The following is a 72,089-nucleotide window of genomic DNA, read 5'->3' on the forward strand; positions in this document are numbered from 1 at the left end:
AATTTAACAAAAGTTCCTGAATTTGGAAATTTTAGCATTATTTTGAAATTTATAAATTAAAATTTGAAAGAAAAAAAAATGAAAGAACGAAACAAAAAGATTAAAGGCAACAAAGTGAAAAAACATAAACAGACGCTGGATGATGGCTTGCCTCTCCTCCCCCCTCCCTCCCCTCCTCCGGCCCCCAACCACCTCGTCCCCGACCAAACTCCGGTCACCGCAAGCTCTCCCCATGGCCACACGCCCACCCCCCACCACACACTCACCATCAGTCCTCTGGATGCGCTGCTTCCCTCTGTTGCGCCACCCCCATTGCCTTTCTTTGACCTCACCTACGTCAAAGCTGGGCAGGTGGCTCTCCGCTGCTTCCTGGGCTGTGGCAACGCCATGGGCCTGGAGTTCGAGGATGACTGCAGTTACTACTGCCGTCTTGCAGTCACTACGCCGGAGTTGCACCTGGCGTCGCCCCTCTACATTGTCTTCGAGTACTCCACCCGCCACCTTGACGCCATCACCGTTGCTGCTCTTCTCCAAGCTACCCTTGGCGGCTGTGCCGTGGATTTCTTCGTCGCCTTGTGCTCCCCCCTCGTCTTCCGCTTCCATGTGGCCTCCTCACGGGTCGCGGAGATCATCCTAGCCCAAACTACGATCCGCCACCGCAACTGTGCCTTCTCCTTCGCTAGAACACTCCCTCTGCTTCCACCCACGCCACTCGCGGCTGCCTCATGCCTGTCGCTTGCCACCCTCATGCAAATTCCAGAAGACCTTTGCCTTCACTTCGAAGGCGTGGTTTCCATGCAACTCTGATCGACTGTCACCATCGACCCATGCCACAACCTCCATGGTTGCCGCATGTATGCACGCATCATCCAATTCCCGTTTGCTCTTACCGCTGACTCCATGGCCCTCATTCTCGCTCGTCTGTTCGGTGGCTGCTACCTCCACTTCAACGTTGTGGACGATGGAGACTCTTGCTTCTCGTTCACCGTTGCCAACCCAGCAGTTGCCAACCTAATTGCATCCATGGGAGATTTCCACAAACGGGGCATGCTGATCCGCCTCCCACGGCCGCCTCTGCTGTGTGCCACCAGGCGCTCGCTGTTTGGCAAGGTCAAGTCTCCGTTGTATGACTCCACGTCCTCCTCTCCGACGGCGAACGTCCCTGCATCGCCGCCCTAGCCGTCAACAGCCCTTGACCTGCCTAAGGTTAGACGCTTTCGGCCTGTTATTAGCTTTTTTACCGTATGTTGCATGCTAATCACCCTAATCAGCTCCCACACCAAATGCATTACACCTCACACATTCATTTTTTCTGGGTAACCTTTATGCCAATTTCTGTTAAACCTAATGAACTTCTCGTTGAGTCAGCTTTAAACCACTTTTTCTCTGTCAAACAAGATTTCCATGCAATCAAGGTAGATGAGCTCATTTTCAAAACTGCCATCTTCTCCCGCTCGGCAAAGTTTCAAATTCTTAGGTCCAACTCTCTTGACTTCTCTGGCTTTCGTCTCTTCCTCTTTGACCAGCTTGACTCGGCTATTTCTCACAACATCCGGCACCTAGCGCTCTATAAATCTTTCTCGTATACCCCGCTGCAGCCACGCTCTGTGTCCGTCCTTGGCCCCTTCGTGCCACCCAAACCACACACGCACGACCCACCCCCAACCGCCCTCACGGGCTCACCGCATGTCCTCTCACCCATGCAGGAACCCCGGGGCCACCCCATGCACAATGATGGCTGCGCGGCGGCTTCAGGCGGACCAAATCTGCAAAAAGATCCGTACGCAGCACGCGGGGCTGAGCATGTGTGCGTCGCTCTCACAAGAACCCAGACACCCCCTTTTGTCTCTCTGTCTGTGTCAAATCGGGATACCCCACTCCCCCCACCCGCGTCTAATCCGGATGGCGCTGCGCCGCCCCCTGTCTCCCCCGCCTAGCTACTGTTGCCACTATTTGTCAGAACGCTGCGTTGGGAACCGACGAGTCCGCGAGGTCATGCACTCGCTCACCCATGCCGACCCCTCAAGCTACTCCTGGCCAGCATCTAGCCATCATCATCGCGCCTAAAGCAGCCCTGCAGCCTAACCCGCTGGCTCGATCACCACGCCATGTGCCCAGGTCGCCTCAACCACTGATACGCGCTTCAGATCACGCGCTGCTGCCACAAGATACGCCGCCCATGCGGTCCAATAGCGCCACGACGACCCCATATCGAGATGCCCTTCTCTCCTCCCCCATGCCCATAGCCATCTGCAGCTACGCCCCATATATATTCCGCACCGGCCTCTCTCCCCTCTCCATCACCATTTTCATCCACCACACTCCTCACGCAAGAAGAGACGCTGCTTCTGCTGCCTCGCTCTCGACCACTGCGTCGAGGCTTGCCGTGATCCCGTCCGCTGTGCTCGCTGCTGGCGGAAGGGCCACCGCAGCCGTGATTGCAGGTACCTCCGGATCTGGCCCCTCTTCCCTCCTCTCCCCGATGTTTTTTCCTCAAACCCTAACCCAGCCTTCTGTCCTCGCAGCATGAACCCCAGAAGCTCCTCCTCGCCAGCGCCCCGTGCTCCACGCACCCTCATGATCGGAGAGGTCCCCATCATCCTGTCGGAGCCCTTCCCCGCGGTCTACATCCCCTCCCCGTTCGTCCTCCACGGCGTCCCCGTCAACTCCGACGGGGCCCCCCCTGGCTCCTCCCTCACCAACACGCACATCCGCACCTCCCCCATCCCCCACCACACCCCACCACGACCCCAACCACAATAGCTCGTCACCATTCGACACCCACGCCCTACAAGAACGCCTCTCCGACATTTTTGTTGCATCACAGTTCACTAGAGCTGAGTCCCACGTCTCGAACTCTAAGCCGAACAAGGAGCTGCCTCGCCCGGAACGGGCCGCCGGACTGCTCCCACCTTATGGTGACATGCCACTCGTCGCCGCCCCTCCATGCCTTGTCCACTGCCCTTGCCGCTTCGCTTTCGCACACCTCCAGAACCCCGATCCCAACCCCACCCCGCTCATCCGCCGTGCTATCCAGCACACCTGCGGCAACCCGGCCTTCATCATGGGCGGATCCTGGCGCAGGGTCGCCTGCATCACCTTCCACACTCCTGCCGCACGCAACGATGCCATCCGCCACAGCCCCATTGATTTTGAGGGCAATGTGGTCAGTATAGAGCCTGTAGAGCACGCCGACCGATTCATTGCCATCTTCACCGATCTCACTGAGATCGAGGTTTCTGAATTCCCACATGAACTCCGGTACAATGATGGCATTCGCTTCGCACTCGCATTCCTCTGTGACATCTGCGCTGTCGATGACTTCTGCCTTCACGACATCAACTACACCTCGGTCCGTGATCTCGTCCTGCTCTAGTCTGGCAAGCTGGCTCCTCCTGGCCTTGTCATCCAGCTCCCCCCATCAATGAGATCAAAATAGCCAAGGTTTTTGAAGTCTCACGCTGGCACCACGGCGCCGACGCCAATCCCTTCGGTGGTAACTCTTCTGATGGAGATTCTGCCCATCTTTCCCATCTCGGCTCACCACGCCCTCTTTCTCATGATAACATAGCCCCGGTGGTCTCTGCCATCAGGGCTGGATGGCGTGCTGACCCCACCTACAGCGGTACCAGGCCGGTTGCCCGCCGCCACAACTCTGGTGCACGTGCTCCCTCTGCTTCCCTTGGCGGCACCACGAGCGATCCCGCTCTGTTGGCTGCCCCCCCACCTCCTGGCTCTGCACGTGATCCCTTTGTCGTCTCTGATGACGACTCGGCCGGCTCCGAGGGCATGCATGTCCCTGTCCTGCATGCTGACACCACCGACTCCCTGGACGCAGTGCATGCACCTCCGGGCTCTGCTCTGACCCCATCCGTCATCCGGCCGCTGCCCAGGGTGGCTGTTGTTGACCCACCTGCTCTACCCATTGACATGGGGACCGATGCGCCGGCTGTCCGTCCTGTGCTGCCCTCTGGCACGTCGGCTTTTGCCGCGTTCGCCCCGCCCGCCATTGCACTCCCCGTGCCGACCACCTTCATGTTCTTCGCTGGAGAATCTTCATGTGCCAACGGTAATTCTCCCCCCACCGTCGCCTGTTCTTTCAACCCCTCTAACTTTTGCTGCCTCTAATACGGCTACTATTGCAACGGAGACAGCTCTCCCTCTCCAGGATCTTGACACCGATGAGAGCACCATTCGCAAGGAGCGCCGTTGGACTGCTCGTGACCACTCCGTCTCCAAGGACAAGCTGCGCCGTAGTGCGCGCCTTGCTGGCAAGGAGGCCAAGTACCCCCCATGCTCGCCAGGGCTGTCAAAGCCAAGGCCGCTCGCCTCTATGCTTCCGACGTCGACATAGCCATTGGCATTGGCATCCAGGACGCTCGCCTTGACGCAGCAGATGCCCCCCACCTCTGCTGAAGACATGGCCACCATTGCGCTCCTCTGTGGTGCGGATGACAGCCACCTTGACGCCATCCTTGCCTCCGAGGATGCTGCCTCTGGTGATGAAGACGAGCCATGATCACCGGCCCAGCCATGCTTGGCCCCTTGACGTCGGGGGCCCACTGGAAGTTGACGTCCGTACTTGTTAGGTTCTACGCGTTAAATGTCTCGTCGCCCTTTTGTTCTCTGTATCTGTTGCCTCTTATCTCTGAATTTGTATGGCGTACCTCTGTATCAGCTGCTATCGTAGAACTCATGTACTCCCGCCGAGCTATGTGCCGTCCGTTTGTGGTGACTGAAAAACTGGTATGAGTAATGATGTAATATCTATTTGTTCCTGGAATGTTCGTGGCTTGGGTGATGATGATAAGTGTGCTGCCGTCCTATCTGAATTGCCAGCGATCAATCCTCACATTGCCCTCTTGCAAGAATCTAAACTCTCCGACGCCAAGCTACGCTCATTCTTACCCCACCACCTCGATCAAGCCTTCTCGCTGCCAGCTTTGGCACGGCTGGCGGCACCATCACTACTAGGAAAAACCTTACCAGTAGCGTGGGTTTTTTCATACCAGTAGCGTGGTGCCGTCGCTACTGCTATGGCGCTACAGCTAAATATTAGCAGTAGCGCGTTTTCTACCCCACGCTGCAGATATGCTAAGTACTAGTAGCGCAGCTTTCTCCACACACGCTACTACTATCGTATGTACTAGTAGCGCCGCTTTCTCCACCCCACGCTACAGCTAACTAATTAGAAATTAAAAATAATAATATTCAAATGCAGTACTCATGGATGGAAATTCAGATACATTTGCTTCACCAACAATGGTTAGTAGTAGCATCAACATAGCCTCTAATTCAGCATAGGAGTTGCAAGTAAGGGAAAATTACCACCGACACTAGCTAATAATCATCATAGCTAGTCATTACCACCAACATTGTCCAATCATCATAGCTACATAGTGTAGCACATCATTATCATCTTGAAATTCATTCTAGCTAGCTAATCACTCCTACTGCTCTCTCTCAGGTAAAATAGCATAGAACATGTGGAGCGCTCCTGATTCATCATATTGAAGCATGCAGATGAACCTGTCTCCTAATTGTGGGCTACGCTTCTGATTGCTGCCCCCTAGTACTTCTCTGCGATCCTTCACAATTTTGTTCCAGTCTTTGACTATTAAGACTCGCTCGCTTCTAGAAATCCTGAATGCACTCATGTGCAATGTAGGAAGTCTTGGCCGTATGCTAACCATGGACATGCGACCTTTAGCTTCGATCCACTGAGGCACAACTATCATCGGGAGTCCCTGTTGAAGAACATCATAGTAACATACTTAGCAATGAAGTTTAGCTTAAAAAATAATGTATGCAAAAGATGCACTAAGGACAAATAGCAAAAATCTTACCATCTTTCCTAAATAGATGTGACCGTAGTTCAGTACGAACACTATTGGTCGCATGTTTTGAGTACTAACATTTCTAAGTCCAGAAAAATAATTTGTCGACAGTATGAAGATCCTCAAGCCATGAAACATAATGACTTGTCTCCTCGCAGTTTAGTTCAGCCCCGAGAAAGTAGTAGGTCATGTCTACCAAGCGCCGGACATGTTTGCTTGAATGGAAATAAGCTGTCAATAGAAATTAGTTGTCAACTATTTTTGAATAAACAATATCCAAGACATAAATATGGTTGAGAAACTTACATAAAGGTAGAACTGGAGGCATCTGCACATCGACCCAGATGTTGATATTATCTTCAATATCATCTTCCGGATGAATATCAAAGGTGAGAAGCATATCAGGCTCAAATGCATAAGCCTTGCATAGTGCTCTCCATTGTTTGCATTCAAAATGGGTGTAGGTGTCTGTATTGTATAATTTTGCGAGAAAACTATAACCATGCTCGGTCCTCAAGTTAACTCTTTTTACCTCCATAGTTTCCATAGTACTGAAACCAATCTTATCCAAGACATATATTCTTGCATGGCAGGGGATACGCTAGTAGAATAGTAAAAAAATTAAATTATAAGTTGAAACAAAAGAAGCAGAAGTCATGCTTAATTACGAAAAAAGACTTGTCGTTGTGACTTACTGTATGCACTTCGAAGTTCTCATCCAGCTTGATGCTGAAGCGCCTACCACCAACTAGGTGAGGCCTGTCGCACTGGCCGCACTTGTCTTCGCAGTATTCGCACATACCGAATTCCCTTTCGCTATCGTCGTCAGACATTTCCTATGTTCATATAGTTGAAACAGACGTGCATTCAATAAGCAAAACTAAATCATAAAACGAATTAGTATTCAAATTAGCATGCATTCAATAAGAAAACTAAATCATCTCTTGCGTCCGTACATCGTCGAATATTATCACTAATACATCTCGAATTGTATCATACATATAACATCACTAATACAGCTAGAACCCTAGCGAACGACGGGTATCGGCGCTGGCAGTGGACACCCAAAGAGAAGGAACCATCACAGGATCATAGCTCTAGTGAGATCCCTGAAGAACCATCTAGGTACTGTCGGACCTGCCCTCCAATGCAACCATGTAGCGACGGACGTGCTCATCCTCCTTGCTGACACGGTGAGATACCACCTCTGCGGTGGACGAAGGCCTCCCCACCGTCACTGGCCCACGCGACCGCCACCAAATAAGGTCTGGGTCGACGACGGGCTGCCTCCTCACCAAGCTGCGCGCCCCGGAAGGTAGCACCTCCCAGTACCAGCCAGGCGGAGCCCAGTCCCGGACATGGCCCCTATAATCAAGCAAGCCTCCTCCGCTGAGTCGACGACGAGGATGCGGGCCAGGTATCGTCGACGTTGAGAACAAATGCTTAATTATGAAAACAAAATTAATAAACACTTTGCAAAATTCGGCATGACCTTTGCTAAAAGCAGGACATATCGAGTGCCTGAAATTTGCCATAACGTAAATGAATCGACATTCTGGCAAAACATAGGCCACTCGGAAAAATATGACATGTCCAAAATGTGACATGTTCAAAATATGACATGTCCACTGCAAATTTGCATATAAGAGGACAAATTGCTTTAACTAAAAAAAATAACAACAACTGCTTTAACTAAATAAATACCTAGAATTTGTTAACTACACCTAAAACAACTAAAACACCTAGAATTATGTTAATTACACCTAAAACACCTAAATTCTATTAACTACACCTAATTAAAAACCTAGATAAATTTTTGTCCTAATTTAAAAACCTAGATAAATTTTGTCCTAATTTTAAAACCTAGCTAATTTAAAAACCTAGGGTTCATACAAATTAACTAGGGTTCATACTACCTAATCTGTCCTAGCTAGGGTTCGATCATAACCTACATTATTCTAAGAACCTACATTTTTTCAACTATATAGGATTCAAAATAACTACTCTCTAATAATTATAACTAGGGAGGGAGGGAGGAGGAGGAGGAAGGAGGGAGGAGTACCTCTCGGTGGAAGAGGGCCGGCGCGGGCGGGGGGGGGGGGGGCGAGGATGGCCGGCGCTGGGGAGGGCGGCCGGCGGGGGAGGAGGGCCAGCACGGGGGAGGGCGGCCGGCGAGGGAGGAGGGCCCGCACGAGGGAGGGCGGCCAGCGTAGGACACGGGGGCGGCGGCTGGAGCGGGGGATTGAGGGGCGCGTGAGTGTGAGCGTGTGAGTGTGAGAGTGAATGAGAGAGAGGGGCACGCGCGCGGGCCAGAGCAGGGGGGAAGCAGAGGTGGGCTTAGCAGCAACGAGGGGGAGGAGGCCCAGCGCTATAGCTAAAGCTGCAACAGGGGGCCGAGTGCGTGGCCGATTAACAGCAGCGCTTGCCGGGAAAACACGCGCTACTGCTAACGTGCACTTGCAGCGCTAGTTTTGGCCGGCGCTACTGCTACGTAGCAGTAGCGTGGGGTATATAACCAACACTACTGCTAAATGTCTACCTATAAGCATTTTCCTAGTAGTGCATATCCGCCGTTAACTCCTCCTCTCTCCAGGTCATCTCACACTCCCACCTAAACTTCCCCTCCACCTTAATCCTAAGATCAACTGCATGTGCCCATGACATTGCCATCACCAAAATCTACGCCCCCTCCACCCATGCCCTCAAACAAGCCTTCCTCGATGAGCTCCTATCGATCGCACAACCAGATGATGCCCCGTGGCTTGTTGTTGGTGACTTCAATCTCCTCCGCTTCCCCTCCGACAAAAACAATTCCACCTTTCGCCGATCAGAAGCTAACGCTTTCAACCAAACTATCGACAACCTAGCCCTTATCGAACTGCCACTCCTCGACCGCCAACTTACGTGGAATAATAATCGTTCTACGCCCACTTTGGAACTAATTGATCGTGTGTTTTTTAACCTCGCCTGGGCAGATGCTTTCCCTAACGCCTCCTTATCATTGCTCACACGTTTCACCTCTGATCACGTCCCTCTACTCATACACGTCACCACTACGATTCCACATTCTAACTTTTTTAAATTTGAGCCTGGTTGGTCCAACTTTCGCCCATGCAACGCCATCATCACGAAGTGCTTGATAATCCCCAAGTGCAGGGAATCATCGTAGCAATTCCCAAAGGTGGAAGTGATAAGTATGGAGTGTCGAACCCACAAGGAGCTAAAGGTAAGATCAATATTCTCTCAAGTCCTATCTGCCACTGATACAACTCTACGTACATCGAACGTTTGCTTCCAACTAGAAACGAGGAATAAAACTACGTTGTGGGTATGAAGAGGATAACTTTGCATGGTATCGGAGAGCCAAAATATAAAAGTAGGTGTTGTTATCATAAAGTTAGAATATATTACTTAAGTATTATAAATAGCGAGTGTGGAATAATGATGGATCGGTGTGCGGAATTATCCTAGGCAATCGTTAACAAGACCGGTAGTCGTCATTGCAATTTCATATGAGGGAGAGGCATAAGCTAACATACTTTCTCTTCTTGGATCATATCCACTTATGATTGGAACTCTAGCAAGCATCCGCAACTACTAAAGATCATTAAGGTAAAACCCAACCATAGCATTAACATATCAAGTCCCCTTTATCCCATACGCAACAACCCCCTTACTCGGGTTCATGCTTGTCACTCAAGCAACCCACTATAAGCGAATCATGAACGTATTGCAACACACTACAGCGGGAATCCCTCACGCTTGCGCGACATGGAGGGCACAATAGGACAGCACCAAAATAAAACATACAACTCATACCAATCTAGATCATCAATCAACCCATAGACAAAGGAAATCTACTGAAAACATCATAGGATGGCAACACATCATTGGATCATAATATGTGGAATAAAGCACCATGTTCAAGTAGGGATTATAGTGGGGTGCGGGAGAGTGGACCGTGTAAAATAGATGAGGATGGTGATGATGATGGTGATGTTGATGAAGACGATCACCGCGGCGATGATTCCCCTCCCGATGGCACTCCGGCGCCACTGAAAGAGAGGAGGAGAAGTTCTCCCCCTTGTGCTTCCTCCTTCAGGGCCTCCACCCTAGATGGGGAGAGGTTCTCCCTCTGGTCCTTGGCCTTCAGGCGATGATGGCCCCTCCGGGATCCTCCTCCATGGCCTCCGGTGATGATGGCCCCCTCCGGCAGGGTGCCAGAGAGGGTCTAGATTGATTTCTCATGGCTACAGAGGCTTGCGGTGGCGGAACTTCCGATCTCGGTTATTTTCTAGAGGTTTGGGCATTTATAGGAGAGGTTGGCATCGAGAACAAGTCAAGGGGCCCCACGAGAAGTCCACGAGGCACAGGGGCGCGCCCCGGGGGGTGGGCGCGCCCTCCGCCCTCGTGGGGCCTACGACACTCCCCTCTAGTAACTCTTTGTTCCATTATTTTTTATATCTTCCAGAAAAATTCTCCATTGATTTTCAGCGTATTCCGAGAACTTTTATTTCTGCACAAAAAACAACACCACGGTAGTTCTGCTGAAAACAGCGTCAGTCCGGGTTAGTTCTAATCAAATCATGCCAAAATCATATAGAACAATAGTAAACATGGCATGAATACTTCATAGATTATAGATACATTGGAGACGTATCAGCATCCCCAAGCTTAATTCCCGCTCGTCCTTGAGAAGGTAAATGATAAAAGAAATAATTTATGAAGTGTGAATGCTAGCAAGTGCTTAAGTTTGATCAATGATAGTTTCAATCACTTTTCTAGCATCATTATATATCATAACAGTAGCTCAACTCATAAAACTTCTCATGATCAAGTAACAAGCTATTCACATGTTAAAGTATAGATCATAAACTTTCTTGAAAACTAACAAACCATGCTCTTAGTCATCAAACAATTGCAATTCATCTTATTTTCGGGAAGGGTCTACGTAAGAGCTTTGATTCAGCAAACTCCACATACTCAACTATCATTTAATCTTTCACAATTGCTAACACTCACGTGATATTTATGGGTTCAAAGTTTTAATCGGACACAGAGAAAGATAGGGGCTTATAGTTTCGCCTCCCAACCTTTTACCTCAAGGGTAATGTCAACAATAATACTTTATGAAAACCTACATCCAAGTGGATATATATATATCCGGATCGCTCCAACACAAAGTGCTTGCCAAAGGAAAAAGTGTAAAAAGGAAAGGTGAAATCACCATGACTCTTGTATAAGGGTAGAAGGTAAAAGTAAAAGATAGGCCCTTCGCAGAGGGAAGCAGAGGTTGTCATGCGCTTTTATGGTTGGATGCACAAAATCTTAATGCAAAAGAACGTCACTTTATATTGCCGCTTGTGATAAAGACCTTTATTATGCAGTCCGTCGCTTTTATTTCTTCCCTATCACAAGTTCGTATAAAGCTTATTTTCTTCGCACTAATAGATCATACATATTTAAGGAGCAATTTTTATTGCATGCACCGATGACAACTTACTTGAAGGATCTTACTCAATCCATAGGTAGGTATGGTGGACTCTCATGGCAAAACTGGTTTAGGGAATGTTTGGAAGCACAAGTTGTATCTCTACTTGGTGCAAAGAATTTGGCTAGCATGAGAGGGAAAGGCAAGCTCAACATGTTGGATGATCCAAGACAATATAACGTTTCGGATATAGGAAAACATAACCCATTAAGTTGTCTTCCTTGTCCAACATCAAATTTTTAGCATGTCATATTTTAATGAGTGCTCACAATTACAAAATATGTCCAAGATAGTATATTTATATGTGAAATCTCTCTTCCTTCAATATTTTTTCATGAATTGTTCAAGTGACCAATTCTGCGTTTGCTAACTTTCAATAAGTTTACTACCTATACTTATTATGTGTGAAGTCATTACTCCCCATGTTATAAGCATATGAAACGTTTATAAATTCAGATTTATGGTATTCAATTCATTCAACCATTTACTCATAGGATATACGTGAAGCACGTGAGTAAATGACAAACTACTCCAAAAAGATAAGTGAAGAACACTGAGTGGTCAAATAATTAACTAGCCATGGGAGGATTCTTTTTCATTCAAGATTTCAGATCCAATGATTTTATTCAAACAGCAAGTAAAATTGAAAATACGCACCAAGCAAAACACATATCATGTGACGAATAAAAATATAGCTCCGAGTAAGGTATACCGATAGTTTTGAAGACGAAAGAGGGGATGCCTTCCGGGGCATCCCCAAGCTTAGGCGCTTGAGTCTTTCTTATATATTACCTTGGGGTGCCTTGGGCACCCCCAAGCTTAGGGTCTTTCCACTCCATATTCTCCTCATATCGATATCTCACCCAAAGCTTGAAAACTTCAATCACACAAAACTTAACGGAACCTCGTGAGATAGGTTAGTATGATAAAGAGTAAACCATTCACTTTGGTACTGCAAAAGACAAGGTTCATAGTTGTTCTCACACAATTCCTACTGTACCATATCATTTCTACAATTTATATTGAGAAATATAAGCCATAGAAACTAGAAAACAAGCAAACTATGCAATGAAAACAGAATCTGTCAGAAACAGAACAGTCTGTAATGATCTGAACAGCAACCATACTTCTGCTACTCCAAAAATTATGAAATAAATTGTTGGACGCGAGGAATTTGTCTATTAATCTTCTGCAAAAAGAATAAACTCAAAATCACTCTTCTGTAAAAAATGACAGCTAATCTCGTGAGCGCAAAGTTTCTGTTTTTTACAGCAAGATCACATTAACTTTCACCCAAGTCTTCCCAAAGGTCTTACTTGGCACTTTATTGAAACAAAAGCTATAAACATGATTACTACAGTAGCTTAATCATGTAAACACACAAAAACAGTAAGGGTAAATATTGGGTTGTCTCCCAACAAGAGCTTTTCTTTAATGCCTTTTAGCTAGGCATGATGATTTCAGTGATGCTCACATAAAAGATAAGAATTGAAACATAAAGAGAGCATCATGAAGAATATGACTAGCACATTTAAATCTAACCCACTTCCTATGCCTAGGGATTTTGTGAGCACACAATTTATAGGAACAAGAATCAACTAGCATAGGAAGGCAAAACAAGTATAACTTCAAAACTTTAAGCACATAGAGAGGAAACTTGATATTATTGCAACTCCTACAAGCATATATTCCTCCCTCATAATAATTTTCAGTAGCATCATGAATGAGTTCAACAATATAACCATCACATAAAGCATTCTTTTCATGATCTACAAGCATAGAAATTTTACTACTCTCCACATAAGCAAAATTCTTCTCATTCGGAATAATGGGAGCAAACTCAACAGAATAACGGCCATGTGAGGCATAATCCAATTGAAAATTAAAATCATGATGACAAGTTTCATGGTTAACATTATTCTTTATAGCATACATGTCATCACAGTAATCATCATAGATAGCAGCTTTGTTCTCATAATCAATTGGAACCTCTTCCGAAATAGTGGAATCATTACTAACTAAAGTTGACACTTTTCCAAATCCACTTTCATAAATATCACACTAAGATTCAACACCCTCCAAAATAGTGGGATCACTAGTTCCTAAAGTTGACACTCTTCCAAACCCGCTTTAGATGATAGTATTATTCATACTCCAAAAGATATAAGTGAAGTTCATGGAGCATTCTACAATTAATATAGACTAACCAATATACAAGATCAAAATATATAAGTGAAGCACACGAAACATTCTATAAAACCATACTCAAAGGATTTAAGTGAAGCACAAAGAGCAATCCTATAAGATCACACTTAAAAGATATAAGTGAATCACATGAAGTATTCTATAAATCAATGAAGGGCTATCTCATACTAGCATGGTTCTTAAAGTAAAAACAAAAACACAAAGGACACAAATCATGTGAACAAAACAAAAACCGAGGTATACCGATGATTGTTGAAGAAGAAAGATGGGATGCCAACCGGGGCATCCCCAACCTTAGATGCTTGAGTATCCTTGAAATATTTACTTGTGGTGCCTAGGGCATCCCCAAGCTTGAACTCTTGCCTCTCTTTATTCTTCTCATATTGATAGCTCCTCGATCTTCGAACACTTCATCCACATAAAACTTTAACAAAAACTTTGTGAGATCCGTTAGTGTAATAAAGCAAATCACTACCTTTAGGTACTGTTGCAAACTTATTCCAATTTCATATTAGCACTTTATCTACTGTATTCCAACTTCACCATGGTTCATACCCCCCGATACTACCCATAGATTCATCAAAATAACCGAACAACACATAGAAAACAAAATCTGTCAAAAACAGGACAGTCTATAGTAATCTGGAAGTTTAGTATACTTCTGCAACTCCAAAAATTCTAAAAAAATATGAAAATTTAAACAATTTGTACATAAGTAATGTGCAAAAAGTTTCAGACCCATTTGATTTCCAGTAAACAATGTAAATTCACGCGCTACAGCCAAAGTTTCTGTTTTTGTACTGCACAAAGTAAACAAGCAATCTAATCATCCTAAAACCGAAGCTTGGCACATTATTTTTATAATACAGTGGATATATACAAGGGGATAATTATTTTACGAGAAACTTCCATGAAAAATTCTACATTGTTTCCATGAGCATGAACACAAGTGTTCAATGTCGACCCTCACTTCTCCAATGCATAACCTTCCAATCACTTCTCTTATTGAAAAACTTTTTAGGCATGAGAGGCAAGTAATATTTTTTGTATATTTTCATTCTTTTAATTTTTTTTGTATGTTTCACCCACAACTAAACATAAACAAAAAGGAAAAACAAAATCTACTTAGTGAAGAAAGCAAACAAGCACACACGAGAATATCAACCCCACGCTATTGCTCCCCGGCAACGGCGCCAGAAAAGAGCTTGATAATCCCCAAGTGCAGGGAATCATCGTAGCAATTCCCAAAGGTGGAAGTGATAAGTATGGAGTGTCGAACCCGCAAGGACCTAAAGGTAAAATCAATATTCTCTCAAGTCCTATCTGCCACTGATACGACTCTAAGTACACCGAACGTTTGCTTCCAACTAGAAACGAGAAATAAAACTATGTTGTGGGTATGAAGAGGATAACTTTGCATGGTATCGGAGAGCTAAAATATAAAAGTAGGTGCTGTTATCATAAAGTTAGAATATATTACTTAAGTATTATAAATAGCGAGTGTGGAATAATGATGGATCGGTGTGCGGAATTATCCTAGGCAATCGTTAACAAGACCGGTAGTCGTCATTGCAATTTCATATGAGGGAGAGGCATAAGCTAACATACTTTCTCTTCTTGGATCATATGCACTTATGATTGGAACTCTAGCAAGCATCCGCAACTACTAAAGATCATTAAGGTAAAACCCAACCATAGCATTAACATATCAAGTCCCCTTTATCCCATACGCAACAACCCCCTTACTCGGGTTTATGCTGTTGTCACTCAAGCAACCCACTATAAGCGAATCATGAATGTATTGCAACACCCTACAGCGGGAATCCCTCACACTTGCGCGACACGGAGGGCACAATAGTACAACACCAAAATAAAACATACAACTCATACCAATCCAGATCATCAATCAACCCATAGACAAAGGAGATCTACTCAAAACATCATAGGATGGCAACACATCATTGGATCATAATATGTGGCATAAAGCACCATGTTAAAGTAGGGCTTACAGCGGGGTGCGGGAGAGTGGACCGCGTAAAATAGATGAGGATGGTGATGATGATGGTGATGTTGATGAAGACGATCACCGCGGCGATGATTCCCCTCCCGATGGCACTCCGGCGCCACCGAGAGAGAGGAGGAGAAGTTCTCCCGCTTGTGCTTCCTCCTCCATGGCCTCCCCCCTAGATGGGGAGAGGTTCTCCCTTTGGTCCTTGGCCTTCATGGCGATGATGGCCCCTCCGGGATCCTCCTCCATGGCCTCCGATGATGATGGCCCCCTCCGGGAGGGTGCCAGAGAGGGCCTAGATTGATTTCTCGTGGCTATAGAGGCTTGTGGCGGTGGAACTTCCGATCTCGGTTATTTTCTGGAGGTTTGGGCATTTATAGGAGAGGTTGGCGTCGAGAACAAGTTAGGGGGCCCCATGGGAAGTCCACGAGGCACAGGGGCACGCCCCAGGGGGTGGGCGTGCCCTCCACCCTCGTGGGGCCCACGGGACTCCCCTCCAGTAACTCTTTGTTCCATTATTTTTTATATTTTCCAGAAAAATTCTTCGTTGATTTTCAGCGCATTCCGAGAACTTTTATTTCTGCACGAAAACAACACCACAGTAGTTCTGCTGAAAACAGTGTCAGTCCGGTTAGTTCTAATCAAATCATGCCAAAATCATATAAAACAATAGTAAACCTGGCATGAATACTTCATAAATTATAGATACGTTGGAGACGTATCAGTGCTGCCCCCCCTCGCCATCCGCGTCAACCAACTCGGCTGCCATCCTCGCAGCAGCTCTCAAAAAATCGAGGTACAAACTCAAATCAGGGGCACGTTCTTGCATTCCCACCCCTCTCTGCGAATCCCGTTACAAATCTTCCATATCGGCCCTTGATCATGCTGAAGAACGCATGGCTCTTTCACGAAATGAAATCCTCACTCGCAAGATCATCATCTCTCTTCTCAAGTGCACGATCCAGGAGAAAATGTTGTACTAGCGTTGGCGTGCCAAGGTTTCCCGAGCTATCAATGGAGGGGAAAACACGAAATTCTTTCACATATCTGCGTCACAACGCCTTAGGGAGAACAAGATCTTTAATCTCTGTCACAATGGCCATGACTTCTCATCTCACCACCTGAAAGATCGTGGATGTCGCCTAGAGGGGGGGGGGGAGGTGAATAGGCGCTTTAAAATAATTACGGTTTAGGCTTGAACAAATGCGGAATAAACCTAACGGTTAATTTGACAAGCACAAAACCTAAAACAACTAGGCTCACCTATGTGCACCAACAACTCATGCTAAGCAAGATAAACAACTATGTGATAGCAAGATATATAACATGAAACACTATGGCTATCACAAAGTAAAGTGCATAAGTAAAATGGCTCGGGTAAGAGATAACCGAGGCACGCGGAGACGATGATGTATCCCGAAGTTCACACCCTTGCGGATGCTAATCTCCGTTTGGAGCGGTGTGGAGGCACAATGCTCCCCAAGAAGCCACTAGGGCCACCGTAATCTCCTCACGCCCTCGCACAATGCAAGATGCCGTGATTCCACTAAGGGACCCTTGAGGGCGGTCACCGAACCCGTACAAATGGCAACCCTTGGGGGCGGTCACCGGACCCGTACACTTTGGCAACCCTTGGGGCGGTCACCGGTACCCGTCAAATTGCTCGGGGCGATCTCCACAACCTAATTGGAGACCCCGACGCTTGCTCGGAGCTTTACACCACAATGATTGAGCTCCGAACACCACAAAGGTTGGGGCTATCTCCCCAACGACACCACGAAGCTTCACCACAATGGAATATGGCTCCGAGGTGACCTCAACCGTCTAGGGCGCCCAAGCACCCAAGAGGAACAAGCTCAAGGGTACCAAGCACCCAAGAGTAATAAGCTTCTCAACTTGTAACTTCCACGTATCACCGTGGAGAACTCAAACCGATGCACCAAATGCAATGGCAAGGGCACACGGAGTGCCCAAGTCCTTCTCTCCCAAATGCCACCAAAGCAACTAATGCTAGGGAGGAAAGTGAGAGGAAGAACAAGAAGGAGAACACGAAGAACTCCAAGATCTAGATCCAAGGGGTTCCCCTCACATAGAGGAGAAAGTGATTGGTGGGAATGTGGATCTAGATCTCCTCTCTCTATTCCCTCAAAAACTAGCAAGAATCCATGGAGGGATTGAGAGATAGCAAGATCGAAGAAGGTCAACAATGGGGGAAGAACACGAGCTACAAAGATTAAGTCCAATGGGGAAGAAGACCCCCTTTATAGTGGAAGAACAAATCCAACCGTTATCTACCAACTCTGCCTACGTAGCACGGTACTACCGCGCCGGGGACGCGGTACTACCGCAGGGGCACACGGAACTACCACAGGGCCCCGCGGTACTACCGCCCGTGCAGCAGAAACTAGAACAACCCAGATGCAAAGAAGCAGAGGGCGGTAGAACCGCTGGCGTGGTACTACCGCTCCCCCTTGCGGTACTACCGCAAGGCAGGGGTAGTCTAGATTATGGGAAGGCACGGACATAAAAAATTACATCCGTGGAAACTTCCGCTGAGTTGGGATCTGTGCAAAAATCCGACACGGTAGTACCATAAGCCAGGAGCGGTACTACCGTACGGGGCGCGGATGTAAAAAATTACATCCGCTCCTACTGCCACGCATGCAGATGAGCCAGGCCAGAGCGCATGGTACTACCGTGCACTTAGCGCGGTACTACCGCATGGGGCGCGGATGTAAAAAATTACATCCGCCCCTACTACCGCAATAGCCGCAGCGCCTGGCCTGAGGCGACGGTACTACCGCTCCAAGGAAGCGGTACTACCTTGGGCACTTGCGGTACTACCGCGCCAGAGGCCGGTACTACCGCAAGGGCCTGCGGTACTACCGCAACCCCCAGTTCAGCAACCACGACATTTTGCATAGACACGAAAAGACGGAGGATGCCTACGAAACGCAGCTAAGAACAATAGACGGATCCAATAAAACCAGAACTGCCATAACTTCTGCAAATGAGCTCCGAATTGAGCAAACTCAAGCTTGTTGGATACAAGACAACGAGTAGCATCAACAGAGAAGAACCGACAAAACCTCCAACATCGAAAACATCATAGAAGATGCAAGTGAACTCCATTTTCGATGAACTCGAGCTTGTCATCAAGATGACCAAAAGCTCCAAAACTCACAAAGAGAAGCAAACAAGAACCAAGAAAGATGATGCAAGGATGCAATGGTTTCAGCTCTCTACGAACAATACGATCAAGCTACTAATCGAGAGCCCCCCTTGATAGTACGGCAATCGATCCTATAACCCGGTCTCTCAACTACCATCATGAGACCGGTAAAATAGAAAACCTATCAAGGGCAAACCTTTGCCTTGCATATGGTCCACTTGAGCTAGATGATGACGATCTTGACTCCCTCAAGTTGGACCACCTTTCTTGATTGCGTTGGCTCGATGAAGACTAGTTGATTGCTCCCCCATACTCCACTATGGGTGAGCCACTTTTCGGCACATCTTCACAAGTCCATTGTCACCACAACGGACGGTAAGCTTCAAGCACTTGATCTCTTCGTGATGCATCACTTGAACTTGCACACCGCAACCTAACCCCACGAAGAACTCTCACGAAAGACCATGGGTTAGTACACAAAGCGTAATTGACAATGCTTACCATACATGGGATCACTTGATCCCTCTCGGTACATCTTCTACGCTTTGTGTGTTGACCAACTTGATTCACTCTTTGACTTAGTCTTGATCAACCTCTCACAAGACCAATCTTTAGGTAATTCCTTGACTAGCACCTTGGTCGACACAAACTCTCCTTGAAACCAACACATGTACTCCAAGAAAAGCCTATGGACAAAACCTTCGAATATAACTCAAGGCAACCATTAGTCCATAGAGATTGTCATCAATTACCAAAACCAAACTTGGGGGCACCGCATGTTCTTTCACCACCAAAAGGCCAAGATCCTCCGCGACTTCTTCATATCCCTCATTGGTACTCCAGCCAATATGTCCTGCTCGTTTGACCTACAAGAGATCTACCCTAACCCTGTGCCTGGCCTCCATGTGTTACATGAAACCTTCTCGGAAACAGAAATAAAAAATGTGTTCTTCCAAATGAATCCACAGGCCAGCCCTGGTCCAGATGGTTTTGGGCCCTCTTTCTACCGAACATATTGGCCCATCGTCAAAAGCCTCGTTCTCTCCTTCTTTTCCCAATTTCATCAAGGCACGGCCGACACAGAACGCATTAACCGTGCTCACATCGTCCTCCTACCTAAAAAGGCTTTGCCTACCTCTCCTGACGCTTTCTGGCACATCTCGCTCCAAAATTGCCCAATCAAAGCTGTCGCCAAAGTGCTGACCACTCGTCTCAAGCCTCTCATCCCTCTGTTAGTCCACGACAATCAGACTGGGTTTATCCCAGGGAGGAATATTGCTGAAAATTACATCTTCGCCGCCATTCTCATTAGCTCCTGCCATTCTAGAAAAAGGCCTACTATGGTTTTCAAACTGGATTTTCGAAAAGCCTTCGACTCCGTTGCTTGGTCTGCACTTGACAAGATTCTCCTCGCCCGGGGCTTCTCCCAAACCTTCCGTAGCTGGATCCAGGACATCCTTCTTATGGGCAAAACTGCCATTCTTCTGAATGGTGTTCCAGGCAACTGGATTGACTGCAAAAATGGCCTGCGGCAGGGTGACCCATCTCCCCCTATCTCTTTCTCATTGTCGCAGACCTGCTTCAGCAACTTATCTTCAGGAACATAGAGGCTACTCTCCACCACCCCATCTTCTCACATCTACCTCCCACCGTTCTTCAGTACGCAGACGATACACTTATCGTTGCAGCTGCCTCGCCTGATGCCGCTGCACCTCTACGACTAATCTTAAACAACTTTGCCAATGCTACTGGGCTGACCATCAACTTCTCCAAAACCACGCACGCCACAGTACACACATATGACACCATTGCTAACGCCACCACCCTTGCCATGGGCTGCTCACGCGCCCCTTCCCCCAAACCTACCTTGGCCTCCCTCTCTCCCCTACTAAGCCTCCACCCAATGCCTTTGATCCTCTCCTAGAACGCTCTCGCAAGCTGTTGTCTGGTTGGCGTGCCAAGCTGCTTGACAAAGGCGATTGTCTCATTCTTATCTCCGCAGTCCTCGACTCCCTCCTCACCTACTTCATGTCAGTTTTTCATATCCCAAAAAAGGTCTTAAAAACCCTAGACTCCATTCGTAGAGCTTTCTTTTGGGAGGGGGAGGATTCATGTTCAGGAGCTCAATGCCTTATTGCATGGAAAAACGTGTGTATTCCGAAGAAATATGGTGGTCTAGGGCTAAAAAACTTGCATCTTCAGAATAACCGCCTGCTCATGAAATTTGCAGCCAAGGCTTTGACATCCTCCTCCACCCCCTGGCTGTAATGGTTGGATCTTTCAACACCCAAATGCACTAGTCTCCCCCCTCCCAAAACTCCTTTCTCTGTCGTACCATTGCGCAGCAAATACCCACTTTGCAGTCCATCACTTCGCCCTAACAAACAGTGGGACGCACACTTACTTCTGGTACGACACTTGGCTCACCCCAACACCTCTAGCTTACGCTTTCCCACACCTATTCTCACACTCCACTCTTCAGCTGGTTAAGGTGGCTAATGTGCTGCGCTACGGTTTAGCAGCTAACCTCCGTAACCGTCTCTCCCTTATGGCAGAGCAAGAGATTGTTGCGTTGTTGGCTGTTTTGCAGGACTTCGTTCCCTCGGCTGAGGAAGACCAAAGGTTTCTACTTCAAGGACTTGCCTTCTCCACTAAGCATGCGTACAGCACACTCATGGCACGACCAGATAGCGATCCTCTTGCTCCCCTCATTTGGCGCTCCAAGGTTCCACGCAAGATCAAATTTTTTGCTTGGCTCCTCTTTAAGGACCGTCTCAACACCAGGGCCAACCTTGCTCACAAGCAGGTCATCTCCACGGACATATGCCCTCGTTGTGCTATGTTACCTGAGAACTCCATGCATCGCTTCATCACCTGCCCACTCGCCAACCGGGTCTGGCAGCGGGTGGGTATCCTGCCACAGACGGAGGACATCACCGACTTTTGGGATGTTCCCTTACCTCATCACCTGCCATCCAAGACTTGGCCACTGGTTCTCATGTCTCTCCTTTGGAAGATCTGGGCTGCGCGCAATGACATGTTGTTTAGAAACATTGATCAACGTTCTGTAATAACCCTCAGGGCCCTTATCTCTGACTTAGACCTTTGGTCACATCGTCTCATGGCAACAGGTGACAAGGAGGACGTCTCCTCGTGGCGTTCCTACCTCTCTGCACGCTGCGTCGTGCCTTTGTAATTCTGTGCTTGCTGCCTCGGCGGCTTTTGAGTAATATATTCAGGTGGGGAGCTCCCACCCCGGTGATTCTCAAAAAAAAGAAAAAAAGGAAAAACATAAATAAATAAATAAAAGCAGGACCTTCCTAAAACCATAATCCTCTATTTCTAAATAGCTACAACTCACTACCTAATTTTCCTAGCCATGCAACCATGTCACAAAGTAAGTCAAACATTTAATTCACAAGTTACAATTTTTGCGCTTGTTTATGCATGCAGGGCTGCCATGCCAAATCAACGGTTCATGCATATTAGTCATAAATTATTTCTTTCATTAGAATTTTTATTTTTATGAATTGTGCATTTGTTGGGCGATTGCAGGTTACCTATGTAGTTCACCGGTTCACACTTTTTTAATAAATGACATTCTTTTGACTATAATTCAATAGTTTTTTTCTCTCTTTTTAGATGCTTCATATGTTTTCATTGTTTTTAAACATAGATTGGCTTCCCATTAGATTCTGTTGTAGCAATTATTTATACATTTCTTTTAGCGAGTTTTTTCCAGGGTTTTTTAACTAGTGAGCTGACCCATGGGCGGGGGATGCACTTTTGCTCTATGTGTCCAGCCCAAAGAGAGAAATAGGAATTGCCCGCGACGTACGGCGAATAAACCCACACCCGACGATTATTCAGGGTCAGGCCCAGTTCAATTTTTCGCGCCTAGCTAGCATGAATTCGTTTCAACTACGATTTTCTTCTTCGGTTAGTTATATGTCCAGTTTTCTAGTATGATTTTCTTTTACTTTTTAATTGCGGTTTTCTTCCCTTTCTTGCTTTCAGTTGTTTTTTCTTACTTTTTTTTATTTCATTTCTTTTATCTTAATGTTTTTTCTTTCCCCCTTTTTATCTTGTGTGTGTTGTCTTTTCCTTCTTATTATCTTTTTATAAATCATGAACATTGTTTTTAGAGAAAGCAATGAACATTCTTTAAATATTCATCTTTATATTTTCGTGAATTTTTGTAATATTTTGAAAATTTGTATGTTAAAAAAACATGAAAATATAAGTCATTTTGAACATTTCTAAAATTTAATTTTTTTCCCAAAATCATCAATATTTTTAGAAGTTTAAGGTTTTTTCAAAATTATGAACATATGAAATTTTAATGAATATTTATAAAATTGACGAATATATGAAATGGTGATGTTCGGATCCTTATGTGAAGTGCACATCAGCACATCTCAGATCAGTTCGTTTTCTCTTCAACAGCTCTTTACCTGTCATGTTCTCTCTCAAACAGTGATCACATCTTTTCCAAAGTCTGAGGAATAATGCTGAGAAAAGAACAGGCAAATTCTAGTGACTTTCTCTGACAACTTTACATCCCAATGCTGCAGTAAAAAAAAACTGCAACATTAAAGGGATGCTAACACATAAGAAAAAGAAATCAAGCGGGTAACACTTGTGATCCACACACAACAAGTGCAGTTGTGCTTTACATGAGAAAGCTCTGGCTGGATCTTTGCAGGGGCTTTGAGCACGCTACAATGACGGAGAATGTGGACATGAATATATCTGTGAATTTCATTACCTTGAAAAGGGAGATGGTGTAATGCTTCGGCAATATGCGAGTATCGATGTAGACAGCTGAAACCGTCAACTCCCAAATTAGCATAGTACTACTGTACTTTCCAAAGTCTTTGCATTTTTTTAAGGTAATCTTTGCATTATTGTTGCTTGTATGACCAAGGCTGTATAGACTAGTCTAAACTCTCTTAGCAATGTAAGACTGCAATTATTGTTTCTGGTCTAAACTCTCTTAGCCCCCCCCTGCGATTCCTTTTGCAAAATCGATGGATTGGTCAGCTCTTGCCTGCTCCGTCACGGTCCTGATCCTTGCATTCCTGCCCTTGCGTGCGTCCGACGACCGGCTTGTCCCCGGCAAGCCGCTCTTCCCCGGAGCCACCATCATCTCCGACGGCGGTGACTTCGCCTTGGGATTCTTCGCCCCCTCCAGCTCAGCTCCGGCCAACCTGCACCTTGACATCTGGTACAACGGCGTCCCTGAGCTCACCGTGGTGTGGGTCGCCAACCGGGAAACTTCGGTCACCAACAGTGTTGTTGTCTAGCCTACTCACTGAACCACGGCGATCACCGGAGACAAGGAAGAAACAAGAAAAAGAGAGGACACGAGGTTTCCCGGCGCACAAACGTCTCCGGCCGCACGAACAGCCCCTTGTATTTCTGGCGAGCTCGAACTCTGCCAGACACACACCACCCGACCGTGAGCGCACATACACTCCCAGAGGCTACATCATCTCTCTAGCGCTCTCCACACTCTCCACAACACCACCAGCCACTTAAATATGCAAGGCCACGCACAGCCTAGCCGCCTCCATCGGCCACTAACAGCACTTACTAACTACCACGACGCCACACCTCCATGCACTAACCAACTCAGCTAGCATGCATACTAGAAGCGCTCACGCCCAGCCTTGTAGCTAGCCTACTAACTAACCAGCCATGCATGTAGATGGAATCCCGGCCGCTACTCACGCACGAACGTGACTCGGCCAGGTCGCTGCATGAGGCCGTGATCAAGATTAGTGCTAACAATTTCCCTCCTAATCTTGACCGGTTCGCCATCGTCGAAGTTCTTGCAGCTGCCGTCGTTGTCGTCGTCACGAGCGTGACCCAGACCGCGGACCCAACCTGACGTATCGACGCCGGTCGCACCGCCACAGACCCGACCTGGCGCACTGACACCGGTCGTACCGTGCTCCGTCACGATCCCGGCGACATACACCGAGCTCCTTCAAACAGCAGTGCACCCATGCTCTCCCTCACCAACACTTCTGACCTTGTCCTCTCTGACGGTAATGGCAGCAACGTGTCGTTTGGACGACGAGCGTGGCCGCTGCTCCGAACTCCTCTGTATCAGAGGCAGTGCTTCTGAACACCGGCAACCTCCTCGTCCGGTCGCCAGACGGCACCATGCTGTGGCAGAGCTTCGACTACCCGACCGACACGATGCTGCCGGGCATGAAGATGGTGATCAAGCACGGTGCGCGTGCCGGTGAGCGCCTGGTGTCATGGAAGGGCCCTGGCGACCCCTCGCCGGGGAACTTCTCCTACGGCAGCGACCTGGCCACGTTCCCGCAGATATTCCTCTGGGATGGCACGCGCCCGGTGTACCGTAGCACGCCGTGGACGGGGTACAGGGTGAAGAGCGAGTACCAATTCCAGACGACCAACACCAGCTCCATCATCATCTACCTAGCCGTCGTCAGCGACGACGACGAGAGCTACACAGTCTACACCGTCTCAGACGGCGCTTGGCTCACCAGGTTCGTGCTGACCTACTCCGGCGAGCTTCAAATCCAGAGCTGGAACGCCAGCTCGTCAGCCTGGGCCGTCCTCGGGCAGTGGCCGCATTACCAGTGCGACCTCTACGGCTATTGTGGCCCCAACGGGTACTGTGACGCACTGCCCGTGCCGGCATGCAGGTGCCTCAACGGCTTTGAGCCGGCAAGAGCATATGAGTGGACCACCGGGAGGTTCTCGGAGGGGTGCCGTCGGAAGGAGGCGCTGAGTGGGTGCAGTGCCGACGGTGACGGTTTCTTGGCGTTGCCGGGAATGAAACCGCCGGATGGCTTTGCGCTTGTGGCGAACAGGACGCTGGAGGGGTGCGCGGCGGAGTGCCGCCGCAACTGCTCGTGCGTGGCGTACGCTTACGCCAACTTGACCAGCGGCGCATCTAGTGTAGACATGACGAGGTGCTTAGTTTGGGCTGGGGAGTTAGTTGACGTCGGGAAGCTGGGCGCAAGCCCCGCCAGCGACAAGCTCTATCTCCGGCTTGCAGGATTGGATGCTCCAGCTGCTGGTACAACAGATCTCTCTCTATTAATTCCTTTATAAATTTTAAACTGGCAATTCGTGTGTGCAAATGCAAGTACATTATTTTATGCTAATGTCATGCTTATGCATGTACAGGTAAAAGGACAAAGAGCAATGCAATGAGGATTATACTGACGGCCCTAGGAAGCAATGTGGTGATAATCATGTGCACTTTCGTTGCATGGTTGAAATTCAAAGGTATATATCTGTTCAATTTACATTTCCATGGGAAATATGTATGCCTATACTACTACTACTACTACTACTACTACTACTACTACTACTACTTAGACCTTGTGCCCCAGCAACTAACCCTGATATGTACTCCCTTCATTTCATTATGTAGTGCATATTTTTTTCCCAAAGTCAAACTTTAGCAACTTTCATCATTTTTTGTTAGAATAATATTTACATATAGAATAACAGATTCATATCACCAGATACTTCATGAGACATATTTTCATATCGTATATGTATGGTATTGTAGATACAGATAATTTTCTTTCTAAACTTGGTCAAACATTATAAAACTTTCACTTCTAAAAAAACTTGGGCACTCGTTATGAAAGGGAGGGATTACTTTTTAAGCCTATAATTTGGCCATCGTGGGTACAATATTTGTGGCATCACCTTTGCTTCAATCCCCCTCTCCAATTTTGGCTTCGTCGCCCGCTTTAGAATACACATGGCTAAATGGCTAGGTACGTAGGACGTGTTGATATTTCAAACATGTTCACCGCATTTTTGTATGTTGAGTCATCAAGGCATTGTAAATTATATCGTTTGCCATGGTGGGGCTTTTGTTATTTGGGTTTGCGCGGGGATATTGAACAAAGAATAATAGTTCAAGAGGTCAGCTCGAACTTTCTGTAATTTTCTATATTCGCAATGTTATATTAATCTGATTATACAATTTTGGCCGCAGTCAAGAACATGAAGTGTGAAAAACACAAGAAGGTGACGTTGGATGGTTCTAGTGACCTCGAGTTCCCTTTGTAAGATTTCATGAATTGCTCAGGCGACACAAAATTTCTCCGAAACATGTATGATTGGACAAGGAGGATTTGGCAAAGTTTATAAGGTAATTTGTTTAAAATAGTTTCCTCTTATTCACTCCACAATTGCTCACGTAGTTGCTTTGTTCATATGATGAACTAAAATTTATGAGTTCCCATACAATTATGCAGGGAACACTAGGTGGTCAACAAATTGCTGTCAAAAGGCTAAGTAGGGATTCTCAACAAGGGACAATTGAATTCACAAATGAAGTAGCACTTATTGCCAAATTGCAACACCGTAATTTGGTTAGACTACTTGGATGTTGTGGCGAGGGAGATGAAAAGTTGTTGATTTATGAGTACTTGCCTAATAAAAGCTTAGATGACACACTTTTTGGTATAATTCATACACACACTACAATATCATCGCACAACACTATTTCCTTTTCTTACATTCAATTTTTTATGTAGATGATTCAAGAAAACAGTTGCTAGACTGGACGACAAGGTTTAATATAGTCAAAGGAATTGCAAGGGGGCTTCTTTATCTCCACCGAGATTCAAGATTGACTATAATCCATAGAGACCTCAAAGCTGGAAATGTTTTACTAGATGCAGAGATGAAACCCAAGATAGCAGATTTTGGTATGGCAAGGCTCTTTGACAATAACCAGGAAAATGCAAACACTTAACGTGTTGCCGGAACATAGTAAGTAACTATACAACTAGTAGCTCATATAAATTTGTGGTTATACTCAAATCCTGTTTCAGTAACTCTTGAAAGTAAAAATAATCAAGCAGTGGATACATGGCTCCTGAGTATGCAATGGAAGGTGTCTTCTCTACGAAGTCGGACATCTATAGCTTTGGTGTGTTACTGCTAGAGATTGTTACTGGTATAAAGAGAAGCTCTAGCATTCACACCATGGGCTTTTCTAGTCTCATAGACTATGTAAGTACATGCATACTTTCTCTAAAACTCTAATTTGGGAGAAGGTCACCGAGTTTTTTTAAAGGGAAATATTCTACAAGTGAAATGATTGATTATGTTGTTTCAGTCGTGGAATATGTGGAAGGAAGGGAAGACAAAAGATTTGGCTGATTCATCTATCATGGATACTTGTTCACCAGATGAACTTTTCCTTTGCATCCACGTAGCACTACTGTGTGTTCAGGAAAACCCGGATGATAGTCCGTTGATGTCATCAGTTATGACCACCCTAGAGAATGGAAGTACCACACTTCCAACTCCCAGTCGCCCTGGCTATCTTGTGCGGCGGAACACCGAATTAGACCAATTCAGAAATAACATTCAAAATTCTTTGAATTCTTTATCCGTTACTGAAATAGATGGCCGGTGAAACAATTTGTTGTTTTTATATATCAATTGTATATGTGTGCGTTCGGTGGATACGGATGGTGGTGCCATTTACTATATCAACAAAATAAAGTCTTGACCGACAAAGTGGTCGTGCATCATTTTTTATTTGGAAGTCATTGTATTGGTCTTGTTTGAATTTCAGTTTGCTAGAATATAGAGAAAATCTTAGGATCCAGTTATTGCAACTTAAACACTACATGCTGTGACCCCATTCACCCATTATTGCAACTTAAACACTACATGCTGAAAAATTGCAGTGGCATGGTGGGAGAAAATACACATGCATCGATGTTGGTGTATCAGTAGTTTTCTCCTTTAAATTATACTAGTAGTCACGTATGTGCACGAAATGTCCAGTTTGGCAGTAATATTATTTCGAAGATTAACCATAATAAATGTTGATTCGAATATAATTGTTTTTAATGTATTTTTTAAAAGTTTAATGTAATTTTATTTCCAAATAATGGTTTATGCAATCAACATATTTTGAAATTATTGATGATGTGATGCATACACCATTGGAGCAATATCAGATGTTGGATATAGGTAATTGGATGGCCCAGATCATTTCGATTCATCAAACTCGTGCTTTTATAAGTAGTGGTAGATTGTAGTTTTCTTCTTGAAAAAGAGATATAAGTTTCCTCTCCTGATGTTATTTCAAAAAATGTTCTTGTTTTTGGAACCCATGCATGGGTGTTGTCTCATTGTGATTTATCTATCTGCCTCCCCCAACTCGAGTAATCTTTGAGCCTTACGGGTTGCCCCAATCAAATAAAGTAATTCAAACTACAAAGAAGAAGAAATGTAATTTAGACCTTATATTATTCCCGGATTATGTCATAATTTTATAAAACTACAGATGTAACAAGAGACACTACAAAAATTCAAACGATCCATCATGGAATTTGGATGACGATCTCAGGAACGTCACGGATATGGTTCGTCCTATATATGATGATCCCAATGTCATCATGGATCTGTGATAGGCTTATTCGCACTTCAAACGAGTGACAATTCTATAAGCGGAACATTCCATTGCCATCATAGGATAGAAATGAAAAAAAAGTCATGGATTAATTGTAGTGCTTTTCTGTGGTATAGTAACATTATTTTTTTAAATCTAATGGATTAAATGTTGGAGCTAAAAAAATTATGTATTACTTCTTGGGAAGTTCACTTTTTATGAAGCAATACATGGTGAAAATTTTCTTCAAGATTTTTTTGTCTTATGAGGTCACAAAATGATCATGTCAGGTTTCTTAATTTTAACCTATTTTTATATTTTATGAAAAATGGAAAACCAATAAGATGCACGTAGAGGCTTGAATTTTCTGAAAAAACGCATGCCAATCCATCTCTTTCTCTCCTGCCGATGGGCAAGGGCAGGGGCGAACACATATGTTATTTCTCTGTTTTGTTTCTATTTGTGTTTTTATTATATAGTTTAAGTATATTTTTTATTTTGTTTTTACCATTTTCATGTATTTTTTTCTTTTATTTCCCGCCCATTTTGTTTGATTATGTGGAAAAATATTTGTTTTCCCAACTTAATAATCTTAATGTTGTTTTAGGATCACCGTTACAGTTAACAATTGTTGGGAATCGTAGCATAATTTTAAAATTTTCCTACGCTCACCAAGATGCATCTATGGAGTGTACTAGCAACGAGGGGAAAGGAGTGCATCTACATACCCTTGTAGATCGCGAGCGGAAGCGTTCCAATGAACGTGGATGACGGAGTCGTACTCGCCGTGATCCAAATCACCGATGACCGAGTGCCGAACGGACGACACCTCCGCGTTCAACACACGTACGGTGCAGCGACGTCTCCTCCTTCTTGATCCAGCAAGGGGGAAGAAGAGGTTGATGGAGATCCAACAGCACGACGGCGTGGTGGTGGATGTAGCGGGTCTCCGGCAGGGCTTCGCCAAGCTTCTGCGCGAGAGAGAGAGAGGTGTTGCAGGGGAGGAGGGAGGCGCCCAAGGCTGTAGGTTGCTGCCCTCCCTCCCCCCCCTTTATATAGGCCCCCTGGGGGGGCGCCGTCCCAGGGAGATGGGATCTCCAAGGGGGGGCGGCGGCCAAGGGGGGGAAAGGGGTGCCTTGCCCCCCAAGGCAAGGGGAAAGCTCCCCCCTAGGGTTCCCAACCCTAGGCGCATGGGGGGAGGCCCAAGGGGGGCGCCCCAGCCCACTAAGGGCTGGTTCCCTTCCACTTTCAGCCAACGGGGCCCTCCGGGATAGGTGGCCCCACCCGGTGGACCCCCGGGACCCTTCCGGTGGTCCCGGTACAATACCGGTAACCCCCGAAACTTTTCCGGTGGCCGAAACTGGACTTCCTATATATAATTCTTCACCTCCGGACCATTCCGGAACCTCTCGTGACGTCCGGGATCTCATCCGGGACTCCGAACAACTTTCGGGTTTCCGCATACATATATCTCTACAACCCTAGCGTCACCGGACCTTAAGTGTGTAGACCCTACGGGTTCGGGAGACATGCAGACATGACCGAGACGCCTCTCCGGTCAATAACCAACAGCGGGATCTGGATACCCATGTTGGCTCCCACATGCTCCACGATGGTCTCATCGGATGAACCACGGTGTCGAGGATTCAATCAATCCGTATGCAATTCCCTTTGCCAATCGGTATGTTACTTGCCCGAGATTCGATCGTCGGTATCCCAATACCTTGTTCAATCTCGTTACCGGCAAGTCTCTTTACTCGTACCGCAATGCATGATCCCGTGACTAACGCCTTAGTCACATTGAGCTCGTTATGATGATGCATTACCGAGTGGGCCCAGAGATACCTCTCCGTCACACGGAGTGACAAATCCCAGTCTCGATCCGTGCCAACCCAACAGACACTTTCGGAGATACCCGTAGTGCACCTTTATAGTCACCCAGTTACGTTGTGACGTTTGGCACACCCAAAGCACTCCTACGGTATCCGGGAGTTGCACGATCTCATGGTCTAAGGAAAAGATACTTGACATTGGAAAAGCTCTAGCAAACGAAACTACACGATCTTTTATGCTATGCTTAGGATTGGGTCTTGTCCATCACATCATTCTCCTAATGATGTGATCCCGTTATCAATGACATCCAATGTCCATAGTCAGGAAACCATGACTATCTGTTGATCAACGAGCTAGTCAACTAGAGGCTTACTAGGGACATTTTGTGGTCTATGTATTCACACATGTATTACGATTTCCGGACAATACAATTATAGCATAAATAATAGACAATTACCATGAACAAAGAAATATAATAATAACCATTTATTATTGCCTCTAGGGCATATTTCCAACAACAATATCATAAGATCCGGAAAACGTGGTCACTAACAACACTTGAGCTAATCTTAGAGGCGAGACTAGAAATCTTTTATTTACCGTTTATTATTCACGTGCATACGAGTTTTCCACTGAATCGCATGTTTCAGGATGATACAGTTATAGGATAGAATATAAACTCCTTAATTATGAATATAGAAATATAATAATACAAATATTATTGCCTCTAGGGGCATATTTCCAACAGTCTCTCACTTGTATTAGAGTCAATAATCTAGTTTACATAGTCTCTTTAACACCTATGGCTATCCGGTATTGCTCATGCTTTGCTCGTGGTAGAGCCTTGGTCATCGGGTCTGACACATTCTAATCCGTGCGAATCTTGAGAATCTTCATATAGCCCTTCTCAACATATTGTTGAACAATGTGGTATCTGCGTTCAATGTGTCTGGTCTTCATGCATGTGTGATCTTGGTTTCTTTGCTTGAGCAACGACACCACTATTATTGCATATTCCAGGATCATGGCAGTTATAACATAGAATATAAACTCTTTAATTATGAATACGGAAATATTATATACAAATATTATTGTCTCTATGGCATATTTCCAACATCGACATCATGCAAGGTGTCGGCATGCACTTGAGCTTGCTGGAAAATGTGACCGAGAGGTTACCCTGGGCGCTATTGTGAAACCCTCCATTGGCGAAGACAATGCGCTAAAGATGGTTGTCGAGGAAGAGGTCGGTTATGTCCGTCCATGCACAGTCAACGGTTTCGACGGGTTGGATGATGATAGATGTAGCTAGGTGTATAGCCAAGACATGAAGCATTGATTGATCAGCGTCCACTCGACATCCTGGACCATCATCTGTGCATCGACACGACCATCGCATGATTAGAGAGACCAAGTTTCTTGAACGTGATGGAGTGTTTGCTAGATCAGAAAATTGGCCTCGTCGAAATCGAGGATCACCGGTACATGAGAACGGATGTTGATCAGCTGGATGGCGGAGACAGATGGGTGGGCAGCAGCGGCAGCAACGGCGAAGGTGTTGCTCTTGCTGGAGAGAGAGGAGTCGTTGGAACCTCACATGGCGGCGGCTAGAGGGAGAAGCGAGCAGTGGAAGGTTGCTAGGTTTTAGGATCAGGGAAGAACTGATACCATGTAGGTTTAGATTATGCGATGCGCATTGTATTCATTGCATGTGTGTGGTATATATAAACCCAAACAACAGACTGTACAGAGTTTTAACGTGAGGAGATAGGATTGCTAGGGAGATATATATGGAATGTACGCCTGATGTTATCTTCTCTGACCCTGAGCCGGAGTGCGAAAACACACCTCCAAGGCAACCGAGCATGATTCCCTAGTAGGCAAGCAAACTCAAACGGAGGAGAGAATATCACTTTGTTGCCACAAGCGGTTCACCTGCCATGTTGCTTGATGAGAGTGGAACAGTGAAATGCTATTCTATTCGTCCAATATTGACTGTTTGGAGCCACCTGTACCATTGCCACTACGTTCATCATATATATACATTTTTGATAGGGATATATTAATATTAGTCCCCCGCTTTATATCAGGTTTCGGTTCGCTTAGAGCATCTCCAACAGACGCCCAAAAGATGTCTCATGCGCTAAAAAACATCGTTTTTGTGTGTTGAAGACAAAAAACAGCGCTCCAGCAGACGTTGTAAAATAGAGAGGGCATAAAAAACTTTAGCGCGCGGGTGTGCACGCAGGTTGCTGGGCTGCAAATTTGAGGCGCCGGATTGTGCGCGCGGGCTGCTGCAGGTGGGGCCGCCAAATTGAGCGCCGTGTTTTTGTGCATTTGGAAAACCTATTCATCACTCCCGCACGTAAAAAGACTATTTTGACGCTGTAAAAAGAATTATACTGCGCCGAGGTGAAGTGCGTCTGTTGGAGATGCTCTTATGTGGTTGCAATTTATGCATGCATGTTCAAATCCGGAACAACGGACAAGTGATGAAGTTCCATTTTCGATTGATCACATGTTCTTATTTTGAAACGAGGCAAAATATTTGCTTTGTTATATTGATTAAGAAAAAGATTTGCCCAGTTAATTGCAGGACACCGAGCGAGTGCGAAAACCGGCAAACATCAATCAAACTCAACAGAAACACAACAAATCGATACATACATGGCAGAATTTATTCTTTATTCAGACCGGATAGAAAAAAAATAGTTACATGGTGTGGCACACGTTCAAGCAAATGATTCAACAAATTATACATGCGCACGCCCAAACCGTTATTCAACAAATCATATGCGTGCATGCAAAAATTCAACCAGCTCAACTAAAAAGCACACCATGCAAACAGACACTGAGTCTTTGATTTATTGCCACTTCTATAAAAACTGCATTGAGGCGACCGGGAATCATATATCCATCACCTGCAGAACCGCCTGGTCTTAGCTAGAGGGGCTGATGGATGCGAAAGGCCGCTGGGCATCGGCGACCGGAGGGCATGGTGGGAGCCAGCGGGCGACGGCGGCGTGACAAGTAGCGGCGCCTCGAAGTCATGTCCACGGTGACATCTAGGTCAGCAAGGCGCACAGCTCGCCACTCATGACGAACGGAACACAACCCAAGAGGAGCGGTCTGACTGGGAGGGCATGGTGGAGCTGAAGGAGGGGTCGGGTCGAGGGGAGGGGACTCAGATAGTGACGGTAGTATCGGTGGTGCAGGCGGAGGGGCACAAGGGAGTGGAGGGAACTCGTACATGGCTGGCAGCCTTTGCGGAGCAGAAATCGCCGACACCGGAGGTGGAGACGCCGACGATCCTGCAATGTCTCCTCCTTCTTCTTCCCCAAACCAGTCCCAACCATTCCGGCGACGGTGGTTGGCTCCTCCTCTCCTTGGCCGCACCATGATCATGCCATCCTTTGCCTTCAGTTTCACACTAAAGCACTCTAGTGCGCCGCCCTTCTTCTTCTTCCTGCCTCCACGTATGAGATGCCTAGGGAATATATCATCCTCGTCCTCATCCTCATCCTCCTCATCGTAAAATTGTAACCCATTGTCAACTTCTACGTCAGAGCATGGTGGGGTCGCACGTGCCGGGGCTGCTGCTTTCACGGGAAGCGGGAACTCAGACCGTGTCGGCGGCCACAATGGAGCAGGCTTCGCTGCTCGTGGAGGCGAGCGTTTCCATTTCCGCCGCCATCTTTCCACCTTCCGGTCCATGCGGCTCGAGTCATACTCCTTCCCGCCGTTTATGACCACCTCTTCGAGACCTGCCGCTTCGCGCGCCAAGAACCTGATGAGCCGGACCTGGAAGCATGTCAGTTCCTCCGCGTCGAACTCCACCACCACCCTCTTCAACGAAGCCTTTAAGCAGTCCAAACCATGGCCGCAGTGTTGGTAATATAAATCCAAATTCTCGCAGCAGTCCTCTTCCTCATCGTCGTAGCCGGTATTGTTGATGGATCTGCACGGCGTAAGGTCTGCCATGGCAGCCATCTGGTCAGCCGGGTCGGAGGCTTCGGCTAGGTACTCCCGCCAGCGGAACCTGAGATGGAGGTCGCGCACCGCCGGGCAGCAGCGCAACAGGGTCTCGATGGCTCTCACCGCTTTGCTGTGGTCGACAATGCACCCGCAGAGCTCTTCGATCTCCAGCCGCTCGAGGTTGTGGAACAGCGGCAAGCCATACATGGCGAGGTCACCGAGAGAGTACATCGTGAGGATGAGGACCCTCACGTGGCGCGCAGCCAGGAGCATGGAGCGACGCAGGTCCACCGCCGCCGACGCGGTGTGCAGCGCCAGGTAAACCTGCTCCAGGTCCGGCGGCGCGGAGCTGAATTTGAAGGAGGTGTTCCAGTCAAGGTAGGAGGTGGTCGGGAAGGTGTGGACCTGCAAATAGCTGAAGCGGCGAAGGCGCGGCGCGTCGAGCTGCACACAGCACGTGTAGAAGTTGACGTTGTCCGTGCTCAACACATGTGGCAGTTGGCCATGGTGATGACGGTGGCCGCCGGGCAGCTGAGCCGACATATGTAGTCCGAGAAGCTCACAGCTTCGAGCCGCAGGTCAGCGAGCCTCGGCGCGGCCAAGACCATGTCCTGAAGCGTGCCTGACTCCGTGCGGCACCGCCGCAGCCGCAGCGCCTCCAGGAAAGGGAACGTGAGGCGCTCTCCGTCCTCCTCCGTCTTCTCCTCCGATGACAGGGGATCCTCCTCCTCTGACTCCGCGGTGGGAAGCGATGGGGAAGGCGCGTGGAGGATGCAACCGGAGAGCTACAAGACCCGAAGGCCGGCGAAGGGCAGGGAGACGAGGTACAGATTGTAGTACGTCCACCGCGGCGGGGCGGCGTGGATGCAGTACGGCGGGACGCCATACTCTAGGCAGTCGATCTGAAGCTCCTCGAAGCCGGCGGCGACATCCTCCCTGCCGCAGGCTGCGCGCAGGACGGCGTCATGCATGGTGCCATCGCGCATGACGAGGGCGACCTTCTTGGGGCCGCGGCCGAGGGAGCTCTGGACGAAGAGCGCGTGCTCAGCGTCGTCCACGGCGCGCCGCCAGAGAGGGCGGTCGTCCGCGCCGGCGCCGGGGGTGTAGGAGCGGTAGTCGAGGTTGACGGCGGCGGTGTGGAGCCAGAGCGGGCGGCGCCATCGGCGGGATAGTGCGGTGGTTCTAGCGGCCTCGCAGGAGGGGCCGAAGGAGAGGATGTGGATAAGCAAGTCGTCAGGGAGATCGGAGAGCCGGTCCATCGACGCGGCGGTGGCGGTGGCGGCCATGCATCGATCGAGATCGGAGGTAGTAGGTACCAACAATTCCTACACTCACGGAGATCGAGATCGAGTCCGCTGGATATATGTACGCACAATGGCGGACCGCGCATGCAAACTGAGTCGGCAATTTTTTTTTTTTTTGAGAAACCACTGAGTCGGCAACTCGGCATTGATAAGCCCTCTGGGCAGTTGGGCTGGCCCAATTTATTCTCTGCTCGGCAATGGTTAAGAAAAAACACTAAGCCTGCCCTACTAGATTAAAAAACAAAACTAAGCCTGCCCTACCGTTGTGAGATGTTGTAACTGAAACCGGAATGCCCCTCAGAAAATTAATGGAAAACCTGAAACCAGAATGGACTCTCAAACCAAAAAGGAAACGCTAAAATTTGACGTCAGAATTTTAATCATGGAAAATTTGAAGTTTTTCATGGCAATTTATATTGATGCGATGATCGCAAAATTAGTTTGCAAGCACGAAATTTGCTGGCCAAAAAATCAACTGAGACAGATTTCCCATGTTCACCAACTAAACTTACCACCCTCGGCAAATATAATTTGCCATAAAAAAAGTTCGATTTGCCATGATAAAAAATCTGACGTCAGATTTTTAGTGGAGTTTATTAGAAGACCTGAAACAGAATTCGAATAACACCATCCTTTTTTTTCGTATCCACTAAAAAATTGTATACAAACAAACTTTTTGATGTTTTCTATTCCCTGTAAACAAAAACAAAAACATTTTGTACAACTATAGCTAGCTCCAAGTTAGCTACGGCACATGAAGCACTACTAGTATAACAGTAGTGTTACAAGGGTATATACCTAGAAGGAATTGAATCAAGAAACTTAGGTACTTGCAGTTTTTTCTTCCTAGGAAACTGCAGCTAGGCCTTGCATGTAGTTGCACTGCCCCGAGCACGGATGAAACAAGGATTTGATGTCCCCTTCCTCTGGCAACAAGCCCTCGTCAGCCATCTTCGAAGGTGTGCGGAGGGCATGCTTTGGGGGCATCAGTGTCCTTCTCAAAGCCATGAGTGCAGACATGCAGTAGAGAAGGATGCACTTTGGAGCGTCGTATTAGGTCACCTACTACTTCAGCCATGACTCATTATACTTATATTGATTTAGTGTTGCATTGTTAGTTTAGATGGACACTCTCAAGTTTGGGTTCATAGAAAGAATATGAACATGCGTGGCTAAGAATTCCTGGAATGAGAATTGGTTGCGAAGGTCGAGAATATGAACATGCATGTGAGTCTGTAAGTGACTTCATCAACGCCCCAATGGCAGAGTGGAATAGACTGAAACTCGAAGAACGGTTTCTGCCAATGGACGTTGATGTTCTATAGAAAAAGTTCCTTCGACTTCGTCGTACCAAGGGGACTTCTCGGCACGGCACCCCGAGAAGACACACATGTTTTGCTCATAGCGTCTACTCATCAAGACTAAAAGAACAATGAAGGATTGGCTGGAGGGCCAATCCGCGATGTCACACTCCCGACGTGATGAGAAGCAGCGGGGATCTTTGTGGCAGACGCAGGTTCCCGCAAAATTTCACGTTTACTTATGACACCTCGTGAAGCACTCTCTCCCAACGGGAGACATTCTCCATCACATGAACACGTCGTTGTCGAGTCAATGCAGGATATGTGGTGAATAAGATTCATGGAGACAATCCTTGTCGCAGTGCGCAATGGCAAGGTGCGGTTATTGCACATCATTGAAATTTTACATTTAAAACAGGTAACAAAGGTAGTTCTAACCGGGTGGGCTATTTGTGGCGCTCGTAAATCTTTCCACGAAGAAACTTTAAAACAGGTAACAAAGGTAGTTTTTTGGGTAGTCGCCGGGCTTAGAGAGGATGGTCGGTGTCGGTGTCAAAACCGACGGATCTCGGATGGGGTCCCGAACTGTGCGTCTAGGATCGATGGTAACAGGAGACGGGGGACACAATGTTTACCCAGGTTCGGGCCCTCTCTATGGAGGTAATACCCTACTTCCTGCTTGATTGATCTTGATGAATATGAGTGTTACAAGAGTTGATCTACCACGAGATCGTAATGGCTAAACCTTAGAAGTCTAGCCTATATGAATATGGTAATGAATGTCCCCTATTCGGGCTATGCTCTCCGGTTTATATAGACACCGGAGAGATCTAGGGTTACATGGAGTCGGTTACATAAGAAGGAATCTTCACAGCTGGTCGCTTAGCTTGCCTTCCACGCCAAGGAAAGTCCAATCCGGACACGGGTATAGTCTTCGGCCTTCGTATCTTCACAGCCCACCAGTCCGGCCCAATGAATAACAGGCCGGACGCCCGAGGACCCCTTAGTCCAGGACTCCCTCAGTAGCCCCTGAACCTGGCTTCAATGACGAGGAGTCCGGCGCGCAGGTTGTCTTCGGCATTGCAAGGCGGGTTCTCCTTTCTCTGAACTCCAAGATAGTCTTCGGACGCGATGATTGTATCCGGACCTGTTACACAACCGCAGAGAGAATATAATATTTGCACGAATCTAATCTGTTGACAGCTTCTTTACATCGTGTCTGTCCGGTCATAATTTTGAACCGTTTTTCATCTGCCATCCCACGTTTCGAGACGCGGTTGCTATTGGCATGTCTTGTCGAAGCAGAGATCGTGTCCCCTTATTACCGGATTCTCATCAATGCGGGCATAGGTAACCCAACCGTGCCGTTTATACAGCCCTTGGGAACAGGCGAATCCTAAGGTGAGCGAGGAGGCGTTTAATATTTGCTGCCTTTATAAGGGGATAGGAATTCCCTCTTCCTCTTCTCACGCTCTCTCTCCGTCTCCGCCTTTCCGATCTCAAGCTCCAGCGCCCAAGTTCTCATCTCCTTTCCACTCAAGCAACCATGTCCGGATCCGGCGGTCAGGGCAAGTGGATGGTCTCCTCCGTCAAGGAGGAGGACATTACTGAGCTTCGGGCGGCCGGATATTTGGCGAAAGAGATCGCCCATCGTCTACCGGCCGAAGGACAAGTCGTCCCCACGCCGGAGCCAACAGAAAGGGTAGTATTCATCCCCCATTTCTTCCGCGGGCTAGCGTTTCCACTCCACCCCTTCGTCCGCGGGCTAATGTATTATTACGGGGTAGATTTCCATGATCTATCCCCGAATTCCTTCCTCAACATCTCGGCGTTTATCGTCGTGTGCGAGGCCTTCCTCCGCATCCACCCCCACTTCGGGCCGTGGCTCAAAGTCTTCAACGTGAAGCCGAAGGTGGTAGACGTCCAGCACGCGGAGTGCGGAGGAGCCATGGTGAGCAAGCTGCCAAACGTCTCCTGGCCGAAAGGTATTTTTGTGGAGACAGTGAAGGAGTGGCAGAGACAATGGTTCTACATCACAGAACCCCGTGGCACCACCTGGGCCCACTACAACGAGACCCCGCTATACCAACACATGTCTACCAATGATGTGATAATAAGTGTTGTTTGTTTAATCTCCCACTTCCCACACGCCATGCTCCTCCTCATTCCCTGAGAAATAGCCTCCTCGCGCCCACCTCCCACCCTCATCCGGTCGTCCCTGTCCAAATATTACGCAACCCATGTCAAAAAAGAGCCCTTGACGACTACACACAATTTTCCTTAAAATTATGTATTTGTTGGATCCATCCCACTCAACGTAGCTTTTCCTCACACTAAAACCTTTTTCAAGAGCATATTTGTTGTAGAATTCATAGCCTTCAGCCTCACTATCAAACATCTTGCTGACAACATTTAGATACTCGAACATACTCTCATCACTTGCATACGCCATGTCTTCCTGCATATGACATGTGAGGGAAACCAATCATCAACATCTTTCTGTTTATCAATGTTGCAGGTGTAAAATAGCTCATAGGCAAAGATTAGTGCATGGAAAAGACTTTGCTCGTTTGACATGTGAGGGAAACCAATCATCAACGCCCAACAAGTAGTATCTCATCTTCCTTTAAACTATATTTCATGCACTATGCAAAACTAAAGTGATGATGACTTTAATAAACTAAATTAAGTCAACTATGGAACCAGTATCTCATCTTCCTTTAGTATATCTCATCTCAAACGTCAAGTATGTCACTTTTTTTTCTGCGGTACCAAAGGAAGTAAGCAATGCCCTCAACATCTTAGTTAAACTAACATCCACGAAGAAACTTTGCAGAGTCTTGTGGCAACTCACTGCTTTATTGAATGATTTTTTGGGTAGTCGCCGGGCTTAGAGAGGATGGTCGGTGTCGGTGTCAAAACCGACGGATCTCGGGTAGGGGGTCCCGAACTGTGCGTCTAGGATCGATGGTAACAGGAGACGGGGGACACAATGTTTACCCAGGTTCGGGCCCTCTCTATGGAGGTAATACCCTACTTCCTGCTTGATTGATCTTGATGAATATGAGTGTTACAAGAGTTGATCTACCACGAGATCGTAATGGCTAAACCTTAGAAGTCTAGCCTATATGAATATGGTAATGAATGTCCCCTATTCGGGCTATGCTCTCCGGTTTATATAGACACCGGAGAGATCTAGGGTTACATGTGTTGGAAATATGCCCTAGAGGCAATAATAAATAGGTTATTATTATATTTCCTTGTTCATGATAATCGTTTATTATCCATGCTAGAATTGTATTGATAGGAAACTCAGATACATGTGTGGATACATAGACAACACCATGTCCCTAGTAAGCCTCTAGTTGACTAGCTCGTTGATCAATAGATGGTTACGGTTTCCTGACCATGGACATTGGATGTCGTTGATAACGGGATCACATCATTAGGAGAATGACGTGATGGACAAGACCCAATCCTAAGCCTAGCACAAGATCGTGTAGTTCGTTTGCTCAGAGCTTTTCTAATGTCAAGTATCACTTCCTTAGACCATGAGATTGTGCAACTCCCGGATACCGTAGGAATGCTTTGGGTGTGCCAAACGTCACAACGTAACTGGGTGGCTATAAAGGTGCACTACGGGTATCTCCGAAAGTGTCTGTTGGGTTGGCACGAATCGAGACTGGGATTTGTCACTCCGTGTAAACGGAGAGGTATCTCTGGGCCCACTCGGTAGGACATCATCATTATGTGCACAATGTGACCAAGGAGTTGATCACGGGATGATGTGAGTTACGGAACGAGTAAAGAGACTTGCCGGTAACGAGATTGAACAAGGTATAGGGATACCGACGATCGAATCTCGGGCAAGTAACATACCGATGGACAAAGGGAATTGCATACGGGATTGATTGAATCCCCGACATCGTGGTTCATCCGATGAGATCATCGTGGAACATGTGGGAGCCAACATGGGTATCCAGATCCCGCTGTTGGTTATTGACCGGAGAACGTCTCGGTCATGTCTGCATGGTTCCCGAACCCGTAGGGTCTACACGCTTAAGGTTCGATGACGCTAGGGTTATAGGGAAAGCATGTACGTGGTTACCGAATGTTGTTCGGAGTCCCGGATGAGATCCCGGACGTCACGAGGAGTTCCGGAATGGTCCGGAGGTAAAGATTTATATATGGGAAGTCCTGTTTTGGTCACCGGAAAAGTTTCGGGTGAAATCGGTAATGTACCGGGACCACCGGGAGGGTCCCGGGGGTCCACCAAGTGGGGCCACCAGCCCCAGAAGGCTGCGTGGGCCAAGTGTGGGAGGGGACCAGCCCCAGGTGGGCTGGTGCGCCCCCCCACCAAGGCCCAAGGCGCATGGGAGAGTGGGAGGGGGCAAACCCTAGGTCCAGATGGGCCTTAGGGCCCATCTAGTGGGGCGCCTCCCCCTCTCCTCCCCTTGGCCGCCCCCTTGATGGGATCTAGGGCTGGCTGCCTCCTCTTGGGGGTGGAAACCCTAAGGGGGGCGCAGCCCCCTTCCCCCCTATATATACTTGAGGTTTGGGCTGCCATACACACACGAGAAAGTCTCCTTTTGGTGCTGCCCTACCCCTCTCCCTCCTCCTCCTCTCCCGCGGTGCTTGGCGAAGCCCTGCGGGATTGCCACGCTCCTCCACCACCACCATGCCGTCGTGTTGCTGCTGGATGGAGTCTTCCCAACCTCTCCCTCTCTCCTTGCTGGATCAAGGCGTGGGAGACGTCACCGGGCTGCACGTGTGTTGAACGCGGAGGCACCGTACTTTCGGTGCTTAGATCGGAATCAACCGCGATCTGAATCGCTACGAGTACGACTCCCTCATCCGCGTTCTTGCAACGCTTCCGCATCGCGATCTACAAGGGTATGTAGATTCACTCCCCTTCCCCTCGTTGCTAGATTACTCCATAGATTGATCTTGGTGATGCGTAGAAAATTTTGAATTTCTGCTACGTTCCCCAACAGTGGCATCATGAGCTAGGTCTATGCGTAGTTTCTATGCACGAGTAGAACACAAAGTAGTTGTGGGCGTCGATGTTGTCAATTCTTCTTGCCGCTACTAGTCTTATCTTGTTTCGGCGGCATTGTGGGATGAAGCGGCCCGGACCGACCTTACACGTACGCTTACGTGAGACAGGTTCCACCGACTGACATGCACTAGTTGCATAAGGTGGCTAGCGGGTGTCTGTCTCTCCCACTTTAGTCGGAACGGATTCGATGAAAAGGGTCCTTATGAAGGGTAAATGGAAATTGGCAAATCACGTTGTGGTCATACGTAGGTAAGAAACGTTCTTGCTAGAAACCTACAAACCACGTAAAAACTTGCAACAACAATTAGAGGACGTCTAACTTGTTTTTGCAGCATGTGCCTTGTGATGTGATATGGCCAGAAGATGTGATGAATGATATATGTGATGTATGAGATTGATCATATTCTTGTAATAAGAATCACGACTTGCATGTCGATGAGAATGACAACCGGCAGGAGCCATAGGAGTTGTCTTTATTATTTTGTATGACCTGCGTGTCATTGAATAACGCCATGTAAGTTACTTTACTTTATTGCTAAGCGCGTTAGCCATAGAAGTAGAAGTAACCATTGGCGTGACAACTTCAAGAAGACACAATGATGGAGATCATGATGATGGAGATCATGGTGTCATGCCGGTGACAAAGATGATCATGGTGCCCCGAAGATGGAGATCAAAGGAGCATAATGATATTGGCCATATCATGTCACTATTTGATTGCATGTGATGTTTATCATGTTTTTGCATCTTATTTGCTTAGAACGACGGTAGCAAGTAGGATGATCCCTTATAATAATTTCAAGAAAGTGTTCACCCTAACTGTGCACCGTTGCGAAGGTTCGTCGTTTCGAAGCACCACGTGATGATCGGGTGTGATAGATTCTTACGTTCGAATACAACGGGTGTTGACGAGCCTAGCATGTACAGACATGGCCTCGGCACACACGCAATACACTTAGGTTGACTTGACGAGCCTAGCATGTACAGACATGGCCTCGGAACACGGAGGACCGAAAGGTCGAGCATGAGTCGTATAGAAGATACGATCAACATGGAGATGTTCACCGATCTTGACTAGTCCGTCTCACGTGATGATCGGACACGGCCTAGTTGAACTCGGATCATGTTTCACTTAGATGACTAGAGGGATGTCTATCTGAGTGGGAGTTCATAATCAGATGAACTTCATTATCATGAACATAGTCAAAAAGGTATTTGCAAATTATGTCATAGCTTGCGCTTTAAGTTCTACTGGTTTAGATATGTTCCTAGAGAAAAATTTAGTTGAAAGTTGGTAGTAGCAATTATGCGGACTGGGTCCGTAAACTGAGGATTGTCCTCATTGCTGCACAGAAGGCTTATGTCCTTAATGCACCGCTCGGTGTGCTGAACCTCAGCGTCGTCTGTAGATGTTGCGGAACATCTGACATACACGTTTTGATAACTACGTGATAGTTCAGTGCGTAATGCTAACGGTTTAGAATTGTGGCACCAAAGACGTTTTGAAACGTCGCAGAACATATGAGATGTTCCGAAGACTGAAATTGGGATTTCAGACTAGTGCCCACGTCAAGAGGTATGAGACCTCTGACAAGTTTCTTAAGCCTGAAGACTAAGGGAGAAAAGCTCAATCGTTGAGCATGTGCTCAGATTGTCTGAGTGCCACAATCGCTTGAATCGAGTGGGAGTTTATCTTCCAGATGAGATAGTGATGGTTCTCCATAGTCACTGCCACCAAGCTATTAGAGCTTCGTGATGAACTATAACATATCAAGGATAGATGATGATCCTTGAGCAACTCGCGATGTTTGACACCGCGAAAGTAGAAATCAAGAAGGAGCATCAATTGTTGATGGTTAGTAAAACCACTAGTTTAAGAAGGGCAAGGGCAAAAGGGATACTTCATGAAACAGCAAGTCGTTTGCTGCTCTAGTGAAGAATCCCAAGGTTGAACCCAAACCCGAGACTAAGTGCTTCTGTAATAAGAGGAACGGTCACTGAAGCAGTACTACCCTAGATACTTGGTAGATGAGAAGGCAGGCAAGGTCGACAGAAGTATATTGGATATACGTTATATGAATGTGTACTTTACTAGTACTCCTAGCAGCACCAGGGTATTAGATACTGGTTCGGTTGCTAAGTGTTAGTAACTCGAAATAAAAGCTGTGGAATAAATGGAGACTAGCTAAAGGTGAGATGACGATATGTGTTGGAAGTGTTTCCAAGGTTGATGTGATCAAGCATCGCATGCTCCCTCTACCATCGAGATTTGGTGTTTGCGTTGAGCATGATTGGATTATGTTTATCGCAATACGGTTATTCATTTAAGGAGAATAATGGTTACTCTGCTTATTTGAATAATACTTTCAATGGTCTTGCACCTAAAATGAATCTCGATTGTAGTGATACACATGTTCGTGCCAAAAGATGTAAAATAGTAATGATAGTTCCAGATACTTATGGCACTGCAATTTGAGTCATATTGGTATAGAACGCATGAAGAAGCTCCATGTAGATGGATCTTTGGACTCAATCGTTTTTGAAAAGATTGAGACATGCGAACCATGTCTATTGGTATATATGCATGAAGAAACTCCATGCAGATGGATCGCTTGGACTCACTTGATTTCGAATCACTTGAGACATGCAAATCATACCACATGGGCGAGATGACTGAAAGTCCTCGTTTTCAGTAAGATGGAACAAGAGAGCAACTTATTGGAAGTAATACATTTTGATGTATGCAGTCCAATGAGTTCTGAGGCATGCAGTGGATATCATTATGTTCTTACTTCACAGATGATTTGAGTAGATGCTGAGAATATTTACTTGATGAAACACAAGTCTGAATTATTGAAAGGTTCAAGTAATTTCAGAGTGAAGTCGAAGATTGTCGTGACAAGAGGATAAAATGTCTATGATATGATCATAGAGATATCTGAGTTACGAGTTTGGCACACAATTAAGACATTGTGGAAAGTGTTTCACAATTAATACCGCCTGGAACACCATAGTGTGATGGTGTGTCCGAACATCATAACTGCACCCTATTGGATATGGTGCATACCATGATGTTTCTTATCAAATTACCACTATCGTTTATGGGTTAGGCATTAGAGACAACCGCATTCACTTTAAAAGGGGCACCACGCAATTCCGTTGAGACGACACCGTTTAGAGAAACCTAAGTTGTCGTTTCTTAAAAGTTTGGGGCTGCGCAGCTTATGTGAAAAAGTTTCAAGCTGATAAGCTCGAACCCAAAGCGGATAAATACATCTTCATAGAAAACCCAAAACAGTTGGGTATACCTCCTGTTTCAGATCTGGAAGCAAAAGTAATTGCTTCTAGAAACGAGTCCTTTCTCGAGGAAAAGTTTCTCTCGAAAGAATTGAGTGGGAGGATGGTGGAGACTTGATAAGGTTATTGAACCGTCACTTCAACTAGTGTGTAGCAGGGCACAGGAAGTTGTTCCTGTGGCACCTACACCAATTGAAGTGGAAGCTTATGATGGTGATCATGAAACTTCGGATCAAGTCACTACCAAACCTCGTAGGACGACGAGGATGCGTAATACTTCAGAGTAGTACGTGATCCTGTCTTGGAAGTCATGTTGTTGGACAACGATGAACCTATGAGCTATGGAGAAGCGATGGTGGGCCCATATTCCGACAAATGGTTAGAAGCCATGAAATCCGAGATAAATGGAACTTTGAGAAGAAGACGGACGTGGACGGTAATGTTACCGTCTATGAAGCTCGACTTGTGGCAAAGAGTATTTCCACAAGTTCAAGGAGTTGACTACGATGAGATTTTCTCATCCGTAGCGATGCTTAAGTCCGTCGGAATCATGTTAGCATTAGCTGCATTTATGAAATCTGGCAGATGGATGTCAAAACAAGTTTCCTTACCAGTTTTCGTAAGGAAAGGTTGTATGTGATACAATCAGAAAGGTTTTGTCGATCCTAAGGATGCTAAAAGGTATGCTAGCTCCAGCGATCCTTCCATGGACTAGAGCAAGCATCTCGGAGTCAGAATATACGCTTTGATGGAGTGATCAAAGTTTTTGGGTTTATACAAAGTTTGTTAGAAACTTGTATTTACAATAAAGTGAGTGGGAGCGCTACAACATTTCTGATAAGTATATGTGAATGACATATTGTTGATCCGAAATGATGTAAAATTTCTGGAAAGCATAAAGGGTTGTTTGAAAGGAGTTTTTCAAAGGAAGACCTGGATAAAGCTACTTACATATTGGGCATCAAGATCTATAGAGATAGATCAAGACGCCTGATGATACTTTCAAAAGAACGCACACCTTGACATGATTTTGAAAGAGTTCAAAATAGATCAGCAAAGAAGGAGTTCTTGGCTGTGTTACAAGGTGTGAGTATTGAGTAAGACTCAAGACCTGACCACAGCAGAAGAGAGAGAAAGGACGAAGGTCGTCCCCTATGCTTTAGACGTAGGCTCTATAGTATGCTATGCTGTGTACCGCACATGTAGTGTGCCTTGCCATGAGTTGGTCAAGAGGGTACAATGGTGATCCGGGAAAGGATCTCATGACAGCGGTCGAACTTATCCTTAGTACCTAGTGGATTAAGGAATTTTCTCGATTATGGAGGTGAAAAGGAGTTCGTCGTAAAGGGTTACGTCGATGCGAACTTTGACACTAATCCGGATGACTCTGAGTAGTAAACCGGATTCGTATAGTAGAGCAATTATTTGAAATGGCTCCAAATAGCGCGTGGTAGCATCCACAAGATGACATAGATATTCGTAAAGCACACACGGATCTGAAAGGTTCAGACCCGTTGACTAATAACCTCTCTCACAAGCATAACATGATCAAACCAGAACTCATTGAGTGTTAATCACATAGAGATGTGAACTAGATTGTTGACTCTAGTAAACTCTTGGGTGTTGGTCACATGGTGATGTGACCTGTCAGTGTTAATCACATGGTGATGTGAACTAGATTATTGACTCTAGTGCAAGTGGGAGACTGTTGGAAATATGCCCTAGAGGCAATAATAAATAGGTTATTATTATATTTCCTTGTTCATGATAATCGTTTATTATCCATGCTAGAATTGTATTGATAGGAAACTCAGATACATGTGTGGATACATAGACAACACCATGTCCCTAGTAAGCCTCTAGTTGACTAGCTCGTTGATCAATAGATGGTTACGGTTTCCTGACCATGGACATTGGATGTCGTTGATAACGGGATCACATCATTAGGAGAATGATGTGATGGACAAGACCCAATCCTAAGCCTAGCACAAGATCGTGTAGTTCGTTTGCTCAGAGCTTTTCTAATGTCAAGTATCACTTCCTTAGACCATGAGATTGTGCAACTCCCGGATACCGTAGGAATGCTTTGGGTGTGCCAAACGTCACAACGTAACTGGGTGGCTATAAAGGTGCACTACGGGTATCTCCGAAAGTGTCTGTTGGGTTGGCACGAATCGAGACTGGGATTTGTCACTCCGTGTAAACGGAGAGGTATCTCTGGGCCCACTCGGTAGGACATCATCATTATGTGCACAATGTGACCAAGGAGTTGATCACGGGATGATGTGAGTTACGGAACGAGTAAAGAGACTTGCCGGTAACGAGATTGAACAAGGTATAGGGATACCGACGATCGAATCTCGGGCAAGTAACATACCGATGGACAAAGGGAATTGCATACGGGATTGATTGAATCCCCGACATCGTGGTTCATCCGATGAGATCATCGTGGAACATGTGGGAGCCAACATGGGTATCCAGATCCCGCTGTTGGTTATTGACCGGAGAACGTCTCGGTCATGTCTGCATGGTTCCCGAACCCGTAGGGTCTACACGCTTAAGGTTCGATGACGCTAGGGTTATAGGGAAAGCATGTACGTGGTTACCGAATGTTGTTCGGAGTCCCGGATGAGATCCCGGACGTCACGAGGAGTTCCGGAATGGTCCGGAGGTAAAGATTTATATATGGGAAGTCCTGTTTTGGTCACCGGAAAAGTTTCGGGTGAAATCGGTAATGTACCGGGACCACCGGGAGGGTCCCGGGGGTCCACCAAGTGGGGCCACCAGCCCCAGAAGGCTGCGTGGGCCAAGTGTGGGAGGGGACCAGCCCCAGGTGGGCTGGTGCGCCCCCCCACCAAGGCCCAAGGCGCATGGGAGAGTGGGAGGGGGCAAACCCTAGGTCCAGATGGGCCTTAGGGCCCATCTAGTGGGGCGCCTCCCCCTCTCCTCCCCTTGGCCGCCCCCCTTGATGGGATCTAGGGCTGGCCGCCTCCTCTTGGGGGTGGAAACCCTAAGGGGGGCGCAGCCCCCTTCCCCCCTATATATACTTGAGGTTTGGGCTGCCATACACACACGAGAAAGTCTCCTTTTGGTGCTGCCCTACCCCTCTCCCTCCTCCTCCTCTCCCGCGGTGCTTGGCGAAGCCCTGCGGGATTGCCACGCTCCTCCACCACCACCATGCCGTCGTGTTGCTGCTGGATGGAGTCTTCCCAACCTCTCCCTCTCTCCTTGCTGGATCAAGGCGTGGGAGACGTCACCGGGCTGCACGTGTGTTGAACGCGGAGGCACCGTTCTTTCGGTGCTTAGATCGGAATCAACCGCGATCTGAATCGCTACGAGTACGACTCCCTCATCCGCGTTCTTGCAACGCTTCCGCATCGCGATCTACAAGGGTATGTAGATTCACTCCCCTTCCCCTCGTTGCTAGATTACTCCATAGATTGATCTTGGTGATGCGTAGAAAATTTTGAATTTCTGCTACGTTCCCCATCAACATGGAGTCGGTTACATAAGAAGGAATCTTCACAGCTGGTCGCTTAGCTTGCCTTCCACGCCAAGGAAAGTCCAATCCGGACACGGGTATAGTCTTCGGCCTTCGTATCTTCACAGCCCACCAGTCCGGCCCAATGAATAACAGGCCGGACGCCCGAGGACCCCTTAGTCCAGGACTCCCTCAGTAGCCCCTGAACCTGGCTTCAATGACGAGGAGTCCGGCGCGCAGGTTGTCTTCGGCATTGCAAGGCGGGTTCTCCTTTCTCTGAACTCCAAGATAGTCTTCGGACGCGATGATTGTATCCGGACCTGTTACACAACCGCAGAGAGAATATAATATTTGCACGAATCTAATCTGTTGACAGCTTCTTTACATCGTGTCTGTCCGGTCATAATTTTGAACCGTTTTTCATCTGCCATCCCACGTTTCGAGACGCGGTTGCTATTGGCATGTCTTGTCGAAGCAGAGATCGTGTCCCCTTATTACCGGATTCTCATCAATGCGGGCATAGGTAACCCAACCGTGCCGTTTATACAGCCCTTGGGAACAGGCGAATCCTAAGGTGAGCGAGGAGGCGTTTAATATTTGCTGCCTTTATAAGGGGATAAGAATTCCCTCTTCCTCTTCTCACGCTCTCTCTCCGTCTCCGCCTTTCCGATCTCAAGCTCCAGCGCCCAAGTTCTCATCTCCTTTCCACTCAAGCAACCATGTCCGGATCCGGCGGTCAGGGCAAGTGGATGGTCTCCTCCGTCAAGGAGGAGGACATTACTGAGCTTCGGGCGGCCGGATATTTGGCGAAAGAGATCGCCCATCGTCTACCGGCCGAAGGACAAGTCGTCCCCACGCCGGAGCCAACAGAAAGGGTAGTATTCATCCCCCATTTCTTCCGCGGGCTAGCGTTTCCACTCCACCCCTTCATCCGCGGGCTAATGTATTATTACGGGGTAGATTTCCATGATCTATCCCCGAATTCCTTCCTCAACATCTCGGCGTTTATCGTCGTGTGCGAGGCCTTCCTCCGCATCCACCCCCACTTCGGGCCGTGGCTCAAAGTCTTCAACGTGAAGCCGAAGGTGGTAGACGTCCAGCACGCGGAGTGCGGAGGAGCCATGGTGAGCAAGCTGCCAAACGTCTCCTGGCCGAAAGGTATTTTTGTGGAGACAGTGAAGGAGTGGCAGAGACAATGGTTCTACATCACAGAACCCCGTGGCACCACCTGGGCCCACTACAACGAGACCCCCCTATACCAACACATGTCTACCAATGATGTGATAATAAGTGTTGTTTGTTTAATCTCCCACTTCCCACACGCCATGCTCCTCCTCATTCCCTGAGAAATAGCCTCCTCGCGCCCACCTCCCACCCTCATCCGGTCGTCCCTGTCCAAATATTACGCAACCCATGTCAAAAAAGAGCCCTTGACGACTACACACAATTTTCCTTAAAATTATGTATTTGTTGGATCCATCCCACTCAACGTAGCTTTTCCTCACACTAAAACCTTTTTCAAGAGCATATTTGTTGTAGAATTCATAGCCTTCAGCCTCACTATCAAACATCTTGCTGACAACATTTAGATACTCGAACATACTCTCATCACTTGCATACGCCATGTCTTCCTGCATATGACATGTGAGGGAAACCAATCATCAACATCTTTCTGTTTATCAATGTTGCAGGTGTAAAATAGCTCATAGGCAAAGATTAGTGCATGGAAAAGACTTTGCTCGTTTGACATGTGAGGGAAACCAATCATCAACGCCCAACAAGTAGTATCTCATCTTCCTTTAAACTATATTTCATGCACTATGCAAAACTAAAGTGATGATGACTTTAATAAACTAAATTAAGTCAACTATGGAACCAGTATCTCATCTTCCTTTAGTATATCTCATCTCAAACGTCAAGTATGTCACTTTTTTTTCTGCGGTACCAAAGGAAGTAAGCAATGCCCTCAACATCTTAGTTAAACTAACATCCACGAAGAAACTTTGCAGAGTCTTGTGGCAACTCACTGCTTTATTGAATGATTTTTTGGGTAGTCGCCGGGCTTAGAGAGGATGGTCGGTGTCGGTGTCAAAACCGACGGATCTCGGGTAGGGGGTCCCGAACTGTGCGTCTAGGATCGATGGTAACAGGAGACGGGGGACACAATGTTTACCCAGGTTCGGGCCCTCTCTATGGAGGTAATACCCTACTTCCTGCTTGATTGATCTTGATGAATATGAGTGTTACAAGAGTTGATCTACCACGAGATCGTAATGGCTAAACCTTAGAAGTCTAGCCTATATGAATATGGTAATGAATGTCCCCTATTCGGGCTATGCTCTCCGGTTTATATAGACACCGGAGAGATCTAGGGTTACATGGAGTCGGTTACATAAGAAGGAATCTTCACAGCTGGTCGCTTAGCTTGCCTTCCACGCCAAGGAAAGTCCAATCCGGACACGGGTATAGTCTTCGGCCTTCGTATCTTCACAGCCCACCAGTCCGGCCCAATGAATAACAGGCCGGACGCCCGAGGACCCCTTAGTCCAGGACTCCCTCAGTAGCCCCTGAACCTGGCTTCAATGACGAGGAGTCCGGCGCGCAGGTTGTCTTCGGCATTGCAAGGCGGGTTCTCCTTTCTCTGAACTCCAAGATAGTCTTCGGACGCGATGATTGTATCCGGACCTGTTACACAACCGCAGAGAGAATATAATATTTGCACGAATCTAATCTGTTGACAGCTTCTTTACATCGTGTCTGTCCGGTCATAATTTTGAACCGTTTTTCATCTGCCATCCCACGTTTCGAGACGCGGTTGCTATTGGCATGTCTTGTCGAAGCAGAGATCGTGTCCCCTTATTACCGGATTCTCATCAATGCGGGCATAGGTAACCCAACCGTGCCGTTTATACAGCCCTTGGGAGCAGGCGAATCCTAAGGTGAGCGAGGAGGCGTTTAATATTTGCTGCCTTTATAAGGGGATAAGAATTCCCTCTTCCTCTTCTCACGCTCTCTCTCCGTCTCCGCCTTTCCGATCTCAAGCTCCAGCGCCCAAGTTCTCATCTCCATTCCACTCAAGCAACCATGTCCGGATCCGGCGGTCAGGGCAAGTGGATGGTCTCCTCCGTCAAGGAGGAGGACATTACTGAGCTTCGGGCGGCCGGATATTTGGCGAAAGAGATCGCCCATCGTCTACCGGCCGAAGGACAAGTCGTCCCCACGCCGGAGCCAACAGAAAGGGTAGTATTCATCCCCCATTTCTTCCGCGGGCTAGCGTTTCCACTCCACCCCTTCGTCCGCGGGCTAATGTATTATTACGGGGTAGATTTCCATGATCTATCCCCGAATTCCTTCCTCAACATCTCGGCGTTTATCGTCGTGTGCGAGGCCTTCCTCCGCATCCACCCCCACTTCGGGCCGTGGCTCAAAGTCTTCAACGTGAAGCCGAAGGTGGTAGACGTCCAGCACGCGGAGTGCGGAGGAGCCATGGTGAGCAAGCTGCCAAACGTCTCCTGGCCGAAAGGTATTTTTGTGGAGACAGTGAAGGAGTGGTAGAGACAATGGTTCTACATCACAGAACCCCGTGGCACCACCTGGGCCCACTACAACGAGACCCCCCTATACCAACACATGTCTACCAATGATGTGATAATAAGTGTTGTTTGTTTAATCTCCCACTTCCCACACGCCATGCTCCTCCTCATTCCCTGAGAAATAGCCTCCTCGCGCCCACCTCCCACCCTCATCCGGTCGTCCCTGTCCAAATATTACGCAACCCATGTCAAAAAAGAGCCCTTGACGACTACACACAATTTTCCTTAAAATTATGTATTTGTTGGATCCATCCCACTCAACGTAGCTTTTCCTCACACTAAAACCTTTTTCAAGAGCATATTTGTTGTAGAATTCATAGCCTTCAGCCTCACTATCAAACATCTTGCTGACAACATTTAGATACTCGAACATACTCTCATCACTTGCATACGCCATGTCTTCCTGCATATGACATGTGAGGGAAACCAATCATCAACATCTTTCTGTTTATCAATGTTGCAGGTGTAAAATAGCTCATAGGCAAAGATTAGTGCATGGAAAAGACTTTGCTCGTTTGACATGTGAGGGAAACCAATCATCAACGCCCAACAAGTAGTATCTCATCTTCCTTTAAACTATATTTCATGCACTATGCAAAACTAAAGTGATGATGACTTTAATAAACTAAATTAAGTCAACTATGGAACCAGTATCTCATCTTCCTTTAGTATATCTCATCTCAAACGTCAAGTATGTCACTTTTTTTTTCTGCGGTACCAAAGGAAGTAAGCAATGCCCTCAACATCTTAGTTAAACTAACATCCACGAAGAAACTTTGCAGAGTCTTGTGGCAACTCACTGCTTTATTGAATGATTTTTTGGGTAGTCGCCGGGCTTAGAGAGGATGGTCGGTGTCGGTGTCAAAACCGACGGATCTCGGGTAGGGGGTCCCGAACTGTGCGTCTAGGATCGATGGTAACAGGAGACGGGGGACACAATGTTTACCCAGGTTCGGGCCCTCTCTATGGAGGTAATACCCTACTTCCTGCTTGATTGATCTTGATGAATATGAGTGTTACAAGAGTTGATCTACCACGAGATCGTAATGGCTAAACCTTAGAAGTCTAGCCTATATGAATATGGTAATGAATGTCCCCTATTCGGGCTATGCTCTCCGGTTTATATAGACACCGGAGAGATCTAGGGTTACATGGAGTCGGTTACATAAGAAGGAATCTTCACAGCTGGTCGCTTAGCTTGCCTTCCACGCCAAGGAAAGTCCAATCCGGACACGGGTATAGTCTTCGGCCTTCGTATCTTCACAGCCCACCAGTCCGGCCCAATGAATAACAGGCCGGACGCCCGAGGACCCCTTAGTCCAGGACTCCCTCAGTAGCCCCTGAACCTGGCTTCAATGACGAGGAGTCCGGCGCGCAGGTTGTCTTCGGCATTGCAAGGCGGGTTCTCCTTTCTCTGAACTCCAAGATAGTCTTCGGACGCGATGATTGTATCCGGACCTGTTACACAACCGCAGAGAGAATATAATATTTGCACGAATCTAATCTGTTGACAGCTTCTTTACATCGTGTCTGTCCGGTCATAATTTTGAACCGTTTTTCATCTGCCATCCCACGTTTCGAGACGCGGTTGCTATTGGCATGTCTTGTCGAAGCAGAGATCGTGTCCCCTTATTACCGGATTCTCATCAATGCGGGCATAGGTAACCCAACCGTGCCGTTTATACAGCCCTTGGGAGCAGGCGAATCCTAAGGTGAGCGAGGAGGCGTTTAATATTTGCTGCCTTTATAAGGGGATAAGAATTCCCTCTTCCTCTTCTCACGCTCTCTCTCCGTCTCCGCCTTTCCGATCTCAAGCTCCAGCGCCCAAGTTCTCATCTCCATTCCACTCAAGCAACCATGTCCGGATCCGGCGGTCAGGGCAAGTGGATGGTCTCCTCCGTCAAGGAGGAGGACATTACTGAGCTTCGGGCGGCCGGATATTTGGCGAAAGAGATCGCCCATCGTCTACCGGCCGAAGGACAAGTCGTCCCCACGCCGGAGCCAACAGAAAGGGTAGTATTCATCCCCCATTTCTTCCGCGGGCTAGCGTTTCCACTCCACCCCTTCGTCCGCGGGCTAATGTATTATTACGGGGTAGATTTCCATGATCTCTCCCCGAATTCCTTCCTCAACATCTCGGCGTTTATCGTCGTGTGCGAGGCCTTCCTCCGCATCCACCCCCACTTCGGGCCGTGGCTCAAAGTCTTCAACGTGAAGCCGAAGGTGGTAGACGTCCAGCACGCGGAGTGCGGAGGAGCCATGGTGAGCAAGCTGCCAAACGTCTCCTGGCCGAAAGGTATTTTTGTGGAGACAGTGAAGGAGTGGCAGAGACAATGGTTCTACATCACAGAACCCCGTGGCACCACCTGGGCCCACTACAACGAGACCCCCCTATACCAACACATGTCTACCAATGATGTGATAATAAGTGTTGTTTGTTTAATCTCCCACTTCCCACACGCCATGCTCCTCCTCATTCCCTGAGAAATAGCCTCCTCGCGCCCACCTCCCACCCTCATCCGGTCGTCCCTGTCCAAATATTACGCAACCCATGTCAAAAAAGAGCCCTTGACGACTACACACAATTTTCCTTAAAATTATGTATTTGTTGGATCCATCCCACTCAACGTAGCTTTTCCTCACACTAAAACCTTTTTCAAGAGCATATTTGTTGTAGAATTCATAGCCTTCAGCCTCACTATCAAACATCTTGCTGACAACATTTAGATACTCGAACATACTCTCATCACTTGCATACGCCATGTCTTCCTGCATATGACATGTGAGGGAAACCAATCATCAACATCTTTCTGTTTATCAATGTTGCAGGTGTAAAATAGCTCATAGGCAAAGATTAGTGCATGGAAAAGACTTTGCTCGTTTGACATGTGAGGGAAACCAATCATCAACGCCCAACAAGTAGTATCTCATCTTCCTTTAAACTATATTTCATGCACTATGCAAAACTAAAGTGATGATGACTTTAATAAACTAAATTAAGTCAACTATGGAACCAGTATCTCATCTTCCTTTAGTATATCTCATCTCAAACGTCAAGTATGTCACTTTTTTTTCTGCGGTACCAAAGGAAGTAAGCAATGCCCTCAACATCTTAGTTAAACTAACATCCACGAAGAAACTTTGCAGAGTCTTGTGGCAACTCACTGCTTTATTGAATGATTTTTTGGGTAGTCGCCGGGCTTAGAGAGGATGGTCGGTGTCGGTGTCAAAACCGACGGATCTCGGGTAGGGGGTCCCGAACTGTGCGTCTAGGATCGATGGTAACAGGAGACGGGGGACACAATGTTTACCCAGGTTCGGGCCCTCTCTATGGAGGTAATACCCTACTTCCTGCTTGATTGATCTTGATGAATATGAGTGTTACAAGAGTTGATCTACCACGAGATCGTAATGGCTAAACCTTAGAAGTCTAGCCTATATGAATATGGTAATGAATGTCCCCTATTCGGGCTATGCTCTCCGGTTTATATAGACACCGGAGAGATCTAGGGTTACATGGAGTCGGTTACATAAGAAGGAATCTTCACAGCTGGTCGCTTAGCTTGCCTTCCACGCCAAGGAAAGTCCAATCCGGACACGGGTATAGTCTTCGGCCTTCGTATCTTCACAGCCCACCAGTCCGGCCCAATGAATAACAGGCCGGACGCCCGAGGACCCCTTAGTCCAGGACTCCCTCAGTAGCCCCTGAACCTGGCTTCAATGACGAGGAGTCCGGCGCGCAGGTTGTCTTCGGCATTGCAAGGCGGGTTCTCCTTTCTCTGAACTCCAAGATAGTCTTCGGACGCGATGATTGTATCCGGACCTGTTACACAACCGCAGAGAGAATATAATATTTGCACGAATCTAATCTGTTGACAGCTTCTTTACATCGTGTCTGTCCGGTCATAATTTTGAACCGTTTTTCATCTGCCATCCCACGTTTCGAGACGCGGTTGCTATTGGCATGTCTTGTCGAAGCAGAGATCGTGTCCCCTTATTACCGGATTCTCATCAATGCGGGCATAGGTAACCCAACCGTGCCGTTTATACAGCCCTTGGGAGCAGGCGAATCCTAAGGTGAGCGAGGAGGCGTTTAATATTTGCTGCCTTTATAAGGGGATAAGAATTCCCTCTTCCTCTTCTCACGCTCTCTCTCCGTCTCCGCCTTTCCGATCTCAAGCTCCAGCGCCCAAGTTCTCATCTCCATTCCACTCAAGCAACCATGTCCGGATCCGGCGGTCAGGGCAAGTGGATGGTCTCCTCCGTCAAGGAGGAGGACATTACTGAGCTTCGGGCGGCCGGATATTTGGCGAAAGAGATCGCCCATCGTCTACCGGCCGAAGGACAAGTCGTCCCCACGCCGGAGCCAACAGAAAGGGTAGTATTCATCCCCCATTTCTTCCGCGGGCTAGCGTTTCCACTCCACCCCTTCGTCCGCGGGCTAATGTATTATTACGGGGTAGATTTCCATGATCTCTCCCCGAATTCCTTCCTCAACATCTCGGCGTTTATCGTCGTGTGCGAGGCCTTCCTCCGCATCCACCCCCACTTCGGGCCGTGGCTCAAAGTCTTCAACGTGAAGCCGAAGGTGGTAGACGTCCAGCACGCGGAGTGCGGAGGAGCCATGGTGAGCAAGCTGCCAAACGTCTCCTGGCCGAAAGGTATTTTTGTGGAGACAGTGAAGGAGTGGCAGAGACAATGGTTCTACATCACAGAACCCCGTGGCACCACCTGGGCCCACTACAACGAGACCCCCCTATACCAACACATGTCTACCAATGATGTGATAATAAGTGTTGTTTGTTTAATCTCCCACTTCCCACACGCCATGCTCCTCCTCATTCCCTGAGAAATAGCCTCCTCGCGCCCACCTCCCACCCTCATCCGGTCGTCCCTGTCCAAATATTACGCAACCCATGTCAAAAAAGAGCCCTTGACGACTACACACAATTTTCCTTAAAATTATGTATTTGTTGGATCCATCCCACTCAACGTAGCTTTTCCTCACACTAAAACCTTTTTCAAGAGCATATTTGTTGTAGAATTCATAGCCTTCAGCCTCACTATCAAACATCTTGCTGACAACATTTAGATACTCGAACATACTCTCATCACTTGCATACGCCATGTCTTCCTGCATATGACATGTGAGGGAAACCAATCATCAACATCTTTCTGTTTATCAATGTTGCAGGTGTAAAATAGCTCATAGGCAAAGATTAGTGCATGGAAAAGACTTTGCTCGTTTGACATGTGAGGGAAACCAATCATCAACGCCCAACAAGTAGTATCTCATCTTCCTTTAAACTATATTTCATGCACTATGCAAAACTAAAGTGATGATGACTTTAATAAACTAAATTAAGTCAACTATGGAACCAGTATCTCATCTTCCTTTAGTATATCTCATCTCAAACGTCAAGTATGTCACTTTTTTTTCTGCGGTACCAAAGGAAGTAAGCAATGCCCTCAACATCTTAGTTAAACTAACATCCACGAAGAAACTTTGCAGAGTCTTGTGGCAACTCACTGCTTTATTGAATGATTTTTTGGGTAGTCGCCGGGCTTAGAGAGGATGGTCGGTGTCGGTGTCAAAACCGACGGATCTCGGGTAGGGGGTCCCGAACTGTGCGTCTAGGATCGATGGTAACAGGAGACGGGGGACACAATGTTTACCCAGGTTCGGGCCCTCTCTATGGAGGTAATACCCTACTTCCTGCTTGATTGATCTTGATGAATATGAGTGTTACAAGAGTTGATCTACCACGAGATCGTAATGGCTAAACCTTAGAAGTCTAGCCTATATGAATATGGTAATGAATGTCCCCTATTCGGGCTATGCTCTCCGGTTTATATAGACACCGGAGAGATCTAGGGTTACATGGAGTCGGTTACATAAGAAGGAATCTTCACAGCTGGTCGCTTAGCTTGCCTTCCACGCCAAGGAAAGTCCAATCCGGACACGGGTATAGTCTTCGGCCTTCGTATCTTCACAGCCCACCAGTCCGGCCCAATGAATAACAGGCCGGACGCCCGAGGACCCCTTAGGACTCCCTCAGTAGCCCCTGAACCTGGCTTCAATGACGAGGAGTCCGGCGCGCAGGTTGTCTTCGGCATTGCAAGGCGGGTTCCCCTTTCTCTGAACTCCAAGATAGTCTTCGAATGCGATGATTGTATCCGGACCTGTTACACAACCGCAGAGAGAATATAATATTTGCACGAATCTAATCTGTTGACAGCTTCTTTACATCGTGTCTGTCCGGTCATAATTTTGAACCGTTTTTCATCTGCCATCCCACGTTTCGAGACGCGGTTGCTATTGGCATGTCTTGTCGAAGCAGAGATCGTGTCCCCTTATTACGGGATTCTCATCAATGCGGGCATAGGTAACCCAACCGTGCCGTTTATACAGCCCTTGGGAACAGGCGAATCCTAAGGTGAGCGAGGAGGCGTTTAATATTTGCTGCCTTTATAAGGGGATAAGAATTCCCTCTTCCTCTTCTCACGCTCTCTCTCCGTCTCCGCCTTTCCGATCTCAAGCTCCAGCGCCCAAGTTCTCATCTCCTTTCCACTCAAGCAACCATGTCCGGATCCGGCGGTCAGGGCAAGTGGGATGGTCTCCTCCGTCAAGGAGGAGGACATTACTGAGCTTCGGGCGGCCGGATATTTGGCGAAAGAGATCGCCCATCGTCTACCGGCCGAAGGACAAGTCGTCCCCACGCCGGAGCCAACAGAAAGGGTAGTATTCATCCCCCATTTCTTCCGCGGGCTAGCGTTTCCACTCCACCCCTTCGTCCGCGGGCTAATGTATTATTACGGGGTAGATTTCCATGATCTGTCCCCGAATTCCTTCCTCAACATCTCGGCGTTTATCGCCGTGTGCGAGGCCTTCCTCCGCATCCACCCCCACTTCGGGCTGTGGCTCAAAGTCTTCAACGTGAAGCCGAAGGTGGTAGACGTCCAGCACGCGGAGTGCGGAGGAGCCATGGTGAGCAAGCTGCCAAACGTCTCCTGGCCGAAAGGTATTTTTGTGGAGACAGTGAAGGAGTGGCAGAGACAATGGTTCTACATCACAGAACCCCGTGGCACCACCTGGGCCCACTACAACGAGACCCCCCTATACCAACACATGTCTACCAATGATGTGATAATAAGTGTTGTTTGTTTAATCTCCCACTTCCCACACGCCATGCTCCTCCTCATTCCCTGAGAAATAGCCTCCTCGCGCCCACCCCCCACCCTCATCCGGTCGTCCCTGTCCAAATATTACGCAACCCATGTCAAAAAAGAAATAAATCACGCAGCCAAAATTTCTATGCGCCCTCTCCCTCTCCCCTGATTTCTCTCTCTCAACCACGACCTCACCGGCTAGATCCAGCGCTCCCCCACACTCGTCGCTTATAGGCCCAGATTCACCTCGGTCCTCTCCTCAACCGCCACCTCACCAGCTAGATCCGGCGATCTCCCACGCCCGTCGCTCATAGGCCCGGATTCCCTTGCGCCCTCTCCTCTGATTTTCCATCGCGGCGACGTTCTCCACGCCTCTGCATGTGCCCCGCAGCAACCCTAGTGACCACAGGTCGCCGGCGCGGCTCCATCGCCTCTGGTTTGTATCGCGCTGCTGCCGGATCGCGGATGACGGTGCTGTCCCGCCTCGGCTGTGTTGACGGTTAATCTGTACTACAGTTTGGATCAGAAACATAGTGCTTTATAGGTCCGTAAGGCATAATGAAACCCAAAGGTACGATTTAACTGCTGATGCTTTTCCCCTTTTGTTTTCAAGCTAAAACATCTCTGTTCTGGAGGATCTGGAGGAGCTCCAGGCTGTATTGACATTGGCTTTGGAATGAAATTTCCGGGCTCTGCAAACCACTTCCACACTGAAGTTGTACTACTCCATGACGGGGAGATTTGTGTCAGCTGTACCTAATTATTTGTCCACGTGTATCTCATTATGTGATTTTCCCCTTGCAGTTTTTGTGCCCGTGAGATGTCAGCTAACAGTTTGCCAGTCTCTGAATACTTGCAGTAACCATGATTTTGGTTTGGTATGAAATTATCCTACACGTGTGGTTTCAAACTGTTGAGAATAGATGCACAGATAGGTAAGATTATGTAAAAACTTTTAGCTTGCCTTGGCTGATTGTGTGAGGATTCACTTGCTTTAATTGCATACAGCTTCATGGGCAGATGGATATGTACAGCGTACGACAGCACTGGAGAAAGTGGAGCAACCCATTTGCTTCCTTGATACACCCTTGACCCTCCCCTGGTTCAGAAGGCCACTAACACATGTCAGTTTCCTTATCGTAGAATTCTTGTCCCATATTTTGTACATTCATATAGGAACTGATGATCCGTTATCCAATGACAGGACAAATGGTACACGATTAGGGAGCTGAGTGGTGACAAGGATCAAATTCTCTTGATTATATGATATGCCACATTGGCAGCAAAGGCACATGGGTAGTGTTTCTTTAAACTTGGCAAGTACTGACAAAAATTGTTCAACCATTACTTAGATTTGCTTTTATTTAGACTATTCAGTCATTACATAGGTCACCTCTGATGGATTTTCTTAAATATTTATTCAGCTTTTGTACTAGCTTGGTCTTAAAATATTAAATGGTGCCACGTTAATTTCATTTTATCTCTCTGTAAACATCTTGGATCCCACTTCTCTAGAAACAAAATTCCCCTTCTATTCCTAGAGAAGCCCATGTGATGATGTGTTTCTTTTACATGTTGTTGCTTCTGCTGGTTCCTTAATTATCTGTGGATTCGAAGAGTCTAATGTGTGGCATTGTAATTTTTAGGTAACTAGAAAGTTTGTCTAATGTAGATTATTAAATGATTTTGAGCTCCAGTTTATATCTAAATTAATAGTGCAGGGGCAGGAGCCTACTCGATGGGCTGAAAAAGCGGAGGTTCGGTTGCGGTTCCCAGATGCACAGCAGCGGTGCGGCGACTCCCATATGCACAAGGGTGGCGCACTGCGAGATGTACAAATGTGGCACAGCCGCTCTAGAGTGATGGTTTGTAGTGCATCACCATCAATTAGTCATCTGCCTCATCCCGTACAATAATCCAGTACCATAGCTCAGTCACCTAGGCTGATTTGTCCGCTCATATTTCTAATGCCGCATTGATGCGTCTATGATTAGTGGTTGGCATTCATTGTAGTTTTTTTTGCGGCGCTCTATGGGTTTTTGTTTCTCGTATGTCTATTAATCTATACTTCTTGATAGCAACTTAGCCATATTCCTACAGTACAATGCAAGATGCAGCAGCTAGAAGCTATACGGATATTACTAGGAGTAATTGCAGCTATCCATTTTGTACCAGTATAGTTGTTCAGTCAAGTAGGAAAAGTTAGATGCATGTACATGTATGAAGCTGTCTACACAGTATGCAAGTTTGCACCAATTTTTTCGTCGAAAAAAACTAATCACTATTGAAAAAGTAGCTTCTATTTTGACAGTAATCTTTTAGTTTAAATACTGAGCCATCTCGCCTGAAAAAGTTTATCTATTAATTTAATAGATTGGCAATGCAAAGCACACAAATTTCTCAGTATTTTAGATTATCTTAAGAGAATTCATATTTAGAGAATCATTTGGTCTGGAGACCTTTGTGTGAGTAATGATGTTTTGATGAATTCTCCATTCTAACCATGGTATTGGCTTATGGAGATCACAGTTTGTCTATGGAGCAACTTTAATGTCAGTATACTTACATTTGAAATATTGGTCTGTGTTCCTCAAAATTACCAATACATATGTTGTATCTTCAGGTTACAGAAACTGGATTGTTCCAGGCAGGGACGCTGCTGCTTGTGTTTTACTACATTTAAGTGTAGTCTGTGTATGTGTAATTTAAAATATAGTTTTCAAATCACAACTGGTGAATCCTAGAACCAGCACTGGTTCCATGCAATATTCTCGGCACTAAAACCTAGAACACCACTAGTGCCAAGTAGGAATTTCTGCTAGGTAATTTGTAATTGTAGTTCTATCACCAGTGCAAAATCTGACGAGTCATAAGACCACAAAAAAGTTCAAAATTATTGGTCATGCAGTCAGATTAATTATTGCATAGCCTTCAACTTTTGTATGTTGTCTTATAAATTTTTCTGCTCTATTGACATTTTTTCTGCCGGAAGTTACTGATCTCATTCCTTTATTTTTGTAGGTTCCTAAGATATTTTGATGATGGATGGCTCAGATGTTGATTGCAAGGTCGGGAATGGCATTCCTACTAGATAGTGTTATGTTATATTTTAGGACATCATTTCCGGTGTCAATGTTTCAAACATTATGTTTTAGAATAGTTGAGACGTTGATTGAAACGTCCAGGATTGGCTAGTACTAGTTAGTATCAAAACATGTAATCCTTGGAGTCATGTTCTTTGTAATGCAACAAAGTAAATTTAATATATTACACCTTTCTCTTTATTATTTGTTCCTCCTATTAACTATCATGATTGATCTTATCATTCTGGAAGGCAATATATAAAATACATTTGATGACCATTTGAATATCCTTTTGTGCAGGGTGCTAGCAACGCATATGATATGTTGTCGATCTCTCACTCAATATGTTGCTACCATGCAACACTTTTTCACATGGTTTACCAACGCATGTGTATATGTTGTTGTAGACCTTTGCAACACCACCAACAATAATGCATATTAATCCGTTGGTGTAGACCTTAGCAACGGTTATATGGACATGCACCAACGCATAGATGCGTTGCTAAGGGGGGTTCGTGTTGTAGTGGCCGCGGCTGCCGAATGCCGCTCCGGTGCTCCCATGTGGCTCACCTCTTGGGTCGAGAAGAGCCCGGACTGGTGTTCGTCTGATGAGCTGATAGCGTTGCAGACGCGCATTCAGAGCATGATAGCTAAGGACGTCAAGCTCTTTGATGTGATCCAGGTGATGCTAGTTCGCCGGATTCTTCCATGCCAGCGCAGAGGACGGCCTCTGTGGGATTTCAACCCGAAGAAGCATCGGACCCTGGTGAGGCTCTTCAAGACCACCCACGAAGATGCCTGGAAGTTGCTCTTTAAGGGCAACGAGAAACCGCCGGCCACGGATTCAAACCGTGGTCACAACTGTAAACACCCCGCCAGCGAGGTATGTTACTTTTGACATATCCCCAACTTAAATGTTTCGAGGATGATTTCTGAGATTTCAGTATTGCTCCCTCAGGACTGGGTGGAGAGGGCGAAGCGGATCTAGTGTCCGGCTCCGCTGCCCGAAGAACCAGTCATCCCGCGCCTGGCGAAGATGCTGGTGCCGGCGCCATATAGGGCGCCGGAGAAGAAAGCCAAGAAGAAGGCCAAGGGGGCCAGGAGTGGCCCCCGTCACAAGGGCACTTCGGACGCGACATCCGAAGACGACGAGGCCCATTCCTCTGTCCCTGAGGACAATGATGAGGAAGAGGAGGAGGAGGAGGAAAACAACCCTCCTCCCGAGAAGAAGAAGAAGAAGAAGAGGGCGGCCTCGGCACATCCGGAGGCGAAAGCGCCCAAAAAGGGGAAGGGCGCCACAACGGTCAATACCGCGTGGGACGTTGACAGTAGTTCGGAACGACGCCCCCGCACTAAGCCCAAGGCCGCATCGTAAGTGACACGGCTTATTTATGCGCACATCCAGCCCTTTCTCTTTATTATTTTAACATGGTTAACTACAGCATTGCGGTCCGGCCCGTGACCTTATCCAGCGATCCTCATCTGGAGGTTCGCTGGCTCCATCGGAGATGGCGAGCATGTCGCCACCGGCTGCTTACTCCCCCTGGGACAGGGACGACACCGAAGTGCTGTCCCGGAGGACCGCTCCGAAGGGAGGAGCCCAGGACGTTATCCGGGAGGCACCACAAGGCGAGACATCCACTGCCGGACACATGGGGGAGCCAATCCCCATGAAGACTGGCGAGGAGGGTCGTATCCAGTTCGGCCCTCAGCCGAATACGATTCCGGAGACCCATATGACTCCGGAGTCGGGCGAGCAGCCCCCTTTGAAGGAGGGGGGTGCGCCGCCTTCACCGGTGGCTCCTGTCTATCCAGGAGCGACGGATGTCCTGATGGGGGCGCTACGAAGCGCCTCCGTCGTGGACGAGCACCGTGTCCTTATCGGTGCGGTGATCGAGAAGGTTCAGTCCGCCAAGGGCGGACTTAATGAAGCCTGCAGCAGCCTGTTAACAGGTTTCGAGGTAAGAAAGAGAAGAACCCCGTGTAGTCCGTAGCCCCTGAGACACTGTCCGGTGTTTGGGGAGAAGAACCGGACAGAGGATCAATCCTTAATTATAAGGCTGACTGAATATGTATTGATAAGCAGGCGTCCCTGCTGGCCGCGACCTCGCATGCTGCCGAGGTCTCCGAACTGAAGCGGAGGCTGGAGCGGACCGAGAACAAGCTCGGCAAGGTTAGAATTCGGCTCCAGGAGAAGCAAGGTGAGGAACGACCTGCTATATGTTCGGGAAAGAATATGCGCTGTATATTGACAGCGGTATTGTGGTACGTGTAGAAGTCGCGACCGAGGTCGAGGCCCTGAGGAAGGCCCTGGGCGAGGCCGAGGAGAAGGCTATCCAGCAGCAAGCCGCCTGTAAGAAGCTAAAGGCCCGGGTCAAAGAAGTCCAGCAGGAGCTCCAGGTGCGGTTAACAAATGTGAGACCCTGGAGAATGATGCGTCGGCTCAAGGGGCCGAGCTCACCAAGGCTTGTCAGAGCGCGGAGACCGCACGGAATGAGGCCCAGGCTGCCTTCCAGGAGATCCAGGAGGCCAAGAAGATCATGGCGGGTAAGGCTTTTAAGATGCAAAGCAAGTATGCGGAGAAGCAGTACCTTTTACTAACCCGGGTTCGGAGTTCCCCGGGGGCTTTTGCTGATCTACCATGCAGTGTATCGGACGTCGTGGAGTTCTATCGAGCCGAAGGAAGGGGTTCCACGGAGAAGCTCTTCTGGTCGCAATATGCGGTGTCAGAGCCTCCCGTGTCGTTCACCGATCAGCTGAAACAGCTGGTGGGGCTGCACAGGGTGGCCGAATTAGCCATGAGGGATTTGACAATCCGGCTATGGCCAGCCGAAGCCATGCCTGGCAGCTACTTCGGACTCGTGAGGCAGATGGTGAACGCCTATCCTCGGCTGGACGTCATCAAGCGCTCCGCATGTATTGAAGGTGCCCGTATGGCCTTCGCTCGCTGCAAGATGTGGTGGGCGAAGATGAACGCTGTTGAAGTTGCCAGCAGGCCGCCGGAGGGCAAGGAGCACCGCGCACCCGAGCGATATTTCGCGGATGTCGTAGAGGGGTCTCGACTTGTGGCGGCGCAATGTTCGCAGGACATTATATTTGAATAAATGTATTCATGTTGCCCTGCCTTGTATTATGGGAACAAAGCCGGTTTTTGTAAAATAATTTTATTATGCTTTGAATTGTTTCCTCCTGTGTGGCCGTGTTATTTGTAATCTAAGGGTTGGCCAGTCGTCGGCTTCTGCCCTCGCGTAGGTAGTACGGAGGTGTTCGGGATGGATTCTAAACAATCTTGATCCAATTATATGGTCCTTTACAGTCAAGGCAATCGGACTGTACGGCTTAAACGCCCTCACTTAGTCATAGGAGTTTTATAATTAAGCACGTGCGCAGCCCCTGGTCCAAGCCAGGGTGCTGTCAGCATCTGATCGGGAAGTGCCGATCCTTTGCATGACGCGGAAAAAATCTCCAATGATTTTGTAACCCTCGAACAGCTGACCGGCTCTCGCCGTATCATGACAATCAGTTTTCGGCTTTCTCTACTAAGGTGCTCATCCGGTCAAGGCCAGGGCACAATCGCAGTAGTTCTCCCTTTACTACCCTAGACGATAGAGCGGAACGTAGGGTAGCAAGCACAGGAGCCGGGCAACCCAACTATCGACCAAAGACATGATTCGGAGCCAATGCATATAATGCTAAATTCGGGGTGCCGAACTTATGTATGAGAAGTGTTCGGACTTTGCTGCCATATTGTGGGGCGACAAGTAGCCCCTGGCGAATATGAAACATACAGAAGAGTATCGATGCAGCAAATAAGCAGATCGAAATAAAAACGAAGTAGGAAGCAAAAACCACAGAAACTGTGCCACAAACCATTTTTATTATAACTGGATAGATACGTCAAGGCGTATCTTGTACAGATGGTGTGAGAAGTATCCGGGCTATTTAACATGCCGGAATCAGTAGGGCGCAGCGTGCGGGTCCTGAGAAATAAGTATGAATACCGTCAAGAAGAACGTATAGAGGTTACCCTACACACCTGTGCTGCTTGCCTCCGTTGTATGCCAATCCTTCTAAAGGACTCGCGATCAGGCCCGCGGAAAAAGGAACCTGAAATAAGAAAAAAGTAAAAGTACGTGTGTCCGGGATCTGTCTGGCCGAGCTGTAGACCCCGGGTTATCTTGTGCCTCCGTCAACGTCCATGGAATTTTGAGTGCGTAATTGTGTACGCGTGGTACGAATGCCACTACCTCATTGGGACTGGGACGGAGGCCGAATTGCTAGTCGAGATCTTGACGAGCCGCGTCGTCCTATTGTAGTGAAGTCTGGAACCTCTTAATGATGTCCGAGGGCTCGACAGCCGTACTATGGTGCTGCTTGAGAAGGCCGCTCTGTACTTCTGCTGCTAGGGCGGCGGTGTGCTCCTCTGTTCGGAGGGAGCGTTCCGTATTGCCATTGATTGTTATGACGCCGCGTGGACCGGACATCTTGAGCTTGAGATAAGCATAGTGTGGCACTGCGTTGAACCTAGCAAATGCGGTTCGTCCGAGCAGTGCGTGATAGCCGCTGCGGAAGGGGACGATATCGACGATTAACTCTTCGCTTCGGAAGTTGTCCGGAGAGCCGAAGACTACCTCCAGCGTGATTGAGCCCGTACAGTGGGCCTCTACGCCTGGTATGACTCCTTTAAAGGTAGTCTTTGTTGGTTTGATTCGCGAGGTGTTAATTCCCATCTTCCGCACTATGTCCTGATAAAGCAAGTTGAGGCTGCTACCACCGTCCATCAGGACTCATGTTAGGTGAAACCCGTCAATAATTGGGTCGAGGATTAGTGCGGCTGAACCGCCATGGCGGATACTGGTTGGGTGATCTCGACGATCGAAGGTGATCGGGAATGATGACCACGAATTGAATTTTGGGGCGACTGGCTCTACCGCGTAGACGTCCATAAGTGCTCGCTTACGCTCCCGTTTGGGTATGTGTGTAGTGTATATCATGTTCACCGTTTTGATGTGAGGGGGAAATTCCTTCTGCCCTCTGGTGTTCGGCTGCCAGGGCTCTTCGTCCTCGTCCTCACTTTGTGATCCCTTTTCTTTGTTTTCGGCATTTAACTTGCCAGCCTGCTTGAAGACCCAACAATCCCTGTTGGTATGATTGGCTTGCTTATCCGGGGTGCCGTGAATTTGGCACGGACGGTCGAGTATGCGGTCCAGGCTGGAAGGTCCTTCATTGTTTCTTTTGTAGGGCTTCTTCCGTTGGCCGGACTTGGAGCCACTGAATCCGGCGTTGACTGTGGTGTCATCGGTGTTGTCGCCATTGCTTCGGCGTTTGTGTCTATTGCGCCGGAGCTTGCCGCTGCTGTTCTTGGCCTTAGTGGGGCCTGCCTCGCTGGCTGTGTTTTTACTATGAGCCAGCCAGCTGTCCTCACCCGCGCAAAAGCGGGTCATGAGTGCCGTAAGTGCTGCCATAGACTTCGGCTTTTCCTGGCCGAGATGGCGGGCGAGCCATTCGTCCCGGATTCTATGGTTAAAGGCCGCTAGGGCTTCGGCGTCCGGACAGTCAACGATCTTGTTCTTTTTGGTTAGGAACCTAGTCAAGAATTTTCTGGCTGATTCTCCAGGTTGTTGAATTATGTGGCTTAGGTCATCGGCATCTGGTGGCCGGACATAAGTTCCTTGGAAGTTATCAAGGAAAGCCTCTTCCAAGTCCTCCCAGCTGCCAATGGAATTCTCGGGCAGGCTATTTAACCAGTGTCGAGCTGGTCCTTTGAGCTTTAATGGGAGGTATTTGATGGCGTGGAGGTCATCTCCTCGAGCCATATGGATATGGAGAATAAAATCCTCGATCCATACTGTAGGATCGGTTGTGCCGTCGTATGCTTCAATGTTGACAGGCTTGAACCCCTCGGGGAATTCGTGATCCAGTACTTCATCTGTGAAGCAGAGAGGTGCGCGGCGCCTCTATACCGGGCCGCGTCGTGGCGTAGCTCTGATGGAGTCCGTCTGCGGTATTCGGCCCGGGCGTGGTTAGGTTTATCACGTCCGAATAGGTAGCCGTCGTCGTGCCTCGAGGCACGCCCTCGCGATCCGTAGATCGATCTTGTATGTCCTGCTCTATCATCCAGGATCTGTCGGAGGTCATACGTGTGACCCCGAACTCTTTCGTCTCTATTTTTATGAGGCAGTGGGGCAGGCTGCTGTTCGGCCTGAGTTGCCGCTTTATCCCGGCCACGGGGTGGCCGGTCGGCCGCCCTGTCTCGGCCACGTGGTGGTCGTTCCGCATTACGCGAGGGAGATGTGTGCTCCGGTGCTTCCTCATCGAATTGAGGTAGCAGTCTTCGTTTCGGGTAGCTCTTGGTTGGGCGCCTGAGGCCGTATTCTTTGGCTGTCAGGACATCAGTCCATCTGTCGACGAGCAGATCTTGTTCAGCTTGAAGCTGCTGCTGTTTCTCTTTCAGGCTCCTTGAAGTGGCTATGAGCTGAAGCTTAAAGCTCTCCTGCTCCAGAGGATCCTCAGGCACGATGAAGTCTTCGTTGCCGAGGCTTGTCTCCTCCTCGGAGGGTGGACGGTAACTATCGTCCTCCGAGTCATCTTCTATGGCCTGTTCATCACGGTTGTCCTGCCTGTTGTCATGTTCCTCCTGTTCGGATGTGGCTCCGACTGGGTCTTCGTTGTTTTCCTCGTCGCCCGGAGTACTATTTTCTCCGGTGCCAGTGTTGCTATCTTTTGAGCGACGAGGCTTAGAGCGGCGTTTGGGGCGCCGGTGCTTGGACTGTGTCTCAGAGGGTTTATTCGCGTCTGGCTCTTCTTTGTCGTCGCCAGATCCTTTAGGTGTATCGACCTTGTACACATCGTACGAAGGGGTGGCCGTCCAACATCCAGTAAATGGCGGGTCTTGGCCTTGCTCCTTGTCGGCATCGTCGTCTGTATCGCCGTTGTCTTCGGAGCCATAGTCAACCACGCCGGTTAAGTCATCGACGGTGGCTATGAAGTGGGTGGCGGGTGGGAAGCAAAATTCCTCGTCGTCCGCCTCTAGCTTGAACCGAACATAGTTCGGCTGTGAATCTCCTTCCAAGGACAAGTTCTTTAAAGAGTTTAGTACGTCACCCAAAGGTGAATGCTGGAAGATGTCTGCGGCGCTAAATTCAAAAATCGATAACCGATCCAGCTCGGTGTCCACAGGCGCACCTGATCCGGAACGTGTAGCCGGAGACGAGTCCGGAGTTCCATTGACGCAAGCATTGCAGGATGTCGAGTCCATGTGCGGCTCCAACGCCGTGGACTTTGTGGCCTTGGGGGGCACAATCTGCTTCGGTTCTGAGGCCGTTGCAGCAACAAGATCCATCTCCTGGATGTGATTCGATGACAGATTTAAGTCATGTTCATCGGAGAGAGGGGGAGCGATCGCCGCAGTCTTAAATCCATCGAAGATCAAGTCTCCACGGATATCCGTGACGTAGTTCAAGCTTCCCAATCTGACCTGATGGCAAGGGGCATAGCTGTCGATCTGCTCTAGATGGCCAAGCGAGTTGGCCCGCAGTACGAAGCCGCCGAACACGAAGATCTGTCCGGGGAGAAAGGTTTCTCCCTCGACAACGTCATCATCGACGATTGAAGGGGCCATCAAACCTTTTGTCGACGGCACAGTGGAACTCTCAATGAAAGCACGAATGTCGGTGTCAAAACCGGCGGATCTTGGGTAGGGGGTCCCGAACTGTGCGTCTAGGATCGATGGTAACAGGAGACGGGGGACACAATGTTTACCCAGGTTCGGGACCTCTCTATGGAGGTAATACCCTACTTCCTGCTTGATTGATCTTGATGAATATGAGTGTTACAAGAGTTGATCTACCACGAGATCGTAATGGCTAAACCCTAGAAGTCTAGCCTATATGAATATGGTAATGAATGTCCCCTATTCGGGCTATGCTCTCCGGTTTATATAGACACCGGAGAGATCTAGGGTTACATGGAGTCGGTTACATAAGAAGGAATCTTCACAGCTGGTCGCCTAGCTTGCCTTCCATGCTAAGGAAAGTCCAATCTGGACACGGGTATAGTCTTCGGCCTTCGTATCTTCACAGCCCACTGATACGTCTCCAACGTATCTATAATTTTTGATTGTTCCATGCTATATTATATTCTATTTTGGACATTATTGGGCTTTATTATACACTTTTATATTATTTTTGGGACTAACCTATTAACCGGAGGGCCAGCCCAGAATTGCTGTTTTTTTGCCTATTTCAGAGTTTCGCAGAAAAAGAATATCAAACGGAGTCCAAACGGAATGAAACCTTCGGGAACGTGATTTTCGGAACGAACGTGATCCAGAGGACTTGGACCCTACGTCAAGACATCATCCAGGAGGCCACGAGGTAGGGGGGCACGCCTACCCCCCTCCAGGCGCGCCCTCCACCCTCGTGGGCCCCCTGTTGCTCCATCAACGTACTCCTTCCTCCTATATATACCTACGTACCCCCAAACTACCAGAGACGGAGCCAAAAACCTAATTCCACCGCCGCAACCTTCTGTACCCGTGAGATCCCATCTTGGGGCCTGTTCCGGAGCTCCGCCGGAGGGGGCATCGATCATGGAGGGCTTCTACATCAACACCATAGCCTCTCAGATGATGTGTGAGTAGTTTACTTCAGACCTTCGGGTCCATAGTTATTAGCTAGATGGCTTCTTCTCTCTTTTTGGATCTCAATACAATGTTCTCCCCCTCTCTTGTGGAGATCTATTCGATGTAATCTTCTTTTGCGGTGTGTTTGTTGACACCGATGAATTGAGGGTTTATGATCAAGTTTATCTATGAATAATATTTGAATCTTCTGAATTATTTTATGTATGATTGGTTATC

At 47.6% G+C, this 72,089-nt stretch overlaps 2 protein-coding genes across 2 annotated transcripts; both read left to right on the forward strand.

Annotated features, from left to right (window-relative positions):
* Positions 1-23,347: 23,347 nt before the first annotated feature.
* On the forward strand, positions 23,348-24,211 carry LOC123125376 (G-type lectin S-receptor-like serine/threonine-protein kinase At1g61550). The gene has a single exon (XM_044545884.1). The coding sequence runs from the start codon at positions 23,744-23,746 to the stop codon at positions 24,017-24,019; it is 276 nt and encodes a 91-aa protein (XP_044401819.1). The 5' UTR covers positions 23,348-23,743; the 3' UTR covers positions 24,020-24,211.
* A 673-nt stretch (positions 24,212-24,884) lies between these two features.
* Positions 24,885-28,146, forward strand: LOC123125375 (G-type lectin S-receptor-like serine/threonine-protein kinase SRK). The gene is made up of 5 exons (XM_044545883.1): positions 24,885-25,773; positions 25,884-25,985; positions 26,713-26,782; positions 27,587-27,737; positions 27,844-28,146. The coding sequence occupies exons 1-5, from the start codon at positions 24,885-24,887 to the stop codon at positions 28,144-28,146; spliced, it is 1,515 nt and encodes a 504-aa protein (XP_044401818.1).
* The last annotated feature ends 43,943 nt before the right edge of the window (positions 28,147-72,089 follow it).

Source organism: Triticum aestivum, chromosome 5D (assembly GCF_018294505.1).
Source record: "Triticum aestivum cultivar Chinese Spring chromosome 5D, IWGSC CS RefSeq v2.1, whole genome shotgun sequence".
Lineage (NCBI taxonomy): Eukaryota > Viridiplantae > Streptophyta > Magnoliopsida > Poales > Poaceae > Triticum > Triticum aestivum.

What these genes read in the sequence shown, in the direction of transcription:
- LOC123125376 (XM_044545884.1), top strand. Translation starts at nt 23,744, where the DNA reads ATGGATTGGTCAGCTCTTGCCTGCTCCGTCACGGTCCTGATCCTTGCA.
- LOC123125375 (XM_044545883.1), top strand. Translation starts at nt 24,885, where the DNA reads ATGCTGTGGCAGAGCTTCGACTACCCGACCGACACGATGCTGCCGGGC. An exon ending in ATTGGATGCTCCAGCTGCTG is followed by an intron (nt 25,774 to 25,883) that starts GTACAACAGATC and finishes ATGCATGTACAG; the next exon opens with GTAAAAGGACAAAGAGCAAT. An exon ending in AGTGACCTCGAGTTCCCTTT is followed by an intron (nt 26,783 to 27,586) that starts GTAAGATTTCAT and finishes ATAATCAAGCAG; the next exon opens with TGGATACATGGCTCCTGAGT.